General features: G+C 40.7%; 1 protein-coding gene across 1 annotated transcript; it reads right to left on the reverse strand.

The window, feature by feature from the left end:
- Positions 1-9,435: 9,435 nt before the first annotated feature.
- Positions 9,436-60,131, reverse strand: fsip1 (fibrous sheath interacting protein 1). Its single transcript, XM_031891972.1, has 11 exons — positions 59,720-60,131; positions 58,092-58,271; positions 57,392-57,572; positions 54,913-55,014; positions 53,590-53,744; positions 35,197-35,290; positions 29,495-29,596; positions 29,247-29,344; positions 25,450-25,557; positions 22,124-22,288; positions 9,436-10,281 (listed from the first exon to the last, which is right to left on the reverse strand). Exons 2-11 carry the CDS (start codon positions 58,254-58,256, stop codon positions 10,081-10,083), a joined length of 1,371 nt encoding a protein of 456 aa, XP_031747832.1. The 5' UTR covers positions 58,257-58,271; positions 59,720-60,131; the 3' UTR covers positions 9,436-10,080.
- Positions 60,132-61,750: the final 1,619 nt, after the last annotated feature.

Genomic DNA, 61,750 nt, shown 5'->3' on the forward strand with positions numbered 1-61,750 from the left:
CTTTATGCCATTAATCATTAATCATATTCTTTAATTTTTCTGTATTCTCAAGGGCCATGTTGCACTATTCTGGTCTTCTAATTCTGACCAACATATCCTCATTCAGGCTCAGGGGTGAGATTCTCAGTTCACAAATCCATCTGGATTTTTCTAGTAGTAGTGTTTTTTGTATATCCCTTCCCCTTGGGCCAGGGTTCCAAATTAGAAAAAAATGGGCAGCAACAGAAGTCAGAACATTCCCTGCTCTTCTCTCACCCTCTGCATTATGAATCAGTGAGGTATGTTTTAATGTTCCCTACATAGACATCAATAGAAGAGCACCCACAGTGGCCATAAATGGATAGTTCTACTGTTGGTTTGAAGCTTGCCTGAGCTAAGGCAATGTATGAGCTCCCACCTAAATGTATAAGAGCTAAAATGCAGGTAAAATATCTTCTCAGCAAATAAGCTATGCTCCAATTCTTTTGCTATTTAAGGATAAATATACAGAAATAATGAGAGGCTCTGTGTTTCTTTTATTATAACAGATGCGGCCACAGTGATATGATATAAGGAAGAAGGAATCTGCTGCAGAAAAGGTAACATTACACAATTACTTTCATTCTGCCACTTGATCTATGAATCCTATGAAGAATTCAGAACGTAAGACGCTATGTATTTCTTTTAGACCTAATGGCTCAAATATGTTGGCTTGGACTTGCCCCAAATATCAAGAATCATTGTCTGAATCACCAAATAATAGCATGCAAAACCGCACACCACATGCCATACTGGTTAACCCACCCGCCGACCACCACAATGTTGGTGGGTAATGAGGTGAAAAAGAAATACTGATGAAAGGAAATGATATTGATTAAATACAGTTTTGAGGATTTGCAGCTAAGGGTTTTCAGTTTCAGGCAGTCAGAGAAGGGCAAATTAAGTTTAACAGGACAGGCACAAGTGCAGAAACAATAAGGGCCACAAAATCTCAAATAGGAGGGCAGGGACACATGAGACAGATCCTCCACTTTCTTCAGCCTGTGGATTCACCATCATCCTCTCCTTTGTGCACTCCCATTGATAGGCATGGTGTGGAGCTACACAATGGGGCCCATTTATCAAAGTACAATCGCTTTCGAATACAAAAAAATCGTATTGTAAGTTTTCGTACTGTGCGTATTTTTTGCGGCTTTTTCGTTAATTTGCACAACTTTTTCATACTTTGTGACAAAAAGCGAGACAATTTGTGCGATAAAATTGTATTTGTATTACGAAAGTTTTGGATTCATTCAAGCTTTGGTATCGTGACTTTCCTTGGGCCGGGCTGGAGCTGCAGAGTGCCATTGAGCCCTATGGGAGACTTTCCTTGGGCCGGGTTGGAGCTGCAGAGTGCCATTGAGCCCTATAGGAGGCTTTCCTTGGGCCGGGTTGGAGCTGCAGAGTGCCATTGAGCCCTATGGGAGACTTTCCTTGGGCCGGGTTGGAGCTGCAGAGTGCCATTGAGCCCTATGGGAGACTTTCCTTGGGCCGGGTTGGAGCTGCAGAGTGCCATTGAGCCCTATGGGAGACTTTCCTTGGGCCGGGTTGGAGCTGCAGAGTGCCATTGAGCCCTATGGGAGACTTTCCTTGGGCCGGGTTGGAGCTGCACAGTGCCATTGAGCCCTATGGGAGACTTTCCTTGGGCCAGGTTGGAGCTGCACAGTGCCATTGAGCCCTATGGGAGACTTTCCTTGGGCCAGGTTGGAGCTGCAGAGTGCCATTGAGCCCTATGGGAGACTTTCCTTGGGCCGGGTTGGAGCTGCAGAGTGCCATTGAGCCCTATGGGAGACTTTCCTTGGGCCGGGTTGGAGCTGCAGAGTGCCATTGAGCCCTATGGGAGACTTTCCTTGGCCCGGGTTGGAGCTGCAGAATGCCATTGAGTCCTATGGGAGACTTTCCTTGGGCCGGGTTGGAGCTGCAGAGTGCCATTGAGCCCTATGGGAGACTTTCCTTGGGCCGGGTTGGAGCTGCAGAGTGCCATTGAGCCCTATGGGAGGCTTCCAAAATCATGCACTGAAGGTTCAAAGTCAGAAAGGTTTTCCTGCCGTTTACGATCGTTCAGATACAAAAATTTTGTGACTTTCGGATTGCCACTACGATATTATCGTGACTAATAGGATTTTTTCGTAAGCATTTTCGTGACATTTCCGATCATCAGAAATTATCATGTCTAATCCGAATTTTACCCATTTTGGGATTCAAACTCGTATTTGATGAATCAGCCCCTAAGGGGTATTTGTTAACACTGGAGACAAAATCATTGGTGATGTTGTCCATAACAACCAATCAGCAATTAGATTGAAACAGTCACCTACAAGTTAGAAAACAAAAGCAAAAAGGTCTGATTGGTTGCTGTAAGCAACATCATCAGTGATGTTTGTCACCAATGTTCATAAATACACCCATAACCGAGCAGAAAAATGCAGGCAGAGGAAAGCGGAGGATCACTAAAGCTGGCCATACACGCGGAGGTCGCACGAAACATCGTCAGATCCGCCACACACAGTCAGGGCTGAAACAGCAGATAAGGAGGTAGAAACAATAGGACTTCTACCTCCTTCTGCCGATTCAGCCCTGACGGCAGATTTTGGTCAGGCGCCTTCTATGGCGCCCGATCAAAATTTTCTAACCTGGCCGATCGGCGAGTCGTCCGATATCAGCAGCTTCCTGCGATATCGGTCAACTCGCCGACATGCCATACACACACCGAATATCGTACGAAATGAGGTTTCGTATGATAGTATCGGTGCGTTTATGGCCAGCTTTACGCTGACCTTATGCTATGGGTACACAGGGCTGTTTCTTTTTCCTATAAATGCAGCCTGAGAAATAGCCAATCCACTGCTCTCAGTCTGTCTGCACACAACCAGTTGGCTCCGGTGGTTCTTAACCAAATAGTAATACAATTTGGGAACACTGCTTAAAGGGAAATACCTTCTACACCGGAATTCAACACTTGGGACTCTATTCTAAAGATAAGTGGGCAATAATCCACCCAACTCTCTAAACCACTAAAAATTAATCCACCTCTTGCTTAATCCAGTTTTAATTGCTGGATTAAGCAATAATCTAGCAATTAAAACTCACAGCATAACTGTCTAATGTAGAATATTTCATTGAGAAATGCTTTTTTTTTTGTCTTTTTCTCCTGCTTATGTAGGCCAATTTTTTTGCCGTTTCTGACTTTTATTACATTTCTCCATAGGGAGTACAAGCAATTTTAAAACAAATCTGCTGTTGCATAAAAATACAAAAAACACATCAGTCAGTTCTCCAGCTGTACCCAAGGCTTGTAACCAGTGATTACTTTCAGTGTGTCATCTGTTTACCTTGCTCTCTTCAAACAGAAGCCCCCGGTAGGGGATGGATTGGCAGAATCACAATATTTACTTGTTTTTCCTCTTTTGCAACAAAAATTGTACTCTGGTTCTAGCACGATCCTTTGGCAAAGTCAATCCAGGCCTTCAATTCTGCAGGAAATGCATAATATACAGTATATAGATTTATTATAGACATTTAGACATTTTTTATTGGGTAAAGAACAAGTCATGTAAGCTCAAAAGTAAATATCCATTTGACCCTTTGAGAAAAAGTAGTTGTATAAGATTTCCTGGATGAATTAGAATGCAATTAAAACATTAAAAGAAATATCTCACAAAGTATTTGAATAAATTATACAGGTATAGGACCTGTTATCCAGAATGCTTGAGTCCGGGGGTTTTCCAGATAAGGGATCTTCACGCCATGTGGATCTCCATACCTTAAAAATCATTTCAACATTACATTAACCAATAGGATTGTTTTATTATTACAGAGAAAATGGAATTCATATTTAAATGTGAATTATTTGATTAAAATGGAGTCTATGGGAGATGGCCTTTCCGTAATTTCATATTGATATTGATTGAACAGATCCCATACCTGTACTGTACATATTATATTGTAATTACAGTAGGTAGACATTTAATGCTATTTTAGGGGATGTGAAGGAGTTTATGTCACCTAATGTGTAAAACTTTTAGATATGGCCTATGGATAGGCGTTCCCATTGGCCTTGGGGTGTTGTGGGTAATCCTTGGCCTAAAAAGTCACAAGTCAGCTGGGACAGGAGGCACATATTATGCCAGGGTCCCTGAACTATACAAGTCCCACTTGTGTCCTAAATGTTTAAACCAGATCCATTATGATTTGTGACGTGGGGGGACCAGGGTTGTTGGGTAACACAATATACCTGTAGCCATGTTTGTGAATTTTCACAAAGTGGGAATTTGAGCCCTGAAAAAATACAAACACCTTCTGGTATAATCCATTTGGTAGAAATCAATAGCACATTGGGACACTATGGATCCATTATGGGTTCTGTGGGAGTAACTTTCCATTGTCTCACACACACACTAATTTGGTTGCCAGTGGCATTTCCTGAGCACACAAACAGTGATCACAAGCTGAAGTTGCAGCTTCATTGAGGCCCATCAGAATCATGAGACTTGGCAGTCATTTTGTTTTCCCTTCTGAAAAATGCAAACATCTACTGCACTTAGCCTAGCGGGGGGGATTCCGGAAGCATAAACGAACACGGTTCAGCTAAGGCTATAGCCTAATCCCAAAACCCAAAGAAGTGAAACAATTAACCTTTAGTGCGGATTAGTTTTGTTACCATTACATGCCATGATGTCTGCAGAAACATTCCATGCCAGCTAGAAACCCTGCCAAATCACTCTGCATTTGAGAAGATGAATGTGGGGAAACTTTCCAGCTGCCAACCCTGTGTGCCTGACAGTTATTAATAAAACACAAAGACAGTTTGATTCTCATTGAGAGAGTCCATGCCACCAAATGTTCAGAATTGGACCTTTAATTCTATTTCCTTCATTGTCACCATTAACAGCCTTTCTTATAGGACAAATAGGGCATTTGAAATCAGGCAGCTGGACAGATCAGGCCCACTTAAAAGACCAAGAGAACTAGAGGAATGGAGGTCAAGGCAGGGCCATTTTAATAAATGGGCTGCCAGCAGACTTTTCATTAACCAAGTTGAAGAGCATCTTTATTTAATTTCTTTGCTTTTTCTCTTGTGCTGTTCCATTTTGTCACTTATCTGCTCCGATGGTTGTTGTTCCAGGGTGTCTGATTTAGTAAGTGCAGACCATTTCTTTACTGTCTTATAATATTGATGTTTTTAAGGGCTATTCTATCACAAATATCTTGGGGCAGTGTGGGCCCACCAATAACATTTTTACCCATCTCTTATTACACATCATTACATTAGAGCCTGCCTTTCATTACAATAGAACCTACCATTGCTGTTCCCGCCAGTTGTGTAATGTAATATGGTCTGTCCTTAAACCTGTCTTCCCCCACACTTTATTACTTGCCACAGATGGTGACTTTAACGCGGTAGAAGGGTATCATAAGAGATCTGTTATCTGGAAACCATGTTATCCAGAAAGCTCCAAGTTAAAGAATGGCCATCTTACATAGACTCCATTTTAATTAAATAATTCCTTTTTCTCTGTAATAATAAACCAGTACCTTCTACTTGATCCTAACTAAGATATGATTATCCCTTTGGGTTTAATTAATGTTTAAATTATTTTTTAGTAGACTTAAGGTATGGAGACCCAAATCATGAACAGATCCATTATCTGGAAAATATCAGGTCCCAAGCATTCTGGATTACAGGTCGCATACAAACCACTGGCTCCCTCTAGGCCGCTTGCTAAAAGTTCTGCTTTTTAGGTTCATTTACAAACATAGGTGCTTAATATTACGTGTGCAGGGGCCAGTGGCAACTAATCAGATGTTTTTCTTTTGTTTTGTAACTTTTAGTAGACTGCTTAAAACAAACTGATTTCTACTCTTTTTAAATGCAATTTAGAACCTATGTTTGTAAATAAACCCCATTTTTTGTTATATTTTCACTTGCAGTTTGTCCTCTCTGTGTTATTTGCAGAGATGCTTGATATTGTGCACTGAAAAAAACAAGGCCCCATCAACATCACCTATAGGCAATGCACAAGTGCCTTCCCTTCCACCTAGCCATACACTGTAAAGACAAATGCAGACAAAAGTGTCAGGTCCCTGAAGGTCAAATAAATCTACTGTTCTCTTTTTTACAATCTATACAACCAACCTCACTCTGAAGTACGTTTGCAGGGCTCAAATTCAGTAAATATTACATATTATATATATATTACATATTTTCCCTTGAGCCACCATTTAGTGATGGGCTGTGTGCCCCCTCAGAGATCAGCTGACAGGAAATAATGCAGCTCTAACTGTAACAGGAAGTAGTGTGGGAGCAAAAGGCAGAACTCTGCCCATTCATTGGCTGATGGGGCCTAACATGTATGTGTGCCTGGGCTTGTTGTATGAACTGTGAATCGTATGATCCCAGGGGTGGCCCTTAGTACTTAAAATGGCAATTTCCTATTTAGTATTACCGAATCGCAATCGCACATACTACTTAAAAAAGTATATTTTTATGAAATGTATTATTTAGATGAAGCAGACTTTTACATGAGAGCTGTATAATATAATATTATAGAGATCTATATTGTTTAGATCTATATTGCTACAATATAATTTTACAGAGATCAATATGGGGTATAGGTTTCCTTTAAAAACAAATAAGTAAAGTCAGATCTCCCTGCAGACTAAGCTTCTTATTGTGGATTCATTTTTTCATAGGTTCTTCCCAGTGCTAGAGTAAAATTTGGCTCTCCTGTCTTATTTTTTGAAATCACCCTCCCATTCCTCTTCTCTGCAAGTTATTATTGCTACCCTCAGAGATATTCAGTACATTTGTATGTATATTTTCCAATAAAGGATTGCTCTCGACTGAAGTTGACAGCAGTTTGTATGTCCCACACGGGCAACTGACAAGCAGCAAACTGCTGTCAACTGTTTCATTCTGAGGAAAATTGAGACTTCAAAACAAGCATTCACAAGAAAAAAAATAAAATCCATTTATTCCAGCTGAAAAAATAGTCCTTGCTAAAAAGGCCTCCATGTCCAAGTGCGTGCCAGCTACAGCAGGACTGTAAAATGAGTACCGGTAGTTAGAAAACTACAGTAAGATTTACATATACTATTCATCTGTAAGTATCTTCTAATCTAGTTTTTTCATCCATTCTTTGAGAGTAGTGGTATGTTTTGTGTTTTAGCAAATTACTTGTTCTATTGCACATGTTTAAATACTGACTGTATTTCCATCTGACATAATATAATTTGTCTTTAAAAGCTGTGCATACTTGTAAAGATCTGCTTGCTTGCTGACCAAATAATACCAACCTAATCATCTGGCCCCAGGGTCAACAATTGGACCATAATGCAGGCCCATACAGTTGCCTGATGGGATTTTCCAAGATGCTTAAAGGAAAACCTTTATACCCCCAAACAATGTAGGTCTCTATATACAGAGTTTATATTCCATAAACAAGCTCATATGTAAAACCCTGCTTCATCTAAAGCATTTTCAAAAAATATATACTTTTTTAGCAGTATGTGCTATTGGGTAATCCTAAATAGAAAACTGCCATTTTAAGAATTAAGGGCCGCCTCCTGGGATCATAAGATTCACAGTGCACACAAACAAGCCAAGGCACACATACAGTACATGCTATTTCACATCAGACAATAAATGACCAGAGTTCTTCCTTTTGCTTTCTTACTTTCCTGGATCAAGGGAAAGGATGTAAAAGGGCAATATTTACTGATATATATATTGCAGTTTGGCGAGATTCTTTAATAGGTCACTTAATGTAATATAAACTCTTACTTAAATATTCATTCTGGGGGTATAGTTTTCCTTAAAAGCAGGTCTTACATGATGGCCCCATATATTTGCTAATAAACTTCCAACTTGGCCAGGAGGGGCCAAATCATCAGCTGATATCAGTCCATTTATGGCCAGTTTTACACCAGGTATCCAAATCCCCCTCCCTCCGCAGGATCCCCCTAGGCCCCCCCCCCCCCCACAGGGTCCCCCACCCTACATCCTCCCCTGAGCGTGCATAATTGAACACGTTAGGGGAGGAACGGTAAGCAGGGGGATCGCTGGCATGGGTCGGGTCTGGGCCACAGGGGCCCACCTTACCCTGGCCAGGAGGGGTCTGCAGGGCACACAGCGAACTGCACATATTTTCATGCCACACCCACTTTGGCAATTCCCACATCGCTGTACACCAACTTAAAATCACATATTTTAATCTTATTATATATTCTCTAGCAAAGCTACAAAATAGTATTCTACATATTCCATTCCTCAGCTGCTTTTTTTAAAAGAACTTGTGAAATGACAGTAATCTGCTGCAAAATGTTAAAGTCAAAACAACACTACCCCCTAACATTTGTTTATTATTTCATTTAAATTATAAATATGTGTCCTCTCCTCATCACAATTACAAGGAACTAAAAAAAACCCAGCTTCAATTCCCACAAACTGCTCAGATTCCCTGCTTCTGAAAATCCCCACCATAACTTTATCCCCAGTGACAAATTATATAAACTGGCTGTGGAGGAGCATGCTGGGAAAAAGAGACAGGGTGCTCAGGAGTCCGGTAGTGTTTTTTTCATTAGCATGCATTTCACAATCTTATGTTTATACAATAATACTGTTTGTTTGAGTGGGGAAGTCTAATAATAACATAACAATTAATGTAATTAATCTTGAGATGTTGAATTGAAAAATGAAACACAGAAGGGCCAGGACCCCTCACACAGCCAGCTATTTTCTGTACAAGCGGGTTCTAACGGAATCGTTTTTCGGACTAAATATAACATCATCCCTGTTGAATGTGCTGGTAAAAAATCACAATAAATGGCTTTGTTGCTCTGTTTTGTACTTTTAGAAATAGAACAGGACCCTAAAGGGAAAAAGTTTTTGAATGCTACGGATTAATTATAATAATACTCGACTAATATTATCATTTCCTGATACATCCTTGAGTTGATATGCAGACTGGCCAACATTGTCTTCCAACTGTCTTCCCATGTATGAAGCTAAACCAACAACATCCCCAAATAATATGTCTTGTTTGAAAAGTCAATTGGCTAATAACCAAACTTGGATGTAGATGGGGTGCTCTACCATTGAGTCTGCAGAAGCCAAGGAGCACAGATGATCAGTTCAGCACATTTTGGGCCACCACCAAGATCTTTTCATTAGCAACCCTGCCAAATAAGTGCATCATTGCATATATGGCTGGCTTTAACATTTAGACCAATTACAGAACTGAATTAGAGCTCTGATATCAGTCGATCTACTATCAGTTATATACAGGTATGGAACCTGTAATCCAGAATGCTCAGGTCCTGGTATTTTCTGGATAAGTGATCTTTCCGTAATTTGGATCTCCATACCTTAAGTCTACTAAAAAAACATTTAAGCGTTAATTAAACCTAATAGGATTGTTTTGCCACCAATAAGGGTTTATTATTTCTTAGTTAGGATCAAGCACACATTACTGTGTTATTATTACAGAAAAGATTGGAATTATTTGCTTAAAATGGAGTCTATGGGAGATAGCCTACCTGTAACTGGAACCTTCTGGATAATGGGTTCCAGATAACAAATCCCATATCTGTTTATATAACACCAACACATTTATGTAGTGCTATACTGACATTATACATCATACACATCAGTCACTCCCTAAGTGAAGTGGAGTTTAAAATCAAAGGTCCCTATCACACTAAAACACAATAGGGTCAGTGTTATCAGGAGGCAATTAATACATGGTATTGTGTTATAGAGAATATTTGGGAGGAATCTCTGCTGCTGTCCTGCCAGTCAACCATTATTCTACAAGCCTAGAGTGAAGACAAGGCAAATACTGGAAATGAATAAAAATGGTTCCAAGCCATCCACTATAACACTGCTATTCCCTAACCTTCAGGGCTCTCTTCTATTCCTAGAAGCATAATGTGATTTTACTTAAAAGTGCCAGAGGCTTACCCCACCAGGGCAGAAACACACTTACTGCCAGAGAGCACTGCTGATTATTAGCAGCCAGAGCTAAGTAGTCACTGCACATTCCTATATTTCATACATAAAGCCTATGCGTATACAGGTGAGTCAGTTGATAAGCTGCAGTGTGATAAAAGGCTCGTTGGAGTTATGCTGTTTCTCCCCATATCTTGGAGCTGCTGGTCGATCTCTCGGAGACGCATTTTCTGCTCTCTCAGCTCCTTTGTGTAACGTAAAACCAGCTCGCCAGGTGCGGAATGGGAATTTCCATTTTTCTCAAGTAAGACTTCCTGAAAAACATACAGGCAAAACAAAAGGTTATAGCCAAGTACTCAGTATGAACTTCTTGCATGGGCAAGTTGCACAAGTTCATCTCTTTCTCCTGTTTCCCATAAATCTGTCCAGTTATTCTAAATATATATCATGCAACAGATGTGTGCCAGCAGAAAAAGAGCGCAGTCCTGCTTACATATCAGGCCGTGTTTACAAACAGCTACGCCTACAACTTCATCATTGAATGTGAAAAGTAATACGCCAGTGTAACCCACCCAATAGCCTTTTCCACTTATTGCTTATAATAAAATTTTAAGATGCAGCATTTAATGTCACGGTTAATGAGTCAGAATTTTATATCATAGTTAACACACAAGTAACATTTTTTAAAAAGTGTAGGCTTGTTGAATCATCTCGCATAAACACAGTTCATCTATATTGTGCTTATATGTAAAGGAAAACTATACAACAATGTAGGTCTCTAAAAAAATATATCACGCAAACCTTTATACCCCCAAACAATGTAGGTCTCTATATAAAGAGTTTATATTGCATAAACAAGCTCATATGTAAAACCCTGCTTCATATAAATAAACCATTTTCATAAAATAGACTTTTTTTTAGCAGTATGTGCCATTGGGTCATCTAAATTGAAAATTGCCGTTTTAGAAGTTAAATCATACGATTCACAGTGCACACAAACCAAGGGACACATACATGTTAGGCCCCATCAGCCAATTAATGGAGACAGCTCTGTCTTCTACTCTCACACTTCTTACTATTACTTCTTCCTATATTTTGGGGTTATGGTTTTCCTTAATATCTTGAATTACATGAACGCGATCAAGCCCAATCCAGGAAATTCAACTCGAACCTTTGCAGTAACTTTTTTGAATTGCAAAGTTCCTAGCATTCATTTTATGTGTGAGGTGACATCACAAATATTTTTAAAACAAAAATATGATTATCTACACACCAAAATGAAAATATCAGCCTTTCATTCATTTCTATGGTATCTTGGTAGACAAAGTTGCACTGGCCTCAGATCCGTCTTGATCATTTGGGAGTGGATGCAAGTTTTCAGGAGGAAGGAGGAGTTAGAAGGTACAGTGTGGGGATGGAGGGGGCGGGGTTTGCAAATGGGTTTGAGGGTGGTGGCCCCAGACACCCCAGTTGGGTGTTGGTAGATCTCCGGTCAATTCAAGTAATTAAAAAAATTGTGACATTGAGATTGTAAAAACAAATCTCTTGTTGTTTATTGGTGAGTCAATCATGAAGCAAGGAAAAACATTAATTAGCTTCCATTATCTTTAATAAACATAATTCTCTATTCTCAACCTTTGATAAATGTTCCCTTTAGTCTGTAGTCATAATGGGTTTCCTTTCCATGCTTTTTCTCTAGCTGCCCCTTGCCCTGAGCCGCCCATCATCCCATTTCTAATACATTACCAAATTATGCTTTATATACAAAACCTTTAAAGGAACAGTTCAGTGTAAAAATTAAACTGGGTAAACATATAGTGAAAAATAAAAAATATTTCTAAAATAGTTAGGCAAAAATTTAATCTATAAAGGCTGGAGTGGGCAGATGTCTAACATAATAGCCAGAACACTACTTTCTGCTTTGCAGCTCTCTAACCTCTTAGTTAGTCAGTGACTTTACTGGGGGCCACATGGGACATAACTGTTTACTTAGTTTGCTTTTGATCCTTAGCATGCAGGTCAGATTCAAAAGCAAACAGTTATGTCCCATATGCCATATGGTTACTGACCTTTAACAGGTTAGAGAGCCGAAAAGGAGGAAGTAGTGCTCTGGCTATTACGTTAGACATCTGCTCATTCCAGCCTTTATAGATTACATTTTTTTACAATTATTTATTTACCTAGTTTCATTTTTTACGCTGAACTATTCCTTTAAAACAGGCAGCCAATCAGAACACAAAGCCATTATCTGTACAGTAATGTTTTATGTAAATAAAAGCAGATCGTTAACCATATTAAACTGTACAGTAATGAGCTAGAGATTTGCAACTAAATCAGGTAAAAGGAACAGAAGAGTTAAACTGTCAGGGTTGGGGTTGTTTTCTCTGGAGAAAAGGTGCTTGCGAGGGGACATGATTACTCTGTACAAGTATATTAGAAGGGATTATAAACAGATAGCAGGGGATCTTTTTTTCATAGAAAAGAACATTGAGGCCACCATTTTAGACTTGAGAAACTGAATTTTCCCTTGATGCAGCGTACATGGTTCTTCATGATGAAGACCATATGACCCATATGATGGAGTTGAATTTGATGGACTAGTAAATCCAAGTTTACAATGTAAATATATGCATGATTAATAGGCTCATTTATCAATTTTTGAATTTGTGAACTGGAGCATTTTTTTCTGCGTCAAATAAACTTGCATTTAAAAAAAACTCAAATGTATGCTTATTTATTAAAAAAAATCAGAATAAGGAAAACTAATTCAAGTAAAAAAAATTGTAAATTTGTGAGTTTACAAATTTGAAAAAAAAACTCGAAAATCTTGAATTGAAAATATGGCTTGATTTCGCCCAGAACAACTTCCATTGACTTCTGCATAAACTCTCAAGGTTTTAGATGCCAAAGTTTTATATTTCAGTTTTCGGATTTTTTGCACTTAATAAACATTAACATTTTTGAACCATAACCGGAATATTGGGAGTCGAACATTGGTAAATCACCTCCTTCGTTATCGTGGATCCGTTATCGTGGGATCCGTTATCCGGAAACCCATTATCCAGAAAGTTCCGAATTATGGAAAGGCCATCTACCACAGACTCCAAGCAAAAAATTTAATTTTTTTTAAAATGATTTCCTTTTTCTCTGTAATAATAAAACAGTATTTGATCCCAACTAAGATATAATTACCCCTTATTGGGAGCAAAACAATCCTATTGGGTTTAATTCATGTTTAAATGATTTTTCAGTAGACTTAAGGTATGGAGATCCAAATTACAGGAAGATCCCTTATCTAGGAAACCCCAGGTCCCGAGCATTCTGCATAAAAGGTCCCATACCTGTACAATATAATTATAGCTTACACTATTTTGAATGGTGGCATGGGTATTTGGGGGCTGACAAGGATGAAGGCCCAGACTTATATTAGCGCCAGGGCCCATTAAACCCTAGTTACATCGCTGAATGTAAAATAAAAGATGCACAAGGTGTGGATTTTCACAGCATACAGCGTTTGTAAGATTACAAGGACTTGAGACAGAAGGGTTTCATTTTCATTATAGAAATAGAGAAGAAAAAGGCAGAAAGAGCAGCAAGCCTCCTGGTGAGGTATGTCTTCCGAGGATTCCATTTCATTGTCCAAGAGAGGGAATTATCAAAATCATCTGTCAGTTTAGATGGAGAGTGAGAACTGGCACGCTGATCAAAGTGCTCCATGAATGAAAGGCCTTTTTCCCTCCTCGCAGAATTTTCATAATAAACATTAAAAATGCCTGGTATTTTGGCGGAATGTTTATAGCGCTTTCAGATCTTTAATATGCAAGTCATAAAATGAAAAGCCCACAACAATCTGTTTCCAGTTACGTTGCCTGTAACAAGTAGCAGGCTTAACACAACGTGTCGTGTAAAATTAGATCCATACTAGGTGCCATGTGCTAAAATTAACTTCCATAACAGGGTCTTCCGGGGGGCTTGTTTGGCGCCCAACAAAATGGCCTCTGCGATAGTTGGCAAGGCGAACTTCATTTCCAATTGTTTGTATTCATCTTTTAGCAAGTTAAGCAAAGCTATACCTGTTTATTTGTCTATATACACAAAATCAACCTCACACAAACATCCGCAAGGCCCTGGCAGTGTATTCTCACAAAAGAATTGTGGTAAACTTTACTGCGGTTCAGCACATTCTCATACGCTTTTTAATGCTCAGGGCTCATTTACTATAAGCAGGGGTGTAAGAGCTGAGGGGCAAAAGAGACACTTGCCCCAGATTAAAAATATGGCACAAGGCACAGAATACAGTCTGTATGGACACAAGGACACTCTGTACCCTCTGTGCAAATTTCCCTTTATCCTAGCTTATCTCATAGGTGCTTGGTACTTCAGGGGAAGTCTACGTCTTACCCACCCAACATCTAGCCTAGTTTTGGCACCTTTTCTCAGCATTGGACTGGAGCACTGGGGCCAACTGGGGATACGACCTCCAGAGTCCTCTGTCCCCACCCTTTCCACGCAGCATCCCTTAAGTTTGCAGCTTTGATCGAGGGAGAGGGGGTGACCAGGGCAGGGAAGTGAGAGAGGGGTTAGCCCAGGAAGGGGAGTGGGTTCGGAAGAGAGGGGGCAGCTTAAGCAGGGGAGCAGGCGGCTCATGGCAGTGGTAGCTGGGGCAGGGGAGCAGGCTCGGAGGAGAGGGGGCGGCTCAGGCAGGGGCTCGGAGGAGGGGCAGCTGGGGCAGTGGAGTGGGCTTGGGTCCCTACCTTTACTAGTGGCTAAGCCTGAAAAAAGGGGAGGAACTAGTTGCAACAGGGGTGGGGCAGTGATGCTAGGGATGGGCATCATGATGTCAGGGGTGGGCATGATGATTTTGGGCACAGTTATTGATTTACATTTCTGAATATTTTAAACCATACAGAAGTTTTGAGTATGAGTTTTGAATTAAAGGTATGGGAAGGATTAAGGTGAAGACACACCGAGCTACTAGTAGTAGTTACATGTTACAGCTACTAAAATAGACAATGCTGATCATTGGCAATTCTTAGTATTGTCTATGGCAGGGTAATTTCTTGAGTTTAGTAGCCATGAAAAAGTAGTTGCTACTAGTAGCTCTGTGTGTTTTCACCCTTATACAGAAACCAGTTATCCAGAAAGCTCTGAAATACAGCAATTTTAACAAGCCTAAAATTGAACAATCTCTAACTGCCTCCTGGCTATCTCCAATTGGATGAACCAACGCCACCTCAAACTGAACCTAACAAAAACTGAACTAATGATCTTTCCGCCTAAGCCTGGTCCTACTCCCCCCTTTTCTATCTCTATTGAAGGCACCCTCATCAACCCTGTCAATTCCATGCGTTGTTTGGGGGTGATCTTTGACTCCAGTCTCTCCTTCTCTGACCATACTAACACCACTGTCAAAACCTGTCACTTTTTCTTACGCAATATTGCCAAAATCCGTCCCTTTCTTTCTACTGGAACAGCTAGGCTGCTCATGCACGCGCTCATCCTATCCCGACTTGACTACTGTAACCTAACTCCCATCTTTCCCCCCTACAGTCTATATTAAACACCACTGCCAGAATTCTCCTCCTCTCATACAGGAGAGTTCAGGCCCTTCCCCTGCTAAAGGCCTTATCGTGGCTTCCTGTTCCTAACCTTCAAAGCCCTCCATTCCTCTGCCCCTCACTACATCTCTTCCCTTGCGTCTCCGTATGTTCCCGGCCGACTCCTTCGTTCCTCGCAGAGCAATCTGCTGTTTCCCGCCTTAAACCCTTCTGCCTTGCTGCCAATTACATTTGGAATTCCCTCCCTGATTTCCTCCGGAGAGAATCCTCCCTCAGTCTTTTTAAAACTAAACTAAAAGACTACCTTTTGGGGCACTCACCCAGCACCTGATCTGGGAACTGGCACTTATACTGTAAGGTCACCCACTGTAACTTCCAGCACCACCATTTGCCCGTTTGTGTCTGTTAGTTACCCCTCCCATATAGATTGTAAGCTCTGCAGGGCAGGGACCTCCTTCATCTTGTGTTTCTGACTCTTATTGCAACTGCACCTTGTATTTATTTGTATTTATTGTTGTACTTTGTATTTATCCATTATCTTTAACCCCCTGTCTGTATTAATGAATTCTACTTTACAGCGCTGCGTACATAAGTAGCGCTTTATAAATAAAGATATACATACATACAATCCTAAGAAACGGAACTGTCTGGGTCAAAACTAAACAAGTGGCAACACTAATATAGCCATAGATAGCTATTAGGGTCAATTACAAAGACCCCAGACATAAAAGCATAAGCAAAAGTGCCCTTTAGTGCCCATTCAGGCAGCACTTCTGTTTGAGATCTGTCTGGTCTCCCTCAGCACCTCTTCTAATAAAAAATCAAGAGTGAGATGCAGAGTTAGCGCCAGTGGGTAGAATGCTGCCTGCGCCTCTAAACTTGCACATGTGAATGTTGGGCAAGTTAGAGGACATTGAAGCTAGAGAATGGGTGGAAGAGGAGGGGGTGACATTATGGTGAAAAAAGGCAGCCCCTGGGGAGTGACCAAAGTCTCTGTGCTCCAAACCCTGGAAAGCAGGGTGCAACCTAAAAAAAATGGTGGGCTATGCCTGTTTTTTTTAGCACTTGGCACCCTCCCATATCTTAAATAGCCATATAATAAAAAAAAGTGTGTTTTTAGGGAAACTTGCTACAAATTTGCCAAAGATTATACATAAAATAATTGCACCCCCCCCCCCCTCCACTATTATTAAAAGTCCCAGAGGAGTTCCATGACCATATAGAGGCACAGGGCCACAGGCCAATTGCTTAATGCAGTTGATGAAAGCCTGAAGTGACTTTTATTATCCTCATAATTTAAAGCAAGGGTACAGTATATTGTATAATAGTAGTTAAAGTAATAAAGTTTCAATAGTAATAAAATTATAGTAATAAAGTCATGTGACATCACTAATTGGTATAGCTGATGACATCACTAAGCATAATTTATAAATATATATTTTACAGGGTTTTTTGGCTCATTGTTAATATAGTGGCTTACTCGGAGCAAGCAAACCCAAATTTTCCAAAATTGACTAAAATAAATGCTCAAAAAAATCATTGTGCACAAATATTCTATAAAAATATCTGCTCCTGAACTCAACCTCTCACAAGCAGAATAAATATTTGCAGTTGCAGATGTACAATTCGCCATGAATGTATCTAACTGTTGCAGTGTATAACCTTGATAAATGACCCAAATTGCTTTTTTTGCAACTGCTTTAAATTCCAAGGCTATTTATGTAACACGCATACCAAGAAGCAAAGGTTTTCTGTTATTTTTAGGGAACAATAATGATTGCATATTGCCTGAGGGTGTTTTCCCCTTTAGTGCAGCTGTCACATACCTTGTATATTGCTAGTGTTGGCAAGCAATAAAACTGCCCCAGCACATTCACAAGAAAGTGCAAATCACTGGCACAGAGCACAGGCTCTAGGTTCCAAGCCCATTCACAATATCTGCAACTGTCATATTTACATAAAGTTGTGTGCAACAGGTATTTAGGGTTTTGTACATATAGCCCCAGACTTGGAATGCTTCCTCTTAAAAAGATTAATTTGTTGATGTTCTGATGAAAGCTGGGCAGTCAGAGGTCTATCATGCTCCATTCAGGGCTGGTTGGCTGAGAAAGGATTTAGGGTGGGTAACTGAGTAGGCATGTAAGGAAATGGAATGTGAGTTGTTATTATTACCATGGGGCTACAAATGACTCGGTTTAATATTGGCATCATGGATGCACTATTTTTTTAACTTTTTCTTGGTACTGTTGCTTCTAAAGTTCTAAAGCTATTCTGGCAATGGTTAGGAAAGGGGCATTGTCCTTGGCAGGGAAGGCATGCCAAAGAGCCCAATCTTCTGGGGACACTGCATTGCAACTGCAATGTGTTACTTGGTTAAGGGTAACAATGTTGTATGTGTTGTGAACTGTTCAGTAAAGTAAGGTCCTCCTTAAGGAATAAGGAATATTTATATTTGACCAGTAACTGGAAGTGCCAGAGTTGGTGGGCCCAATAAACCAAATGGTTTAAAAGAGAAGGAAAGTCATTATCACTTGGGAGTACCAAAATTCAGGAACCCCCATGTGATAGTATTCACTTACCTTATACCCTGGGTTGGTGCTCTTGTTAGCTGAAAACTGCCCCCCGCCAGGGTTCTTCATAAAATCCCATAGCCTATAAATGCACAGTACAGTGAAAAAGCTTTTTTGTTAAAATTTGCTTTTCAAACTTTAACAAAAAAACTTTTCTTTCACACCCGTGCAAAGAAATAAGCTGATAGAGAAACGTTCCATGGTGCTCACTGCCCCAGCAGTTTTCTGCTGATAGAAGCACCATCCCAGGGTATCAGGTAAGTGATTACAAAACTTGGGGTGCCTAACTTTTTGGCACCCCCAGTAATTGTTGACTTTCCTTCTCCTTTAACCTTATTCCCACCCTGGGACCTTATAAAACCTTATACCATTTGGTATATCTAGATATAATTAAGAAAGCAGGCCCACAGTGTCGGGTTCTACGGCAGGCCCTAGGAAACCCAATCCAACGCTGTGTTAACACAAGGGAACATTTGTTTGGAAGTTAAGGTTTGATGTACAGTGTAAGTAAATTATACATCATTGGCTTTGTGTGATTTATTTAAGGCCGGCTTCACAAACCACATGCACATCAATCTCGACGGCTAAAACTGGAAGCTTCGTGTTATGGCTATGTGGTAAGGGCTAATTGCATGTTTGTGTCATTTTTCCAAACACTTGCGTTCTTTGCAAAATGACACCCGTGAGCCTGAGATTATTGCTTTAAATATAACTTGGCCTGCATGGATTTGGCATGTTAACATCCTATGAGAAAAATCCCTATAATTTGTATGCAAGTCATACATCCGTCATGTCTGCCAATGAAACATCTGCACGGATTAATTTTACATATAGAACTAAATCTAATCCCTTGTGTTTTGTACTTTTTTTTTTTTTTACTTTACAGGCCTAGCTCCACGTACTAACTTTAACTGATGTAAAATAAACGACATTTTCTCAGCTGTCTAATGCTGGCTTTATATGTTAACCCCTTAAACCTCCTTGCAGCCCAGGCAATAAATTAGCTAACGCTGGCTAAACCAATATACATCAGTAAAATATGACTGTGCTGATTGGATGCAGATATTCTTATTAATTCATTGAATGTATTTTAAAAATATTCTTTGGGATCTCTTGTTTTTATTGTATGCATGCTTATTATATATGGCTGCCTCTGTGACGGGACTTGTACAAAATGTATGTACACCCTGCATGGGAAAGTGCCATTTCAGGGGCCCCCTACGCCCATCACTAACGCCTCTCCTTCTCAAAAATCACCCAACAGCCTTCACCCCCACACACCACATACCTTTTACTTTCTTCTTCTCAATTGGAGGTGAGGGTAGAGTAACAAAAGTTCAGAGTGTGGAGTGTGCCTGGGTCAGCTGGACCCACTGAGCTATTTCCACCAGGTGTCCTGCTGGCCCAGTCTGACCCTAGCTGGGGGCACCTAAACATTCCCACTGACAGGCAAGCTGCATGAGTTAGCTCTTACCCTTAGCACCATCTTACCATACCACTGATTCAATCCTTTAAGAGCCTGTAAGCCTACAGCAGATAATAAAATGGGGAATATACAGTATATCTGAGATATTGTGCCATATCCTTATTATATAATAAGTATGCATTTGAAAAATTAGATCAGCATAATAACATAATAATAACATAATTAACATAATAATTGCTCCTTGAGCTAAAGAAATGCAAGCTGCTTAAAGGAGAACTAAACTAACAAATATGGGCAGAAATGCTGTATTTTATCTACTGAACTTACTGCACCAGTCAGAAGTTTCAGAATCTCTATAACTGTTATGATCCAGGCCTTTAAAGTTGTGCACAAGGGGCCACCATCTTGGTTTTTTTTTTTTAAAGTGTCAGTAGCACTGTGAATGCCCCCTGTGGGGCAGATGTTGAGAAGCTAGGTTTAATAGTCATTGCAAATGATCAAGCAGAAAATGAGATTCATATGTCATAGAGAAAAAGAAAAAGTATGAACTGCAAAAGTGCACCTTCCCCTTTTAAAACCACGAGGAATGAGTTTACTTGTTCAATTAAAACGTAACCTTTATTGAGATACAAAGGGGCACATTCATCAATGTACGATTGAGTCCGAATACTAAAAATTTGTATCTTCGTTAATTTGCGAATCTTTTTCGTACTTTGCACGTCAATTTGTGTGACAAAATCGTTACGAGTACGAAAGTTTCAGATTCATTCAAGCTTTTAGTATCGTGCCTTTTTTTGGCCAGGTTGGAGCTGCAGAGTGCCACTTAGTCCTTTGGAAAGCTTCCCACATTATGCATTGATGTGTTAAAGTCAGAAAGGGTTTTGCGCCGTTTATGATCGCTGGGATACGAAAATTTTGTGACTATCGGATTGCCATACGCAAATGATTGTTTCAATACGAAAATTTCAGAACTTTCGGATCATAAGTACGGAATTTTGTATTCAAACTAAAAGAATTTTGTGACTTTGCGATCATCAGAAATGATCAGATTTCGCGATTCGGATTCGAACATTAGTGAATCAGCCCCAAAGTGTGTAAAATGAAATTTCAGGATGTGTTGTGCAGAAATAACAAAGCTAAAATTTACAAAAAAACTATAGTTGGTTTAGGCAGGACCAACCAGCTATACTCCCAAGAGATCAGCATTTAACAACTATTATATATGCTAAATAATAAACCAGCTCTGTTTAACTACTAACATTGCCTCTAGGTTACCAAAGGTTATAAGAGGGTTAAGGTATTGTAAGCAAAAGAGTATGTATGTAGTGCACATAAGGTTGTTGTGCTGCTGGATTACGAGTTGTAGGTAGTTAGGGCATTAGTAAGTGTATCCAAATAAGGAGCTCTCCTGGGTGGGCCCAATTGTGGCCATACAACAACATCACCTCGAGCCCTATACTACTGATCTATAAACTAGACCAAAATACCAGACCAATATGCCCCAAAGTCACTCACTGACCTAAATGAATCACCCCCCACTGCCACCCCAATTGCCCCCACACCACCCAGCCAGTCACCCTTACTGAGGCTAGAAGTCCTGTCTATCCAAAACTAAAAAGCGTCTGACGTGCGTTTCACCCTTCACACATAGGGGCTTTATCAAAGGCTACAGGGCTGATTGTTATATTCTGATGCTAATTGCACTGGTTTCTGAGATAATAAGGATCTGAAATAATAACTATAATCAGTCTTATATTGTGACATTTATATTCTATATATACAGTATACCTGTATTGTGTGTGTCGTTCCCTAAGCTCAGGTAAGTGACAGCAGCACAGAGTGTGTGCAGGGAATCAGGAGAAAAGAAGATGGGGGGCTACTGGGGGCCTCCTTGGAGGCACAGATTTTCCCTGCTAAAGGGCTGTGGGTGCCTTGGGCTGGTACAAAAGTACAAAACTTATATACAACATTGTTTTTACCCTTCTTTATTGTTAAGCTTTAGTTATCTCTTAGTGAATTACTGCAGTTATATGGTGCTCTAAACTTGGCCCCTCTCTCTCCGAGGATAGTCTAGTAATGTGGGTGCAGATAATGGCATTGTGGTTACCTTTTAAGTTTTATTGCTATTTCTGTGCTCTCTCCATTTTTACAGACTATGGGAAATTCTTGTTAAGGTTCATGTGATAATTAATAATGTTCTTAAAGAAAGACTTTAAAGCCTTATACTATAAAGGCTTCTTCAAGCAACAGAAAAAAAACAAAAGAGCTCATTTAAATAAGATATCACTCACTGTTTTAAAAAAGGGATTTTGTGGGTTTTAATAATGTAGCATTTAAGAATCCCGAGGCAACATTATTATAGTTTCCGCTCATTTTCTCTTAAAACTGTTGTGGTACATTTGCACTTACCGTATAGATATATGTGGAAATTGCCATACTACGTAACCAAGTTGGTATATATATATGTGTACTGATATAAATTAAACACCTTCGTTGTCTCATCTGGTAAAATGTGAAGACATTTGCCATGGGTACTTTTAACATATTTTCCTGGTGGAATAGGGGTGTGCATTATGCAGAACTCAGAACTATTACACTGTACCTGAAAAATCTCTTTGGGAATTTTGGGGTCACTGAGACTAGTTTCAAGAGACTCCTCATTGCCTCTGACCCTCTGCAACCGTGCCTCAATTTCTGCCAGTTGGTCATATTCATCAGGTTCTGGAGTATAGCCTTCTCCTGGAACTATCCAGCTGGACATATCTCCCTAAAAAGTAAGGCAACAACATCATAAGAACATTGGTCAACCATAGCATAGGCATGTAATGCAGTCCTTGAGCTGGTTGGTTGGTATTTGGGATATAGGCTTGTCATAAAAGGCATGTTAAAATATCTTACTTTTGACATCCTGCAATACTGTGGACATTTATAAGAATGGAATAGGATTGCAATGGATCTGATCGAACAAACTCAAAATAGAAAATTCAGCCAAAACCCTATAAGCAGAGCAGGAAGTGACCACATTTGATCCAGGTAGGTACCAGTTGACAAGGTATGTGAGTGGCCTAATTGCATGCCAACTTATTTAATGGTTCTGTTGTGCTGGCACAATCCAGTCCAAGGCACCTGCACTAACAATTCCCTTTAGTCTTGCTTCCCTCTGTAATTCTTCCTGGCTCTAATGTTGTTTGTTTTCTCCACAATAAAAACTGAATGATGCCAAAGACAAGATTGGTATCCAGGGGCTTACATAAAGGAAGCAGATTCTGCAACTACTGGGGGCCAAGAAAGTATAGGGGGCCCAATGGGGCAATGACTGGCAAGCAGTTTCAATGCATGTTTATGGGAAACCTCTTCTTCCCAAAGTTTAGGCGGGTCCTAAAATAACATTGCCTTGGAGCCCAGTAACCTCTAGTCACATCACTGCTGTTATCATAATCATCAGACAACCAATATGGCTGGGACAGCTTCCCACAGCACTAAGGACATTTCAATATGTAGTTCTCACAAACAACAAAATGCCTCTCCTGCATCCAATTACACAAAACGCATGGCACAGAGGAAAAATAATGGGCTCATATGGGATTATATGCATGTTCAAAAGAGATTTATGTTTCAAACAGATCAAAAATGTTGGCCATTAATTTCCACTCGGCACATGACTCAGCGCATATTTCCCGTCACACTTTAACCAGTGATTATATAACACTATTTCCCAACGTAATGGGAAATGAATAAACATATGCATTTATATGCAGTTGTGAATTTCAAGGATGGCGTGCCACATTTGCAAAAAGGTGCAATATTTGTGTTACAGGGATCATAGTTTGTGTGCTATGGGCTGATCAAAAGGTTAGGAAGATACAAATCAATTTATCACAGCTCAACAGCATTACGCAAGCTATACAGTCTATTGTCTACTTTATCCATTCATAAAGTGAAGAATAGCCAAGAGAGGCAAGAGAAGAAGGTGTAGATGGATAAAGAAAACCCAAGGGGTAGATGGGAGGGTGCCTGTGAAGATGAATGAAATAAAGAAAGTTGAAGGGTACCCATGGGAAAGAGATGAAGACAGGAGCAAGGCACCCATGGGAAGGAAAAAGATAGATAAAATACAGTTGAAAGAAGGAGATAAGGAAATAAATAAAGAGAACCAATGAGAAGAAGGTGGAGGGCCACATGGAAAGGAAATAAAACAGTGAAGTTGATCCGGTAAAAAGAGATGGCGATATGGGAAGAACATACAAGGGAAGGATGAAAAACAGATGATGGACACACACTGGAATGAAATGGAAATAGGTAAAAGGTACCCCAGAGAAGGAGAGGGAAAAGGGCACCGATTAGCCCTATTGAAAATAGCTGGGCATGTATTGCATCCAAATTGTAGTCCGTCTGTCCAAATGATCATTTTCATCTGCTGTTTTTTCTCTGTGAGTGGATTGGACATTTGCAGGTACAGAAGTGAGATGAGACACAACAAATCGTCACATTGAACCAGATCCACTAGGCCTGATAGGTGAATGAATTCAACTTTAAAAGAAGTGAGATGAAACCAGCAGTATAATGGGACTGTACTTTCATAGTAAACAGGTACAAGTAATCCTCAGCCCATCTTTCCTTTAAACAAACCCAACTGGTTCTCACATAACTGGGATATATTCTTTCCTTCATGCAGGATGGACAGGCAGGTAAGATGCCTCCATTGAGGTAGGAGGGAAGATTGGGGGAGGCATACATTAAAGGGGTTGTTCACCTTTGAGTTAACTTTTAGTATGATGTAGAGAGTAATATCCTAAGACAAATTGCAAATGGTATTCATTTTTTTTGTTTATGGGTTTTTTAATCATTTTTCTTTTTGTTTGGCAACTCTCCAGTTTGGAATTTCAGCAGTTATCAGGTTGCTAGGGTTCAAATTACCTCAGCAACCAGGCAGTGGTTTGAATAAAAGAATGTTATGCAAATAGGAGAGAGAAAAATAAGTATTTAAAAATAACAATAAAATTGTAGCCCCAAGAACAAATGTTTTCTGCTGGGGTCAGTGACCCCCATTTGAAAGCTGGAGAGATTCAGAATAAGAAGAAGGCAAATAATTAAAAAAACTATACAAAATAAACAATGAAGAACAATTAAAAAGTTGCTTAGGACTGTTAATTCTAGAACATACTTAAAGTTAACTTAAAGGTGAACCACATGGATGATATATGTTGGAAGCAGCTTTACACATTAAAATACACAAACTGGGCAAGTCATGTTCTAAGGCCCATGACACACAGGGAGATTAGTCTCCTCTAGTTTCCTCTCAAGGCAACTTCGGCAAATCGCTGCGCCGCGTATGCCATCCCACCGGCAATTTACATTCTAGCCGGTGGGATGGCATTGCGGCGCGACTAATCTCCCCGTGTGTCACGGCCATAAGGCTTAAGTGTCCCTTCAATCTGATGTTTGGGGATAGTACCATCATAGCACCAAATCGCCAAGGGACTCATTTGTTTAGAAATCTGTGGAATAGGGAAAATTAAAGGTTTAACATGAAGTCCCTTTGACCCACAATGGTGAAAACGGGACATCTTTCCATTAAACGTTTTTGGTATTCCAATGCAGAATTGCAAGTTTTATCACCTAACAGCACCACTTTAAGTAAAATATGCACAGACATAACTGATATGTGTTAGTCCCTTCTCCTCCTAATCCTCTCCCCACTGGAAAATCTGGCAGGGAACAGGCTACACAGAATGTTGGACCCCATTCTCCTTATGATATCACACAGTCTGGATGCCCAAGCAGCGACTCTCAGCCATACAATATTTAGCTCTCACACCCAAGGCATGTGGTATTCTATACAAGGGTTCTGTGAGCCAAGATATTCATTACATTAACTATGTTTCTTAGAATCTGCAGAAACACTTTTAAATTCCAATGTTTCCTTACGGTAATATCTTCATCACTGCAGTCTTCCTGAATATCTTCCAGTAGCTGCTCCAATCGTAACTTCTCATCATCCATCAGAAGAATATAGGACCCGGCATCCTTTGCCAACTGTAAAATGAACATGGACTTAGATATCCTGTTGGATCGAACCATGCCAACTCCGTCTAAGCAACCCAGCTCCGCTCGCTCTCTTTATTTATCATGGCTGCCAAATGTAACAAGCTTTTCCATCACATTGAACAGGAAAATATTAACCAGATTAAGTGTCTGCCAGCTTAGATTTGGAAGGTGTATGATATAATAACTTGAAAAATATTCATAATATAAAAAAAAGATACCAAAAAACCAAAGCACAGTATTTTCCTACTGCCTTTCCATTCGCTTTAAAATCCATCTCATCATTTTTTGGTATGCCTGATGTGAAGCAGGGATCTCTTTAATCTATCTTGGCTGGGTTTATCAAGGCAGCGTTTAAGCTGTTCGGAGAGCAAGTGGTTTATACAGAGTTCAGTTCGGAAAGTGTTCAGTGGAAACTAGTTTCCCAGTTAGGAAGAAATCCTTCTCCTTAGGAGCTCCAATTAGTCTGCTATGTGTAACCCTATGAAGATAAGGCCAGGTAAGAACCAAATGTTGCTTTAAAGTAGGTCAAACCAAGCAATATGACCCAATAGTTATATATTTATAGCCTTACTGCCAGCCATCATTACATTTATGGATTAAGGGAGGCATCAGCAACCCATACATGAAGTGATGGTTGGCATCTAGGGAACATCAGGTAACCTGGACGTTAAATAGGTCTCACCTGCTTTCTGACTGCACTGGGGCAAATAAGCGGAACAGCGCTTGAGACAAATCTCATACAACTCAGTTGTGTTAACCACACAAAGGCAGACGTTGGCTGCCAATTTAGGGACACAACCAAGTCAAGCATTTTAAGCTTATGATATATCCATAATAATGGCAAAAAAAGGGAAAGTTGTGTTCACCATTAAATATTAAACCATTAGGCAAGGATTCAAAGAGGCTGTGATCACATTTCAAAAATGGACAAACAATCCCTGTTTTGCTTAAAGGGGAGGGTATTTTTGGTAACTTAATGCACTGAATGTCTTAAAGTCCTATATATATTGATAATGGGTGAGTGCAGAGGATCTCTTGTTGTTGTCTATATGAATGTTGTGGTTACAGCCTCATTGCACCCCTGCAATGGTTTAAAATTTAGTGGTGAGCACAACTTTACCTTTTTTTTGCTATAGTTTATACAGGAACTACTTGTTGTTTTTTCCATTCTTCCCAGCTACAGTCAGGTGATCCTGGTGGAGCCAATAAAAGTGCAATCATTTGGGAGTTTTAACCTTGAAAGTTTAACCTTGAATGTTTCAGGTAAAATTCAGTCACTGTGTAATATACATGACCTGAAGTATATTGCAACATATGGACAAACAATCCCTGTTTTGCTTAAAGGGGTGGTTCACCTTTAATTTAACTTCTAGCATGTTATAGAATGACCATAAGCAACTTTTCATTTGGCCTTCATTATTTATTTTTTTTAGTTTTTGATTTTTTTTTCTTCTACAAACTCTTTGTATCTTTCAAATGGAGGTCACTGACCCCGGCAGGCAAAAACTATTGCTCCGTGAGGTTACAATTTTATTGCTGTTGTTATTTTTTATAACTTTTTTTTTTTTAATTCGGTCCCTCTCCTAGTCATATATCAGTCTCTCATTCAAGCCACTCCCTGGTTGCTAAGGTAATTTGGACCTTAGCAACCAGATAGCTGTTATAACTCCAAACTAGAGAGTTTCCGAACAATTATGGAAATAATTAAAAAACTACAAATAATAAAACATGAAGACCAATTGCAATTAGTTTCAGAATATTATGCTCTACACTAAAAGTTAACTCAAAGGTGAACAACCCCTTTAAATGGGAGGACATTTTTTGTTTAGTGCGTCATATTGGGACATTTCCATTTCCCTTTGTTAAACAAGGGGGGTGCACAGAAACATTGCAATATGACACAATAAACATGCTGGGGTGATCCTCCTTTGCACTTGCTACACTGTGCTGGTTTTGTCTTCAATACTGAACAACAGAAAGTATGCCAATCCCTACCAGACCAAGCACTGAGGCGTAGGAAATGGAGAGGCCAGAGTGTGACGGTGGCATTGTGTGCATTATTGAACCTAATGTAATCTAAACGTTGGCCAAAAGTCCAAATGATCAGATTAGATCAGCCTGATTTGGCTTGCCCAACAATGGCTTTAGCTATTAATAGATATGCCACCCTTCTTCTCAAGCTGAGCTACCACCAAATCCAGAGCTTTTAATGTTCTGATGTTATAGTAAGATCACTTTGAGAACACAAAGCACCTGGAATTGCTGAACTGAGACAGTTTTCCTGGGATCAATATTAATTGGAAATCATTAAGCTGGAAGCACTTCAGAGAGAAAGAAATTCTTTAGAAAACCAGCTTCAAAGCTATCTTAGCTGCCGCTGTTATTCAATAACACTTATGTAAACTGTGCAAGCAAAGGACAGTGATTTATAACGCTGTTGTTATCAGTGTGGCCCTATGCAATAGTTATTAATGTGTTAAGTTTAAAGACATCAATAACTGTAAAAATAAAATGGTTTTGTATTAAAGGGGAAATGTACCCAATGTATAAGTGATGCTTATTATTTACTCTAAGCAATGGTTTGACAAGGCCAGTGCCTAGTAAGATTTCTATCCAGGAAGGGAAGGTGGTTTTGGCCCACATGGATCTCTCAGACCACTATGATGGCATTTTTTTTTCAGGCGAGACTAAGCTAGAACCGCATGGTTTCTGGAAAGTCCTCATTGCTCATTTCATCGGCAGAGCAGCACAGTTATATGGGGGCCATTCAAAAACCTGCCAACTGAGGGGAATAAAGGCAAAAATAAGAATTACCCACAGCAGCACAGAGTACATCATCTATGTGCTGTGGCTTTGCACCCCATAACTTACTTCATAGTTGGTGAGTTTGTGTTCCCCAGAGCCTGCACCCCCTTCCTCCACCCTTTCTCTGAAGGGGCAGGTTGGGCTCAGGTCTTCAAATGCATTCTCAACCTTGATCTGGCTCAGGGCTGGGTTGAGAAGGGATGAATTAGGGTGGGTTTCAGATAAGCAATTTCCCCACCTGGGCATCACTATAACAAAGTGCTCATACAAGCACATCATAAAACAGTCCCAGCCCAATCCTCACTCAGAATAAGATTGGGGGTGGACCGGCACAAGATGGGAGGACCTTGATCAAAGGGCAGAAAAATCATAATCACAGGACTAATGGCTTCCTTTGTGAACTTTAGTTTCCCTTTAAACAATACATCTGAATTGATGTTGCCCATAGGTTTCTTTTAAGTACTGCTTGCCTATTGATTGTACATATAGACATTTAATCCAGATAAAAGAGATCAATGTTTGCTTGAGTCCATTACAACAGATTGACATTTATTATGAAAAAAATCCAGAAATTCCAATTACGTCCATGAAAATGAATAATGGCAGGAAGAATAAACAGATAAAGGGGCTATTTCTGATAGCTGGAGCAACGAGGCAGTGACTTCCTATCAAAATACTATGAAAATGCAGAACAGTAGATTTTAATATACTGTAAAATAATGAGTTTGCTCATGGCACTAAAAAGAAAGGCACTTAGAAAGCCCAGCAACAAGAATATAAAAATACAAAGATGATCTTTTAGTGTGCTTTTAAACCACACTATGTGAAGATAGTTCTCCTCACCTGCCCCTGTAGTTTGGATTTATACAAACCTCAATATTCCTTTGAATAAAGTCAACTCCTTTCATTTGGCCTTTGCTTTGCCTTGTTCTACAATCTGATCTGTGACTTGAGTCCCCGGACATGTCATCTACAAAAAACACACAGCAAACTGAAAGTAAAAAATTAGCAACTGTGTGAATAAATATATTGTATATAATGTATAAGTAATGTATAAGTATTGTATATATATAATATTCAACCTTTATATACACCTGTCAGTGCACAAAATTGCTGTTACCTTTGAGAGTTTCATGGTCATCATCCTCTGCAGGGTCTTCATTGGGCAGCTGAGTAGGAAACACAGGGGAAAATATCTTACCCATCTGCATGTTGACTGTGTCTGCAAAACAGTGACATGGGTTAATAAAAATTGCATTTTTGTAACCTTCCACTATCACACTTAGTCATAAAACTGTCAGGACAAGTCACACTCCAGTGGTAATTCACACATACACTATACGACTAAAAGCATCTGGACACCTGCCTGTCCAATACCTCATTCTTAAACCAAGGGTTTATATTAACCTTGACTCTTCTGGGAAGTCTTTCTATTAAATGTTACAATATTACTGTTATGATATTCTTCTATTTAGCCACAACAACATTAGTGACGTTAGGCAAGGAATTGAAGTGATCAGGTCTGGCTCACAATGCCTTGCCTTCCAATTCATCCTACAGGTGGTCAGTTGGGTTGTTGACAGGTTTGGATATGAAGACTCATGAAAACCTATGAATACTCTTGGTGAAAAACTCTTCCTTCCAAAGATAGTTTGGCATTTGGCATAGAGAGACCCATCTGAAGGCTTGAGATTTTACATGGAGTGCTGGGATACATTTGCCTATGCTGTATATCCATACTTTTGTCTACAAGGCATAAGAACATCTAAAGGGTTGTATGGTCACCAAATTAACCACTGTGCAACAGGCAGGAAGGTTTGAAGAGACCAAAAATAAACCACTCCAAATGTACCAAAGGTTATTGTGTTACAATCTTCCACTGTCCAGTAGTCCAGATGTACTGTGCAATACAGCTTATATTAATGTATGTCAAAATGGCCAGGTTGACTGAACTGGGATGAAACGGGCAAGTTTGCACGTTGGGACTTGCATCCTTTGCCATGCATTGCAGCTAATAGCAGCTAGATCAATGCAATCCATAGAATCTGACTGCCAAGCCAAAGTTGCAGCATAGAGGAATATGGTCCAACATTCCATGCCAGATTGCCATGTCAGAAATTTGACAGTAGTACGTGGCATAGGATGCAAGTTTTGTCAGGCTACCCAGCTATTTTTTTCTGAATCCATTCAGTCCAACCAATGTTGTGTCCATCAAATAATTTTGAAGTTTTGTTGACTAAAGAACCTGTTCTTGCTTTGAAAAAGTGCTCTGTCCTCCTTGGGTGGACTAGAGCAGGGGATTAGGGAGCCAAACTTCCATGTGGTTGTAGTACCCTCACACTTGTCCCTTTAAATGGTGGTTTTAGGCCTTTCAAAAATGGGTGTTGGTCAATGGGCAGTCTTCTACTTTACAAGTCACAAGTGGGCGAAGATTAAGCCTGTAGAACCAAAGCGGTGGTCTTGTAAATCTCTCTCCTATAAAAGCTTATGGCGGGGATGGACTTAGCCCTGTGAATGGAACCAATGCCCTGGTCAGGAGACATTAAGCCCAAGAAATGCTATCATGCAGGGAGGTGCCAGCCTTTGAAAAATATAACCAGAGGTAAATGTTAGGACCACCATATGGGGTTTGGTGTAGTATGGTGGCTTGTCAATTTTATGATTATAATTTTGTATCTAAAACCCCTTTTCGTTTTTTGTTTTTTAATTACATGCACTTGCATTGATACTCAATTACTTATAAAACAGGGGGCCAGGAAATGTGTGTTGATTAACCCCCCTTCTATTTGGATGCTTGTAGCTGTCCATTTTCGTGTGATTAGGAGGCTGAAGATAAAGGACCCCAAAATGCTTATCTTTTAGATTTATCATATCTAGCATGTTGCTTTGGTAACATATAGGTCAAATTTGATAAGGATCCCTAATTGCTCTTCTATTAGATCCATCATATCTATTATATTACTTTGGAAAATTAGGTATGGCCCCCTAGGGGGGAGTAGAGCAGAACTGAAGCCCAGATAGGGCAGATTTGAGGAGAACCCATAATTGCTCTTCTATAACCTTAGCATAAATATTTAATAGAGTTTTTGTGGATGAGCACTTATATATTGTTGGAACTATGGCTGGTGCAAACTTGCTATGAGCTAAGGGAGGCCCTCACCAAAGTTTGGACCTCCATGGACAGAACAATCACTGAAACTAACATTCTGAAGTGCTGATTTTCAAAAATCTTTTATAGCAGAAACCTGTTGGTAATCAGGAATGAATATAATATGAAACAGGTGTATAGAATGTCTTTAAAGAAACAGAATTCCTTCAACATTAGATGCTACCAACTGCTAAATGTTATATGTCATTGTGTAGAGAACATATATGTGGCTTTCCCACAACACAAGTAGAAAGGTGTGGCACATAATGGGGCACTTAGGTCAATTTCCCATGGCTATAGCTGCACTCTTTCTTTCTCCGTATGTATACTGAATGACTGAATGTTCAAAGTGACAAGCGGGACTAGAAATATCGAGTGCTATAAGAGTGTTTCTCACATACGGGATAAAAGCCAAGGGCAATACTTCTGACATCTTTTTAACAAATGCAGATGGTGCGGGAAAGAACGGGGTTGAACGTTAGTGTTGAAGCTTTCACTATAAAGCAGCAGTTCATATGGAAAGTTAAATAATTGCTCACTTCAAACATGTCTCCTTGTAGAAGGAGTCTGTAAATAAAGCACGCAGAGTAAAGACTAATTTGGCCCACAGGGCCTTTAAAATAGCAATAATAAGGGAAAACTAAACTAACCGCCAGTCTGCTTTGTATATGATATTTTAGGCCCCAGCACGCAGCCAAATCTACAGTAGGCTTCCAGCATATAAAATTCAGCATCTAGAACGGCTCATTGTCTCCTGTACAGTGGCATCTAAACTTAGTTCTTCAGCATATGTAGGCAGTGGTGCCCTGTGCCAACCACAATATAGGGAATGGTAAGTACCAGCCAAACTCTCAGTTAGAAGGTATGGTAGAAAAATGGTGCTATATTTTTCTTGAATCCAAATTAGGGAAACCCCTATTATCAATGGGGCTTGTTTTTCTGTAGCCATCTTGGCTTGGGTATACATACAGCAAACTACATGGTTTCTACACACCTTAGTTACAGCCACCATTCTTGCTCAACTCTAGCTCTTGATCACTTCCAGCCATGACCTATCACACTTTCCCCTATGAAGGGTATTGTTAAAGTGCAACTTCCCCACTCTCTGACCATGGGTGCTTCTGGCCCTCCTGTCACCTGTAGACCCAATGCAATCATTCCCCTCACCCCCAGGGCTTGCCACTGGTTAAAAACTGGATTTTTGGCCTTTAAAGTTACAAAGGGAGGTCTGTTTGCCACCTCTGGGAAAGTTTTGAATGAGGTCAGAAAATATATAATAGGTATAGAAGGGCAAGATGGAGAACAAGGTGGTAACAGTGTTCACTTATCACAGATATGGCCCTAAGTCCAACAACCAAAAGCTGCTGAGAGTTACATTTCAACAACAACTGGACTTCAGGCTGGGCAACAGTGATTTAAAATGTTACTCTCAATGATAGTTCTATTGTCTCCAACTTCCTTACTACAGTGGCTCTGCTGGGCCCAAGACCATCCCATTTGTACCGACAACTGTTAAAAGGGTTGCAGAAATGCAGTAATCACAAACAGGGCATAAACCTATTTTTGTTGAGTAATGCAGGAAAAGGTGATGTACCGTGTTAGCCAGTCAAAATGTTTACAGGGTAACCCTTTTGAAATAAAAAATAACAAAAGTGGTATAAAGGTGATACCTTTATTGGCTAACTAAGATAACCATAGCAAGCTTTCAGAACATTCTAGTTCCTTTTTCAAGCTGATTACCTAATAAACCTCAAAAATGTTATCCCATCATTGGTTCTTAGAATTACTAACGCTGACACGCAGGCATAGGCATAAAATGCAAAATATCAGGAGCCTATACACACAGATGGTGAGTGAGTGTGATAAAGTGCAACATATATATATGATAGGATGTGGCAATAGCAGATGAGGCATTTGGAAAGAAAATGCTTTATTTGCTGGTGAAGGATGCCACCCTGTGGAGAGCTTAGGTATTAAAGTCTGCAGCAAATAACTATTAAACATTGATGTGGCTGGGAATGCTATGCAGGATGTTCAAGATTTAAGACTCAGCTTCTATCAGTAACTACCAAACATTCCATGATTTACAGCAGCCCCTGAGTAAGCAAAATGTGATTTAAAATCCCTGGTTTATAGACTAGTCCACCCGTACTTAATAGTTTGGGAATACCGCCCAAACCAAGGGGATTTCAGGCAAACTTAGGCATGCTAACTCGCAAATACTGATACAAGAGGCATAAAGAGACATTAGGAATAAGCATTTAGATTATAAATTCTATGGGAGGACCTCATTTTCAATGAATGCAAAGTAGCCTGCGGACTCTGTTATGTGCTTGGTCAATATGGAATCTCTAGGCCATTCCTGGCATGTTCCCGGGTGTTCAGGTGACTAAATGCCAGGCTGGAGGATAAGTGGCAGCAACTACTACCACTTATTACCATTGTAGCTTGAGCTACTTTATATAATAAGGAGATGAGGGGGAGAGCAATACAAAAACAGAAATTATCTCTGTTCTGTGAATTATAAAGTGCAGAGGTATCAGTGATGCCCTTAAAGCACCCTGCATTTAATTGCCTCCAGCATCCCAAATGAGACTCTAGATTTGGCCCCTGCCCTGAGCAGAATATACACGTATTATCTGTTAGCACTAGAACACACAGATGCTTGTGCGAGTGGACAATAGACACACTGTCCATCTGTTTAATAAAAATGCTGATATGTTATGGGAGCAGGAGAGCCCAGCTGTAGTTCCATGGGAATATGAGGTTCTAGATCCCATCCAACAGGGAAGTTATTAATACAGAGAAACAGTAACATGATCATCCCAGCGCGGAAATACAGATCTGTTCACTCTTTCAACACTTGATCATTAAAAAAAATTGACGTTTCTTGCCTTTTTTTTTAATTCTGCTAGCATCAGCTAGAAAAGTAATGTGTAGGCTACTTGTAGTCTTAGAATGGCAGCATGATATACAGACATTGGGGTGTCTGCATTAAAAAAGGGGATATTGGTTTCCTATGTACAAGTTCCTTTATATCGAAATGTAATTTTTAATGATTGCTGTTAAAAAGTTATAATCCCCTCTTTAAAAACCAGCACAAATCCCACAATCCAGGGCGTATAAGCTTAACCCACTAGCCCTGCCTGTCCACTTTGATGCTCTGTGTCTCACTTGCCCTATCCAATCAGTGATGTAACTAAGAAATGACCCTTCCTAACTGTGTGGCACTCAGTACCCAACTTTCCCTAATAGGAAGACATCACCTCTAAGCTACAACAGTTTTATGGGACAGGGCAAGTCAGAGGGGGACACATACATCCGACTTTGCCTATAATGCCGTATAGTAAACTATAGTAAGTAAAGTCGCTTAAAATATACTCCAAGCAACTGTCCAATGGGGCCATTAAGCTGGCCACTCTATGGCCCTCCAGTTATGGCTAAACTATAATTTCCAGCAGCCTTCAACTGTTGGTGGGATGTATGTATTTCACCTTAATCTATAGAACTGAAGAAAAAAAAAACATACCAATCACAAATGTTATGACCACTGGGGGGTGCTGTACATAGTATGAACAATTTCCTTTTTAGAGGTAAAATGTAATTCCCCCTATCCAGGGATTATGCTTTTAATAAATCCATTATCAATCAGATATATACTGTACAGAACATACCTTCCGTTTCATCCAGTTGTGGGGTTAAGGCCAGGAACTTGCTTGTGTTTATGCTTTCTTCATGGCTCCGTGCAGATGACTGCGTTGTTGCACGCTAAGGAAACCAGGGGGTAAAGCCAAAGAGAACAGAACACATATTAAATATGCCCATATAATGCTCAATTAAAGTCCGCTAGGAACTGGGCACACCGTAGGCCACGTGCATGGACATAAATCTACACTATTTTAAAAAGGCAGTTTATGAACCAGTACATTAATCAATGCATGTGGGAGGGTGACTTGCGTGACTTATGCTTTTTATTTCTGATCGCTGCCTCTTGGGGTCACCTTTTTGTGTATTATTTACTCATACTTTACTATTTTCTACAATCATAAAGCATCTATGGAACAGGGGCCCCTTGTTTTACAAATGAAGCACCAAGTACTATATAGCATATACAGTACAATTTATATGTTTTTGTCCTGAAGGGCTTTCTTTTTTAAGTCTGATGTCAGAAGTACAGGGAGATAAGTAAATTTTCCAAGACCAAGATGCTGTCCATGTTACCCAGTGATTAGAAAGAGTCACTCCATTTAGAGTCTATCTCCCTTTAGGCTAATGACACACATAGCATTTGCTCCGCTTGCCTGCCATGGAGCTGAATAGATACCTTGTAAGCTCTTTTGGGCAGGGCCCTCTTCACCTCTTGTATCGGTTATTGATTGCCTTATATGTTACTCTGTATGTCCAATGTATGAAACCCACTTATTGTACAGCGCTGCGGAATATGTTGGCGCTTTATAAATAAATGTTAATAATAATAATAACTAGAGAGGTACATTTCCTGAAGAAAATGTGAGTGGTGCTTGCCGTGGCAAAACTCGTGCCCCAATATTACAATGTTTCCTTCAGTTCTCTGTGACAATTGCCCCTGCTGTGACAATTGCCCCTGCTGGTGCACTCTTACCTTCCAGTTTGTGCCTGTATGTTACCCAACCACTTAGATTGTAAGCTCTACGGGGCAGGGACCTCCTTCCTACTGTGTCTCATACCACATGGCACTTATATATATATACATATATGTATTTATTGTATTTATTTATTATATCACTTGTCCTCCCTGTGTGTAATTTTGTATTCTGTAAGACTGTACAGCGCTGCGTACCCTTGTGGTGCTTTATAAATAAAGTTATACATACATACATACATACATTAAACGCCCACCCCTCAGAAAAGTCATAGCACCCCATTCCCGAATAAGCCGCGCGTTTGACACCTCATTCATGGGTCTACGACAAACGGTGGTTAATTGCCCCCTACTGGGGCAATTAACCGCCCACCCCTCAGAAAAGTCATAGCACCCCATTCCCGAATAAGCCACATGGTTTGACACCTCATTCATGGGTCTACGACAAAGGGTGGTTAATTGCCCCCTGCTGGGGCAATTAACCGCCCACCCCTCAGAAAAGTTATAGCACCCCATTCCCGAATAAGCCGCACGGTTTGACACCTCATTCATCGGTCTACGACAAACGGTGCAGGACTCAGTCAAAGTTGGTCTCAATGTTAATTCTATGGGCGGATAATAGCCCCCTGCTGGGGCAATTAACCGCCCACCCCTCAGAAAAGTCATAGCACCCCATTCCCGAATAAGCCGCACAGTTTGAACCTCATTCATGGGTCTACAACAAATAGTGGTTAATTGCCCCCTGCTGGGGCAATTAACCGCCCACCCCTCAGAAAAGTCATAGCACCCCATTCCCGAATAAGCCGCACGGTTTGACACCTCATTCATGGGTCTATGACAAACGGTGGTTAATTGCCCCCTGCTGGGGAAATTAACTGCCCACCCCTCAGAAAAGTCATAGCACCCCATTCCCGAATAAGCCGCACGGTTTGACACCTCATTCATAGGTCTACGACAAACGGTGGTTAATTGCCCCCTGCTGGGGCAATTAACCGCCCACCCCTCAGAAAAGTCATAGCACCCCATTCCCGAATAAGCCGCACGGTTTGACACCTCATTCATGGGTCTACGACAAACGGTGGTTAATTGCCCCCTGCTGGGGCAATTAACCGCCCACCCCTCAGAAAAGTCATAGCACCCCATTCCTGAATAAGCCGCACGGTTTGACACCTCATTCATAAGTCTACGACAAACGGTGGTTAATTGCCCCCTGCTGGGGCAATTAACCGCCCACCCCTCAGAAAAGTCATAGCACCCCATTCCCGAATAAGCCGCACGGTTTGACACCTCATTCATGGGTCTACGACAAAGTAGTTATTTGCCAAAATCCCCATTATAAGTAAATAGGGCAAATTTGGGGACCTCTCTTTCCCTGGGGGTAAAAATTATACCCTTGTGCGGGGTATCTTCTGACACAGGTTGCAAACCTCTTCAAATGTGGTAAATTTCACGTTTCTAAAAAATTCCCTCTCTGCGCTACAATCCGGCAAAGTTGGCCTCAATGTTAAGTCAATGGGATTTTTGGGCCGGTTAATTGCCCCCTGCGAGGGCAATTACCCGCCCACCCCTTAGAAAAGTCATAGCACCCCATTCCCGAATAGGCTGCACGATTTGACACCTCAGGTCTACGACAAACGGTGCGGGACTAGTTACGCGCCAAACTTTTGTACGGAAGAAGAAGAAGAAAACAAAAAGCCTGTGAGATAATAGTAGTGATGCTTTGCTTCGCAAGCACCACTAATTATATATATATATACACACACACATATATATATACACACACACAGTATATACTGTATATATATATATATATATATTATAATTATTATTAATAATTTCAAGGTCTAAACTTTTGCCAGGGACCCCATTACTTCATAACAAGGATAAGGTTACATGAAACCACTGCTGTAACACTGAGCAGGTTCCCAGGAATATCTAAAACTGAGATGTTCATCTGTGATTGTTTCCAAGGAACAAATGATCTTTCTCCCTAATGCACACCTTAACTAGCCTTTAAGATTGGCCCAATGTAAAAACATTTGTCTACTTGTTTTAATATTTAATTGGTGGTCAAAGGTGGCCCGTACCACGGGCATATCCTTAAGTATCTATGTACAATTGCACTGACCAGCAATACAGTTTATACAGTGTACAACTATATACAGTAATGACACACACCATACATAAATTATTGTTTGCATCAATTGGATTTTATCATTTTATTATTGGGCATTGTAACATTTATATGACTTTAACTTTGTTTCCAAAATGTCATGTGACATGAAAATGATATATGTGTATGTATGTTATATATAAATGAATAATAACAAAAGTACTTCAAATCTGACATAACATCTATTTTAAAGCATATCAGAATTGAGACTTGAGTACTGGTTACACTGGCTCTGTCATGTGACATGAAAATGACCTGATGATGTCACAATAACCATGAAGCATTTGTAAACAACACAGGCACAGACACATATCATGTTACATGATAATAGCATTATGACATCACAATACCCAAGCAGGGCTTACCAACTTCACAGCCACAAATTACTCAGTCTACTTTCAGACTCAGTGACTGGCAGAGGTGAGTACAAGTCGTTGTCAAAGATGTTTATTTTTAATTTATTAATTCATTTTTATTGATAATTAGAAAGTATGTTATATGTAAAAAAAGCAAAACCTGAGTATACTATGCAAAATTATATTTACTAAAACACATAATATATCTAAATGTATAATGCCACAAGGATTTACAATTTGCATTAAAAGCTGTATTAAAGCATCTGAATTAGACACTGCAACAATGAATACACAGTGGTCTCCAAATGCCCCATTTTTGATAAGAAGTCAAATTTTGTTTTAATATAGATTTTAATGCAAATTAGTAATTTAAGTCCTTTTACGGTTCATATTTGTATTCATGGCCAATGTTCAGCACATTTCATTTAATATTTTATCATTATTACACTGGAAATGTTTATGTGTGTGTGTGTGTATACTTAAAAACATGCAAACATTATAAATGATGATGATAATAACAAAATCTGCTTGAAAACTTGAACTTGATATTCAGATTGTATAACTCTTATGATCTATAACTTCATTACCCAAATACTTTGTTATGTGAAATCACCATGACATGATCATGTCACAATACCCGTTAAAAATTTACACACTTCACAGCCCCAATTTGATTGAGACTCAGTGACTGGCAGAGGTGATTGCAATTTGTGATCCAAAATGTTTAGTTTTAATGTATTAAAAAGTTTGTTTTTTATAAGCAATGAATCTGTATACACTAGCAGAGAAAAGTTTTCGAAAGATTGTGCTTCCGAACTTATATATTTCTTTTTCATACACACATAATTCCTTGCATTGGAGATCTATACACAAATGTGTAAGTGCATGTGATGACATCATGAAGTTTAGTTTGACACTGCAATGCATTAACAGGTCATTTATGTATCACAATTCATTATATTTCGATTTGGTACCTATCAAACAGGAGTAGAGGTTTAGAAATTCCAAGATATTGGGATTTTTTATGTGACTTATTGCGCATAATCTGTATATTGTTTGAGTGCATAGTAATTATTGTTACATTACACTGGGGATCATGACAATTAGCAGATTTTGTTTGCTTTTTTACCATTTATTTTTTCCCTGTCAGACTTTGGTTATACCATGGCCTCTGTTAGGAACTTTTTTAGACAACTTCTTAAACCATTTACCTGACTATGTCACATCAAAATAGAAAACTCATCTAATGATAACAGTACAAAGCTTTTTATGAAACCGCAGAAAATCGCAGCGAATCCATGGCTGCCGAAAATTTTTTCCCATCACTAGTAGTTATTGTTTCATTACACTGGGGATCATGAAAATTTGTAGATTCTGTAAGAACTTGCTTTTTTGTAAAGTAATTACATTTTTTATTATTTATTTTGTTTGTCTTTAGACTTTGGTTATACCATGGCCTCTGCTAGGAAATTTTTCAAACAACTTTTTATACCATTTACCAAATGTAACATCAAATGTGGAAGAAAAAATATATCTAATGAAAACAGTACAAGTATTCCCACGAAAAACTGTTCCAGCGAAGAAAATGAGGAAAAAACAGGAACATGTTATGGGTTTCTTTCAAAGATTTTTAAGAAACGAAACAGAAAGACAAACATATTAGAATTAGAGGAAAAACCACAAATTTGCACCTGTATTAGAGAGGAAGAGATAAATGAGGACTCTGTTCCCTGCAAAGCAGAGCAAGAAAGAAGCAGTGACTTCAGTGCCTGCGCAAATGAGGAACAGCTAAGTGAGTTCTCCACCCTCTGCTTAACAGAGGAATATGCCGAAAAGGCAGCAATTGTGGAACCTAAAGAAGAAACAGAATCTGATAACAAAGAAGAAATGAACAGCATAACAGAGGAAAATCAAAATGATGCCTCTTGCAAAACAGAGCAAGAGACAAGCAATGATGCCACCCTGTGCAAAAATGAAGAAGAGGAAAACAAACCAGAACCAGAAGAGCCAAATCCCTGCTCCAATGAGGAACAGAGAAAAGAGGCACCTACTTCTTGCTTAAAGGAGAAAAAGACCAGAAAGGTGGCAAGGAAAGGGAAGAGAAATAAGAAGCAGATCCCCAAGGTGGAAATAAAAGAAAACCCCTCTACTCTTTGCCAAAAGGAAGAAAATAGTAAAAAGATGGCGAGAAAAGAGAGGAAAAATAAGAAACGACTTATCAAAGCAGAAATAGAGAAAAACACACCATCCAACTATGAAGGATTATACAGACCCTTACATGACTGTATAAATAAAGGAGAGAGAAATGAGGCAACTTACAAAACAGAACAATGGAAAACAGAACCTGATTACACTCCTTGGATAAATGAGAAAATCATGCCCTTCACTGACTTACATGAGAGAAGGGCCAAAAAAGAAGAAAGGAAAGGTAGAAAATATAATAGACAGACTATCAAGGCCGAGGAAAATAAAAAGAGAGAAAAGTCAATAGATGGATTCAAATCACACACCAGATACTACGCAGATGAAGAGAATGAATTATCTGATGATTCTGCGCATGTTGTGGTCATGGGCCAGCCCTTCCCAATGGGGACGGATGACTGGATCCCTGAACTTAACCTGAAGCAGCAGCATAAAGACGACCTGCGAGGTAGGGAATGTCTGGATGACAGAATCATCGATGCAGCTCAGTCCTTACTGAAAATCCAGTTTGGGGCAGAGGGGCTTCAAAGCTGCCTCCTTTCCCAACTTGGATTTAATCCGGTTAAAGGACACTCTGTACAGATTCATTATGACAGCTTAGAGAAACACTGGTTGACAAGCTGCTTTACAATGGATCATGTAGAGATTGCAGACAGTGCTAAGATAAAACATTATTGTACCTCACTAAGGAAACAGATAAATGATTGTTATAGTGCACTAGTGAGTGATCCTGAAGGAACTATGGAGATACTTGATGTCGATGAACAAGACAACACTTATGACTGTGGGGTATATGCAATTGCTAATGCATATGAGTTCCTGTCTAGTGGAAACCCCATCTGCAAATATGATCGCAAGAAAATGAGAGGACATCTCATTCGTTGTTTTGAGAGAAGGAAGTTTAGTGCTTTTCCTAAAAAAGCAGATGCCTGTGTGGTTGACTTGGAGCCCACACTTAATTTTACATGGCATGATAGAAAATGAGCTGCTATGTAATGAATGGCTGCATGACAGAATCAACATCTCAATCTTGAAAGATGGAGAGACTGTACGTAACTTACTACTAAAGGACAGCCAATCAATATATTCTCCCAGTGACGTTTATATTGGAATACTGAAGTAATGATGGGAGGGAGAGGAGGTGTAAGTATTCCAGTGGGAGGAAGAGGAGGCAGAAGGCTGGGAGATATTGACCTGCTTCCGAAACTATGAGCAGGTCAGAAGAAACATGTAAAGAAAAGAAAAAAGATGCAGAACCCTTGCCCTTACAAAACTCTGTCGCAAGATGGAGTTGAAGATGAAGCACATGGAGATAAATAATATTCCCTCCATGAAGTTTATGTTAGCAAGGGCTACACTAAAGAAGGAAAACTTATACATGTAATATTATAATTTTAATACTAAAAATAAACACATTCAAAATAAATTTGAAAACCTTGTTCTTATTTCTAATACATCAGGGGTGGGGTTATTGCTCCCACCACATGATACAGAGGATTTCTTCCTGGGGGTTTCCTTAATGGAGAAGGATCTAGGGGTTTTTGTAGATAACAAGTTGTCTAATTCCAGGCAGGTTCATTCTGTGGCTACTAAAGCAAATAAAGTGCTGTCTTGTATAAAAAAGGGCATTGACTCAAGGGATGAAAACATAATTTTGCCCCTTTATAGGTCCCTGGTAAGGCCTCACCTTGAGTATGCAGTGCAGTTTTGGGCTCCAGTCCTTAAGAAGGATATTAATGAGCTGGAGAGAGTGCAGAGACTGCAACTAAACTGGTTAAGGGGATGGAAGATTTAAACTATGAGGTTAGACTGTCGAGGTTGGGGTTGTTTTCTCTGGAAAAGAGGCGCTTGCGAGGGGACATGATTACTCTGTACAAGTACATTAGAGGGGATTATAGGCAGATGGGGGATGTTCTTTTTTCCCATAAAAACAATCAACGCACCAGAGGTCACCCCTTTAGATTAGAGGAACAGAGCTTCCATTTGAAGCAGTGTAGGTGGTTTATCACGGTGAGGGCAGTGAGGTTGGGGAATGCCCTTCCTAGAGATGTTGTAATGGCAGATTCTGTTAATGCCTATAAGAGGGACCTGGATGAGTTCTTGAACAAGCAGAATATCCAAGGCTATTGTGATACTAATATCTACAATTAGTATTAGTGGTTGTATATATAGTTTATGTATGTGAGTGTATAGATTGGTAGGTGTGGGTTGTGTGTGCTGGGTTTACTTGGATGGGTTGAACTTGATGGATTCTGGTCTTTTTTTCAACCCTATGTAACTATGTAACTATGTAACTATTTAAAATGCTGAAACCCAAGTAAAACGTTTTGACCTGGACAGCCCCTTGAAAAAACAAACTGTCCAGGTCAAAACTGGACAGTTGCCAACTCTAGCCATCAGAAAGGTTCTACACACAGGCCAGTAGGCTAATTGTTTAATAATAAATGAACATCATGACATACCAAAGCATTTAATGTATTTCAATAGATAGTGTTAGGAAAATTAAAAATTTCAAATTAAAAATTCATTTAACTGGTGATCAGATTGGATAAGGTGCAAAAAAGAAGTGGGTGACTTCCAGCCAGTTTTGAAATGACCCTGTATCTCAAGCTTTAGATTACTGAAGGGCGGAGATTTCATAGGGAATATAAGAATGGCAGAATTTCATATAGAGTCATATGATAATCTGTACATTTGCCCGGTCCCATACAATCCTCCCAAAAACAAGATGCCAAGTTGTGCCAAAACAATAGTAGCGCTATGGATGTAAAGGGATATATATGTTTTTGCAGTAGGCCTCCACCCACTTGGATCCGTCCTCCTCATATCTCTCCCCAAAGGTGCCCAACCACACATAATGTTGTGGTGGTGCCATTGCAATTAAGCGGGTCTCCGGGTAAGCGAGCGGGGAGTAGCATGGTCAGCCATTTTGTCAGTGAGCCGCCCTGACCTGAGGAAAATTCTTTAAAATTTTTGCAAGTTAATCCGGTCGCCACCACGATCCGGCAATGCAGTGCTATTAAGGGAGTAGTCCGCCACCGTGGTTATTACTCACAGTTCCCTTTTTCCGGGTGATGTGGCTAAGCGGCAGTCGCAGGTCTCTAGTCGCACCCGGGGGAGGATAACTCAGTCTGCTGGCTCGTCCCTCTCGTAGCCGCGTAGAAGGCAGGGCAGGCTGAACAGCAATATGTGGAGTTTTCCGGCAGGCTCTTCAAGGCCACAGCTGCTGGCTCTGGCAAGGTCCGGTCACTCACCCTCAGTCGCGGGTTAATCCCTCCGTAGGGAGGGCAAGACTGGGGAATTATGTTTTATAGCTGTAGGTGGCAGCAGCCACTTAACCACTATAGCATAGTTCTCAAGCAGTACGGTAGGAGCGCACAAACACGCGCCCTCTAGGTACCAATGCAAGGCACAAGATGGCCCCCATAACGTCACCTCACAGCTAGTGATGGGCGAAATGTTTGGCCAGGCATGGATTCGTGGCGAATTTCCAGGTTGTGCCATTGGCGGATTGTTTCACGAAACGGATGAAAAACTTTGCTGTGGAAAAATTTGCCGCACGTCCAAAAATTGTCGCCAGCGTCAAAAAAGAATAGGCGCGCGCTACGAAATAATAGCCGCGGGCGAAAAAATAATAGCCGCGGGCAACGAAATAATAGCCACGGGTGCTGAAATAATAGCCATGGGCGACAAAAGAATAGCCGTGCGACAAAATAATAGCCACGGGCGACAAAAAAAATAGCTGCGGGCGACAATTTTGTTTGCCGCACGACATTTTCGCTGTTTCGCGAATTTTTCGCCGTTTCGCAGCTCTTTTGAAAGATTTGTGAATTTTTCGGCGAATCAAAATGGAACAGATTCGCTCATCACTACTTACGGCCAACGCCCGTTGAGATCTCACAAACAACCTGCCTCGTGGGATTTTGCAGAAAAGTCGCCAAGAGTGATTGACAGTAGCGCCGACCAATGGGTGCACCTGGGGGAACCTTTCAAGCCCGATCCCACAACCAATTAGTACTTAGGATTTATGATCAGTGCTGCTGGTGCCTTTTTCCTAATGCGTCCAGCAGCCAGTCAGGAAAATTTAAAGAGATATGCACAACAGCTCAGTCCCTCAAGGCAATGGCTCTGGAATCTTTAATTTAATCCTAAAACACGTTGGGCGCCAAATGTAACACTTGTTTGGCTAGGATATGGTTAAACCCAGGCTAGTAGTTATATGGAGAGCATGTGTTACATGCGACTCCCTTTCTTAAGATGGGCCTTCGCTTAGGTGGAAGAGACCTGACCTGAGGATGTACAAATCACTGCACTGTAGCTGTGTAGTGCAGTTGGTAAGAATGGTTCTTGAAAGGTTCTTGCTGGTTAACTATGATACACGTTTATTGTCCAAGACAGATGGTATTGATATACTCACACTCAAGCAGGCTTAGATGGTACATAAGGGCTCTGGCACACAGGGAGATTAGTCGCCCGCGACAAAACTCCCTGTTCGCGGGCGACTAAGCCTCGCGAGGCAACTTCGGCGATTTGTACTGACTACAAGGGCTTTGCCCATTAACATTTTAGATGTGAAGAGGTAGGGTAAAAAGCCATAGGGAGCTTAGTTGATCCAGGGACTGGTCCGATTGCCATCTTGGAGTCAGGAAGGAATTTTTTCCCCTCTGCGGCAAATTAGAGAGGCTTCAGATGGGGGTTTTTGCCTTCCTCTGGATCAACTAGTAGTTAGGCAGGTTATATATAGGCATTATGGTTGAACTTGATGGACGTATGTCTTTTTTCAACCCAACTTACTATGTTACTATGTTACTATGTAACCCTATGGGTCCCTACATTTACATCACTGTACTGGCAGCCCTTTACTGGATCTGGGCTACGGTGCAAGAGGAACTTTGGTGGCTTTTAACCTGGGACAATTAGCTGCCAAATCAATCTGAAGGAACCAAGGTGGCAGCTTTAATTGGCTTGTGTGTGGTCAACAGAAGCATAGTTCATAAAAAAACTAAAGTAAGATTTTTAGGGAGGGATTCAGGGATAGAATTCCACAGGTAAGTACAGTGCCAGGATTAAGTGTAGGCAGAAGAGGCATGTACCTCAGGTGCGAGTTGGGGGTGGCACAGGCAGGAGCGGGCAACCTGGGGGCTTGAGGACTGAGCAGCTGAGGAGAAAGCTGGCATGCCAGGAAAGCAGCTGAGGGGTCAGATGGTGAGTGGGTTTGCTGAGGGGGATCTGAGGCAGGGTGCTAGGCCAAATATTATCACCTTGGCCCCAATACTACTTGGCCTGGCTCTGGGTAAGAAGCAGCAAGAGAGAAAGGTGCTCAGTAAACATTTGTGAAAAGTTTCCTCATGACATGATTGACCCAACAATTGCTCATGGATAAGGATACTATTTATAGAGTTGGATTTTCTTTCTGATAAACACAATGCAGCATTTCCTATTTTCCTTGTGTTGATATAGGACACTTACTGAAACATTTTCTGCATATATATATTCATGCATATACAATTCCTTTTTTAATTACCGTATATACTTGAGTATAAGCCAAGTTTTCCAGCACTCAAAATGTGCTAAAAAGGGAACCCTCGGCTTATACTCGAGGCAAGTAGTAAAGGCAAACGTAGTAAAGGCAGAGCTGTATTACCAATCCAACCAGCCATCATTCTGACGTGTGTGCGCTCGCGACGGATGGCCGGTTGTATTGGTAATACGGCTCTGCCTTTACTTTACTTACTACTGTACTTCTGCCTTACCTTGCCACCATCCTTTATTATTTGCCCACCACCCTTTTCCCATATGCACAAAATCACCCCTCCCTTAATTTGAATGGGATTAACCTGACATTTTCCAGTGAACTTTAATGATAGGCAATTATCACTCACTGCCATGTTTTTAAGTGATAATTGCATGTAATGAAAGTGTTCAGCACGCTTTTAAGTGATTGGAGGGGTGATTTCAAGAATTTCTATACTGAGGGGTGTACTTGGTCCTTGTGCTCCAGCAGCCCATAGCCCCACAATTGCACTATATCAATCAGCAGAGTTAAAGGGCAAGATGACTGGCACATATTCTGAGTGCCCTGGGTGATTGGTGAGAGAAGTGACAGGCAGAGGGCCAGTGTCTAGGACAGTGCCAGTTATAAACACAAAGCTGCCCCCACCTAATAAGCTACAAAACGCTGTGGCAACAAAGCAACAAAAGTGCAGAGGTTTTTACATCCAGGAAATTAAAGGTAATACGGTGCTGCCTTTACTACTTACTCGAGTGTATACGGTACTTAGAAATGTATGGGTAATTTTGCAGGATGGCCGGTTGGACAAGTAATCCGGCGCTGCCCTTACTACTAGTATCCGGACAAATTAAACTCAGGACCCCAGTGCTGCAAGGCAGAAGTCTACCCAATGCGCCGCTGTGCTGCTTTCTATTAGGGGTTCACTGATTTTTTAGCTTCCTTTACTGTCCTGTGGCGACAGCTTAGTGTAACAATAGACGTATAATGTTGCGCCAAACTACCTGTTACTGTAACATAGTGCGGTGACACTTTCCCTGACATCTGAAGTAAAGTTGAGGGGGGCTTGTTTCACTGCCATCACACCCTCCTGATTAACCTGATTAAGTAGATGAAGACTTGTGAAAGAGGACATGGCAATATGGTTTTTAGTTTTTACTTCATTTTTAATATTGCTCACACATACATCATTGCATTTATAAAGCACTAACATATGCCACAGTTTTGTATAAATGGGTGTATACATTAAACCTACAGATTACACATTAGGTACATTACGTAAAGAGGGTTCTGCCCAAAAGAGCTTACCATCTAAAAAAGCAGGTATTAAATAATCTGCTAAGTGCATTTAAAATTTACAGTTTTACAAATTTGTGTAATAACCCTGATGAATACCATTACATTGCAAAATGACAATTTGTGTTCTTATAGTCACCTCATAGGTGACAGTTGTCTGTATTCCTCTGGCTTTAATGATACAAGATGTGAAACATGAACAAGTTAGATAAATACCAGAGAAATCTAGGGGACAATTTGTTAGAAGTCTCATTTGGATGCTATGCTGTGATTTTGCCTACAGTTGAGCGAACTCAGGATGTTCTTCTTTTTGCAAAAGTTTGCAAAACTGCAGAAACAAGGGGCACAGAATTGCCCCCACATATAAGGGACCATTTGATTTAAAGTGCAGGGTGCAAAGTTGAAAAAACAGGTGCAAGGTACCATGTTTTTGTATTTTGCTCTGCTGCGAGGTCTGTGGGCACAGGTCCTTGTGCTCCAGAATAGATATTTATTCAGACATTATTGCCTTCATAACTTAATTATTCTTGGCAGTGCAGTGGGCCCCAGATTGTATGTATATTTTATTTATATAGCGCTACTTATGTACGCAGCGCTGTACAGCAGAACAATAAATTAATAAACAAACCAGGGTCACAATAATAAATAAATACAGAATACAACTAGAAAGGGAACAAACTTCAAACTTCATGTTGGGTTGAAAAACGTGAAGTCACTGAATGAAATCTGATCTGTTGTTGACTCCGCCCACTTTTTCTAACCTTGGACCACAGTTATATAGTAAAAACCACTGTGCAGGTTTGGGGACCTTGGTTTTAATAGTGTCTGAATGGCAGCAATTTAAATTTTCCCACTGAAAGACAAAAATTGACATATGATTGGCAGTTGGTGGCTCCACCCACTTTTTCTGATTGGTGGTTGGTGGGTGTGCCCACTTTTTGTAACCTTGAGTCAAAGTCACCCAGTGACAAACAGTGGGCACCCTGGCATAGTGTGAGAATGACAGCATTTTAAATTTAAACCAATAAAATTCAATGGATGAAATCTGATTGGCTGTTAGTGGCACAACCCACTTTTCCTATTTTTGAACTGCAGTCCCAGAGTGACCAACTTTGCAAATTTTGGGGACTCAGGCATAAAAATTGTGAGACTGACAGCATTTTACACTTCCCCATTGTACCATTACCATAGTAAATAGGTGAAATGTTATTGGCTGTTTATTGGCTCCACCCACTTTTTTCTAACTTGAAACAGCAAATACCCAGTGACTAACTCTGGAAACTTTAACAACCCTGGAATTAATGTTTAAATAATGGCAACAGTTTAAATATAAACCAATGAAATCTAATGGGTGGAAATGGATTTGCTGTTGGTGGCTCCTCCCACTTGTTCTAGCCATCAATATGTAGTCATCCAGTCACTGACTGTGCAAAGTTTGGGAACCCTGACATAAATAGTGTGAGAAAAGCAGAATTTTAAATTTAAACAAAAAAAAATTCAATAGGTGAAGTCTGATTGGCTGTTGGTGGCTCCACCCACTTTTTAAAACCTAAACATGCAGTCCCCTAGTGACCCTGGTGTTAATACTGTGAGAATGGCAGCAGGTTGAATTTCCCCATTGAAAATCAATAGTTAAAATCTGATTGGCTGTTGTTGGCTCCACCCACTTTTTCTAACTCTGAACCGCAGTTACCAGGTGACTAGCTCTGCAAAGTTTGGAGACCTTAGTATTAATATTTAAAGAATGGCAGCAGTTTCAATTTAAACATATGAAGTCTACAGGTGAAATCTGATTGGTTGTTGTTGGCCACGCCTACTTTTCTAAACTTGGAACATAGTCACCCAGTGACAAACTGTGCAAAGTTTGGGGACCCTGACATTAAACTTGTGAGAATGGCAGCAGTTAAAATTTCCCCACTTTTTCTAACCTTGGGTACAAAGTCACCCAGTGACTGACTGTGCAAAGTTTGTGAACCCTGGCATCAAACCAATAAAAATCAATAGGTGAAATCTGATTGGTTGTTGGTGGCTCCACCCACTTTTCAAAACTAAAACTGCAGTCCCCTAGTGACCAACTGTGAAAAGTTTGGGGACCCTGGTGTTAATTCTGTGAGAATGGCAGCAGGTTGGATTTCCCCATTGAAAGTCAATAGGTAAACTCTGACTGGCTGTTGGTGGCTCCGCCCACTTTTTCTTACCTTGAACCACAGTTACCTGGTGCCTAACCATGCAAAGTTTGGGGACCCCGGCGTTATTACTGTGAGAATGGCAGCAGGTTGGATTTCCACCAAGTCAATAGGTAAAATCTGATTGGCTGTTCACAGCTCCGCCCACTTTTGGGCATCCAACAATCTTCATATTTTCATTCAGGCTGAGCCCATGACTATGTGATTCAAGTTTGGGGAGTGCAGCCTCAAAGCTGTTAGATTGGCAGCAGTTTCAATTTTCCCATAAAAGTCAATGGGTAAAATTTGATTGGCTGTTGTTGGCCCCTCCCACTTTGCGGTTTTTAAAACAAAAACTTGAATGCGTAGTCACCCAGTGACTGACTGTGCAAAGTTTGGGAACTCTGGCATCAAACCAATAAAAATCAATAGGTGAAATTTGATTGGCTGTTGGTGACTCCACCCACTTTTCAAATCTATAACTGCATTCCCCTGGTGACCAAGTGTAAAAAGTTTGGGGACCCCGGTGTTATTACCGTGAGAATGGCAGCAGGTTGGATTTCTGCCAAATCAATAGGTAAAATCTGATTGGCTGTTCACAGCTCCGCCCACTTTTAGGCATCCAACAATCTTCATATTTTCATTCAGGCTGACCCCATAACTGTGTGATTCAAGTTTGGGGAGTGTAGCCTCAAAGCTGTAAGATTGGCAGCAGTTTCAATTTCCCCATTAAAGTCAACAGGTGAAATTTGATTGGCTGTTGTTGGCCCCTCCCACTTTGGGTCATCCAACAAATGTCGCTGTTTCATTCAGGGTGACCCCATTATTATGTTATTCAAGTTTGGGGGCTGTAGCTTCAAAGCTGTAAGTGTGGCAGCTGTTTGAAAATCTTCCCTGTCAAAGTCAATGGGAAAATCGTGGTGTTCAGAGCGGCGCCACAAAAATACGGGGGGCGGGATCGCTTAGAAAAGCACAGCAACCAGCTCCGCTATAGGGTGAAGATGTGTGGGGAGTTTGGGTGTTGTACCCCTAAAACTGTAGGAGGAGTAGCGTTTAGAAAATGAGGGGCGCTAAGAATAAGAAGAAGAAGAAGTGGAAGAATAAGCCAAAGTGGAAGAACAGTCTGTTGGGTTTTCACCCCAACACAATTAGAGTGATAACTATTGAGGTACATTTCCTTAAGAAAATGTGAGTGGTGCTTGCCGTGGCAAAACTCGTGCCCCAATATTACAAAGTTTCCTTCAGTTCTCTGTGACAATTGCCCCTGCTGGGGCAATTAACCGCCCACCCCTCAGAAAAGTCATAGCACCCCATTCCCGAATAAGCCGCACGGTTTCACACCTCATTCATGGGTCTACGACAAACGGTGTGGGACTCAGTCAAAGTTGGCCTCAATGTTAAGTCTATGGGTGAATAATTGCCCCCTGCTGGGGCAATTAACCGCCCACCCCTCAGAAAAGTCATAGCACCCCATTCCTGAATAAGCCACACAGTTTGACACCTCATTCATGGGTCTACGACAAACGGTGGTTAATTGCCCCCTGCTGGGGCAATTAACCGCCCACCCCTCAGAAAAGTCATAGCACCCCATTCCTAAATAAGCCGCACGGTTTGACACCTCATTCATGGGTCTACGACAAACGGTGGTTAATTGCCCCCTGCTGGGGCAATTAACCGCCCACCCCTCAGAAAAGTCATAGCACCCCATTCCTGAGTAAGCCGCACAGTTTGACACCTCATTCATGGGTCTACGACAAACTAGTTATTTGCCCAAAATCCCCTTATAAGTCAATGGGGCAAATTTGGGGACCTCTCTTGCCCCGGGGGTAAAACTTATACCCTTGTGCGGGGTATCTTCTGACACAGGCTGCAAACCTCTTCAAATGTGGTAAATTTCACGTTTCTAAAAAATTCCCTCTCTGCGCTACAATCCGTCAAAGTTGGCCTCAATGGTAAGTCTATGGGAGGTAAGTCTGCGGGGGCAATTATCCGCCAACCCCTTAGAAAAGTCATAGCACCCCATTCCCGAATAGGCCGCACGATTTGACACCTCACTCATGGGTCTACGACAAACGATGCGGGACTAGTTACGTACTGAACTTTTGTACGGAAGAATAATAATAAGAAGAAGAAAAATAATCCTGTGAGATAACAGTAGTGATGCTTTGCTTCGCAAGCACCACTAATAATACCTCCTGTTATCAGTGATACCAGGCAGGGTTTGCCCCAAAAACACTTGTGTGTGAGAGGTGGGCAGCATGAGTGATGCCAGGCATTTCTACACTGGGGAATGAACGCCAGCCTATATCTACCATGGGCATTAGCACTTTTTAATCTGCACAATGCAAAGCTGCTAGTCCCTAAACTTTCTGCAGAATGCAAAGCTGCTAGTCCCTAAACTTTCTGCAGAATGCAAAGCTGCTAGTCCCTAAACTTTCTGCAGAATGCAAAGCTGCTAGTCCCTAAAACTTTCAGCACACTCAGCCCTTTCAATACAAAAATGTATATTTCTGCTAACTCTGAATTCTCTCTAGCTGTTCCTGAACTATAACTACCAGAATCCTAGACACTGGAAGTTCTACTTCAATAACAGCTGAAGAGATCCCAAATAGAGGGCAACATCTTTACAGGAAAAACAGCGTACTAAATACAATTGTAATGGGTTTAATGTGAGTAATTCCAGTGTTCCAGATCTATTTGTTTATTGTGCATGAGATCCGCAGTACATAAAAAGCTTTGCATGTCAGTAATGTCTGGCAATTTACTGAACATCTGAAATCGGTTAAAGTTATCCTTAAAGGAGAGAAAGTGGGCTCACATAACCTTGCTCAGTGAAATGAACTAACTTGATCAGCAAACATTCTGAATGATCAGGACTAAATCCTAAGTTTGTTATTTTTCCTACTGTACAGTGCTGGATGCCATATGCACGAGAAATGCTTTATTAGACTCTATGGTTCCTAAAAATGTATGGGGAGTAAGGTGCAACAGGAGCAGCACAGTGGGGGGAGTCTGTGGGCTTGGCGCAGACTTGACCCATATGATCTTGGGACCTATTTTATGTAAGCCAATTGAATGTGAGCATGAAAAGTAAAATTACTTATAATCTTATGACTGGTTATCTTGTAGCTCAAGTGACTAGACTGAACAGAAAGCCAGAGACTGGTGCCGTGCTACCCCAATGGGAAGGCATTTATTGGCAGGATTCTCATACACACAGATACCAGCTACAGAGAGTAGCTGCTCAAGAACAGGCTCACAATAACATCTTGGATTATGTATTGCTGTAAGGGGTAGCAAGTGACACACAGCAGTGGATAGCATTGCTGAATCAAGTGGCCCTGCTGCATTTACTTACAAACCCTACCTGTTAGTCTAAACATTCCTTTATAGAGCATCACAGTTCCACCAGGTCGCTTGTTCCACAACCAGTGGCTCGGGGGCAACATGTTGCTCCCAATGTCGTCAAAGTAGGTGCCCATTTTTAAATTTCAGGCAAGTTTTGAAAGCCCAGAGACACAGTTTTACTTCAAACATAGCCCCCTACAGACCAGCAGTACACACAAGGCTACCAAATAGCCAATCACAGCCCTTATTTAGCATTCCCAATTAACTTTTTTCATGCTTGTGTGTCTCACCAACACTTTTTACATCTGAGTGTGGCTCACAAGTAAAAAAAGCTGGGGATCCCTGACTACAGGACTGCAGGACTTGAATTATGAAAGTATACAATGCATTAGCCAACCTGGAGTTCTTCCCACAGCTTTATGTGGATCTCGAGGCCTTGAGCTTTCACCTCCTTCTCCTTGGCCAACTTTCTCTGTAAGATGTTATCCAAAGCCTGCATCCTTTTTATGGCTCTTTCCAGCTTAGGGTCAGTGGCTTTATCATTAACAAAATCTGTTTAAATAAAGAGGTTTGAAATGTAAACACAGAGGGAAGGAATGTGAGAGAAAGCACTACAGTGGCCTACAGGGAGCATCCTAGGTGTGTATCACTGGGATGGAAATATAGACTTGATTCAGTTCTGAGCTTGACTTGTTTGTGAGAAGCGGAAAGTCGCAGCAGGAGACTGGAACAGAATATATGAGCTCTTCAATTATTTATTTCCCAAACTAAAAACAGGAACATTAGTTGTATGAAAGTTACTGAGTGAAACATGACTATACTGAAAAGCATCTCAGGATCGGCAGCAGCAGTGACGCACAGGCCACATTTATGGGTCAGAAATGACCCTATAAGCTCTGGGTATTATTCCCAAGAAAGACTACAATAGCATTTAAATGATCGTATCTCCACATGTATGACCATTATGGAAATAACAGTTTGCAGCTGAGATTCCAGCAGACATGCACCATTCACACGTGTGAGCCCTGTACCAAAATAAATGTAGAGAGGGGATATCGCAGTATTTTCTGTGAGGTCTGCTGCCCCTATAGTTTATGCTACTGCTGGGAGTTATAGTTTTAACTGCTGACTATGGGCCCAATTAAATACCATAGGTTTAACTCTAAGATTATTAAGGTCACATTGTCCAGATATCTGTGATCTATATTGCCCATAAGCTTTGTGCATCTCCATTTACAGAACGTCGCACATGCAAATGGGTCAACATTGATCCCTTTCATATAACTGTACATCCCCTTATGTTGTCTGTACACATAATGATTTTCTCTTACTCTTATAGGTAAGCTATGTGCAATAGCAATGGTGATAAGTGGCACTGCAAGTCCCAGAGTTATTACTATTGCTTTGTATTTATGATCTACAATTATTATTAGTAATAAAATAATAGAAAATATATTACACTCATTGGCCCAATGAGCCAAATGCTGTATTAGACACATATACATCCTTGCTCTGGTGTATACTTGTCTGAGGGTAAATTGCCTTTTTTGCAGGATTTGAAATATTTTTCCACGGCACCAAGATAAATTAGATGTGAGAAAAATGGAACAGGCAGGTCAGGTATGGACATAAGATCTCACTGGGGGCATCCCCATATGCTGTGGGGGCACTATAGTGCTTAAAGTAGGGTATTAGGGTGTTACAGACTATGATTAATCACCATGTTCATCGTTTGGAACCTCGTCATCATTTTCTCCAGTGTCTTCAAACTCAGCAGACGGGAAGTCTAAGAAATCATCTTCAGCCTCATCAAAAAGGTGATCTGAAACCAACAGACAGTTCATGTGATCCAGTTATGCAAAGGTGTGCAGGAGAGCAAAAGTTCCATTTATTCAGCAATATAAAATTATTGACATTAATGCCAAGTATTGACATAAGTTTATTTTTAAGTAAAAGCTTATTTGGGAATCAGACAAAAAATAGCAATGTATTATTAACCTGGGTTAACAAAAATGGAAGCAGCAATTTATTAAAGCAAAAGTTTGATGTTTACAATAACAATGGGACACTGACACCATTTTTGTGTGATCCTCCTTGTTTTACATTTGTAAATTTGTGCAACCAGTGTTGGGCATGTAACTAACAGCAGACTGTCAAAAGTTCTATACAGTACATAGGGATCCCATACCTGTAGTAGAGGTATGGGACCCGTTCTCTGGCAAGTTCCTAATTGTGGGCAGGACAACTCTCATAGACTCAGTTCTAATCAAATAATTCAAATGATTTCCTTTTTCTCTGTAAAAATAAAACAGTACTTGAGACCAGCTAAGATATAATAAACCTTTATTAAAGGCAAAACAATCCTATTGGGTTTATTTAATGTTTAAATTATTTTTTTTCTAGACTTAAGGTGTGGAGATCCAAATTACAGAAAGATCCCCTAACCGGAAACCCCCAGGCCCCCGAGCATTCTGGATAACAGGTTCCATACCTGTACTAATTATTGGCAGCACAGTGCATAGATGCAGTCAGTCCTAGCCCTCTGTAACCATCCCAAGCACAGACATAAACCTTGTTTCCAATCGCACTGTACGGTCCAGTGTGAAAAATGGATGCAAAGTTGCGGCTGTAAAACTGCCATTTACTGCGACACAAACTTGCAAGCAACTCACCACTGTATTTATGCTGGATTTCTAGGAAGTAATGCTTCATTATGAGAGATAAAAACATGGTGGATTGCATGTAAATATGACACTTTGCAGACTGCAATTGCTTGATGAGATCTCTTACGTACCGTAACAAATAACTGACGGCTGTTCCAAAGTACAAAGATTTTAAGATCCCCTAGAGGTCACTAAATAAACAACAGCATTCACTGGATGGTGGGCCTACATCAGAGATTCATAAATTATGGGGTACATTTTATGCATATCAAAAACACTTCCATTCCATTCCCCCTTTAATACTTTGTCTGGCACTCGAGCAGCAGAACTACAGGGGTGGGATACTGGGAGCCTTGCTAAGAATGCAGCTGGAATGATCAGAAGGGCAGATCACTGGTCTAGTATGTTGATTCCATGTGTTCTCCTCAATTGCACTCTGTTGACTTCTGGCTAGCTGTTATGCTCCAGCAACATAAAGTCACTAGCATGATAATTCCACTAAGCTGGCCAACAAAATCACCTTCACACCGATGATACCCAAATTTATATCTTCTTTCCGTGCCTCTCTAACTCTTGTACCTCTAACATCAATAATGAGCTCATCGTTAGATCAGCATTTGATTATATGTCTTCCAACTTTCTCAAATCCGGCCTGTTCAAAACCAAATGAATCATCCTCTTTCCTCATTCCACTCGGCCTTATTGGAACTCTGCTAAAAGGGGCAGTATATCTTCAGTTTTATTTTCCCTTTGTATTTTCCCTTTCCTAATGGAAATATCAAGAGGTGACTGTATAATTATTTCCTGCTTGCTTTGGCCACCCATTGTGTCTATGAATATAGTGTCTTGCCTAACCTACCATTGCTCTCTGACACTCTGACCTCAACTTACATACAACAGGTTTCCTGTTAAAATCCCTGCAAGTGTCTCACCTCAGCACAGCTACTGTCAAAATCCTGTCAAAAAAGCTATCACTGAGGACAGTTATGAAATGTGATTTTAAAATAAGCCCTGGTAGCTGTCATATACAGTATATTAAGGTTCAAACAGCAAACTACAGGCCCAATACAAAATGTCTATGGATGCTTACAATGGCTTTTCCGACATTTGCCAGAATATCCAGATTTACAGTCTGGGCATGCTCCTGGCATTGTAATAGAGGGAACAACCCCCTAAGTTTACTAATAGCCTGTAGAAAGTGATATCTAATGGGCAGGTTTAAAAATCTTGCAGCAGCACGTTAATGCTGATAGGCCTGCACAGGCTTCCTTTCAATCAGCCCGATGTAGGTGGCCAATTCATCAATCTTTATGTATATGGCTAGTTCAAAACCATGTGCTGATTGTGTAGAGATTGGTCTATATTAGCTGCTACTGATCCCAGTTACAGAAAGGGCCCCATCTATAAAACCCCAAGGTCCCAAGGCTTCTGGATAACAGACCCAATTAGATATAATAATCTGTTTTCCTTATGAATGTTTTGCTAAAGCAGATTTAGGCATAATTCACACATCCCTTTCATCAAATGGTTTGCTACCTGTTTCCTTGGTTGGGAATGGTGGCTCAAAATCCATCTCGTCTCTTATACATTCTTCATAGCTTTCTGTAGAGTTTTTTGGTAAATGTTTCTGTTCAGGGAGCCGTTCCTGATGTCTTATAGGAGTTTTTCTTCTAGCTTCCAATTGTGTTTCATGGGTATCAAGTCCCAAACATTGCATCTGGAAATATAGTAATGATCCAACCTTGTTTCTATAATGTAAGTGTTAGTTTGGGAACTATTAAATAACTTAAACAGTAATGGAGCTTTGAGATGTCCAACTTTCGGCCCATAGCTGTTGTGGAATGCTGAGAGTTTTAGGCAGGCTGGAGAGATGCAGGTTATACATCCCTGCTGTATTAGTATAATAATGTCCCATAAATTAATGGGGTAAGTTCAGGCTGGTAGCAGGTACCCTGCTGGAGAACAACCTCTCCCCTCTATAGTGTGATCCCCTTGATCCGACCCATCTGACACATACTGAGGGGATTAGGGTGGATCTGAATCATAAAATGGCCATGCTCATGGGCAGATATGTTTTCTGATGCTGAAGCCATGGCTAAATTACAAAGAGAAAAAAAGCTGTACATAGATAATGAGCCATGGACAGGAATGAGTTTCTTAACTTATGGTTCCCATAACCAAACACTTCACCAAAATGTCACTGAAAAACCATAGATATGGATTGATCAGAATTTACCTCTGAAAACCCAGGTTCAGGGGTCAATACTTCCAAAGACAGGGAAGTTGAACTCCGCTTTAGCCTCTCTGTTGACAAGGAAGTGGAAACCCGACTACCCGGACGGGATCTGGAGGAAGAAGCAGGTCTTGCTATCATATCCAGGCTCCCCTTTGTAATGTCCATCTCCTCAAATGGCAGCTGTGAGACACAAATAATACAAGCAGGGTACTTTTAATCGCACATTCTCAAATGATCAATAGATGCATAAGTGCAAGGGGATGCTAACATGCAAGAGACCCAAATACGCCAGCTCCCCAGACCAATTTGCAGGTTGGCAGCTGTCACTGTCATTTTGTAAGCACAAGCTACCGGCCCACTGCCATTATTAACATTGATTCCTAATTTCCATGGTATGTGCCTGGTTTAGAACTTCTGGAAATGTACCTAGAATTTAAAACTGACAAATTGCACAGAAGAATTTTTAAATTTTATTGACAAGGGACAGGGGGTGAAATCAAACAGTACCTCACAACTGCCCTTAGCTGGGCCCCTCTCTGCTCCAGACCCCCCTCATGGGTTACATCACTGATACATGGGCCAGCACTGGCTGCCAACTCAGCCACTCCAGAATGAACTGGCAGCATATTGCCCAGTGTATAGAGTCAAAGCAATAGGCAGCCCAAGCAGGTATTGAACGTATGTCTACCGCTAGTTTGACTGTATCAGGCCATTGAGGCTTTCTGCATGTGTCTGCATGGGTCTGCTGTCATCCAATCACTGGCCCGGCAGCCAAGCAATCTGATCAGATTGTTTTGGCCTCCCGTCTGGGTGGCCAAATTGGGCAAAGATCTGTTCATTTTGCAAACTCACCAAATGAGTGGGGTTTTCAGTTTTCAGTTTCAGATTAAGGTGTCTCTTTTCACTTTATAACCTATAGTTCTTAAAGAGTGGGTGCATTCATATCTATCTTCATTTATATAGCACTGCTAGGATACGCAGCACTGTACAATTGTACAGCGTAGAGATGTACACACAAGGCAGACATAAATTATAATAAATAAGTATAAATACATAGAGGTTAAGTGCCACATAGTAAGAGACACAGTAGGAAGGAAGGTCCTGCCCATAGAGCTTACAATCTAAGGCCCAGCGCATAAGTGGCCATGGAAATGACAGTGAAATGCTGGCAGCTAGAATGCCTGTGGGCTAGCAGGGGCTTGCTGGGAATTGCAGTTTAATAGATTGAGGGCTGATTCCTGGTTTATATATTCTCCCCTCCCTTACATGCCATCCCAGTCTCTTAGCTTTGCCAGGGGCATCCACTTGTCTAACTTCAGGCCTGGTTCCCAAGAGCTTACAATCTAGAACTGAAAGGCAGAGATGCCATCAGGGAGACAAGGAGCCAGTCCTGGCATATTTAAAAACCTATTTCACTTTACACCACTTGGTACCAAGGAAGGAATATATTTTCAGAAATGTCAGAGCTGGAGCATCATCCTCCACGGCTGGGACCCCACTCTGATGGGAAAACTACAAATCCCATCAGCCTGCAGGTTGGCAGATGAAATCTGAGAGTACCGGGAGGGCCACAGGTTCGACCTCCCTGACGTTTAATAATTATTACATGATTCCATATTGTAACTTACAGCAGGTCTTCTCTCAGGCTCCCTCCGCTCTCTTCTCTCCCAGGCCTTGCTGTTGTTTTGATGAAGGTATTTCCTAGCTTCACACGTTGCTAGGCGACCAATACGTACGCGGGGCTTGGGCGCCACCTACTGCTCACAGAGTGGAACATGTACTGCAGTCAGTTACAGCAACTCTGTTGTTGGGCTACAACTCCCAGGCTCTCGTTACTTCCTTGTGGAGGGGACAGTGGGAGTTGCAGCTTTAACAACAGCTGGACAATTACCCTTTGAGATGTTACAGTGGGGATGACAACAAAAATTATAGTTACCTCTGGGTAAAGAAAGAGTGCTAAAAGATTTGTTCCACATTAAGATGAATACTGTCACTAATAAAAACAACTCTTTACCTTCTACAGACCCCTAGCCCTCAGTCTCAGGGGGAGGGATCACCTCAGATCTTTTGGGGTGCAAACTGGTTTGTACACTGTGCAGCCCCAGTGCAAAGGAGTGGGGGTTGGTTAATTTACTGGCCTTTCCCACTTACAGTTTTGCCTGGGGTCATTCATTCTAATCAAGCCTGGGGCACTATGACATGGATGTGTCGGGCAGTGACATATTCATACATATTTGGTTCATTTAAGCTGTTATTGTTATTGGCCTAGGTGTCTCAGATAAAACACAATTTTGTTTTCTGAACTATATCCGCACACAAAGGTGTCCACCAACTCCATGCCATGAGGGTAATAATAAGGCATTTCTAAACCTAATTTCAAGTTATAATTAATCATAAAGAGGTATTTAAACTAAAAAATCCAGGGCTGAATAATTATCAGGCTTGTGACATGGGGTTGGTTGTCACGACATGCACCCATATAGAAATGTTAGGCAGTCAGCCATTCCACAAAAGCTTTACTCTGATACCATCCCATTCAAATAAATTGAACAATAGGAGCAAATTTGAGCTTTTTGATGCCCACATGACAGGCAAGGAGACAAATGAATTTGCCTTTTCATAGACTTTAATGGTAATGACACAAAAGATGATTTTTGGTTCAGGAGAGTTGCTAACAGATTTCTGAGTGATAATCACTTAAAGGAGAACTAAATCCACAAAATGAATATGGCTAGAAATGCTGTATTTTATACAGTGTCGGACTGAGATGGCAGAGGCCCACCAGAAAACTCTGGACCATGGGCCCACTCTGAAAACTTGAATTCCTCCTCTCTTCCATCAAACTCTTTATTTTCCTAGTCTCTTTTTTCTACATACTATTCTCTATACTTCTATCAATCAAGCTTCCTTGTCCCATACTAAAATAGGGAATGACCATAAAATAATCTAAATAGTTAGAAACAAGATGGCCTACTGACACCTGGGCCCACCGGGAGTTTTCCTGATATCCTGATGGGTCAGTCCGACACTGATTTTATATACTAAACTGACTGAACTAGCCAAAAGTTTCATAATCTCTGAAGTGATATAGGTCTTTACAATTGTCACAGGAGCTCCCCATCTTGGAATAGTTAAACATGCCAGTGACACTCACATGTGGCATAGAGCATGTGCTGAGAATCAGCAGCAAAAAAGATGGGGGGGCTACTGGGGGCATTTTTGGAGACACAGATCTTTGGCCTTAGGCTGGTACAGGAGCCCAAAACATAATGTGCAACATTTCTAGCCTATTTTTTTAGTTAAGCTTTAGTTCTCCTTTAATTTAAACCATGGCAGTAGGCCGGGTGAGAGCAATTGGAGAGCATCTGCCATGGTACTACAGCAGTTGCCCAATAGGGATGTCATTGTCCAGTTCATAACTTCCTGTATGGGGAGAAATATCATCCCAAGTCACATTCCACTGTCACAGCTCCACCTCTAAATATAAATAGCCTACCCCCTGATGTCACGGTTTAGTGAGGTCATCAACCTGCCCGCATGTCATAGTCCCACTGTCCAATGGTGGCAAGCCTATTGCCAAATCAGTCATCTATGAATAGCCTTCAGGGAGGAGCAGCTAGGATTGTTGTGGGGGGGGGGCCTGGCCTGGTGGGACCTGG

Source organism: Xenopus tropicalis, chromosome 8, assembly GCF_000004195.4.
Source record: "Xenopus tropicalis strain Nigerian chromosome 8, UCB_Xtro_10.0, whole genome shotgun sequence".
Classification (NCBI taxonomy): domain Eukaryota; kingdom Metazoa; phylum Chordata; class Amphibia; order Anura; family Pipidae; genus Xenopus; species Xenopus tropicalis.

What these genes read in the sequence shown, in the direction of transcription:
- fsip1 (XM_031891972.1), bottom strand. Translation starts at nt 58,256, where the DNA reads ATGGACATTACAAAGGGGAGCCTGGATATGATAGCAAGACCTGCTTCT. An exon ending in ACAACTGGATGAAACGGAAG is followed by an intron (nt 29,597 to 35,196) that starts GTATGTTCTGTA and finishes ACTGTTTTGCAG; the next exon opens with ACACAGTCAACATGCAGATG. An exon ending in TTATTCAAAGGAATATTGAG is followed by an intron (nt 25,558 to 29,246) that starts GTTTGTATAAAT and finishes TTCATTTTACAG; the next exon opens with TTGGCAAAGGATGCCGGGTC.